General features: G+C 49.4%; 2 protein-coding genes across 2 annotated transcripts; both read right to left on the bottom strand.

Moving 5' to 3' along the window:
- Window positions 1-2524: 2524 nt before the first annotated feature.
- Window positions 2525-8032, bottom strand: LOC122915545 (osteoclast stimulatory transmembrane protein). Its single transcript, XM_044262297.1, is given in 5 exon segments — window positions 2525-2980; window positions 4276-5278; window positions 6936-7084; window positions 7086-7113; window positions 7896-8032. Coding segments are annotated over 5 exon segments (1680 nt in total). The 5' UTR covers window positions 7940-8032.
- Window positions 8033-13783: 5751 nt separating this feature from the next.
- SLC13A3 (solute carrier family 13 member 3) lies at window positions 13784-64156 on the bottom strand. The gene is made up of 13 exons (XM_044262911.1): window positions 64063-64156; window positions 56867-57132; window positions 55769-55932; window positions 48902-48968; window positions 45700-45882; window positions 43392-43517; window positions 39304-39399; window positions 38226-38330; window positions 34253-34350; window positions 29274-29386; window positions 21056-21217; window positions 18583-18720; window positions 13784-15530 (listed from the first exon to the last, which is right to left on the bottom strand). The coding sequence occupies exons 2-13, from the start codon at window positions 57100-57102 to the stop codon at window positions 15354-15356; spliced, it is 1665 nt and encodes a 554-aa protein (XP_044118846.1). The 5' UTR covers window positions 57103-57132; window positions 64063-64156; the 3' UTR covers window positions 13784-15353.
- Between the last annotated feature and the right edge of the window lie 6940 nt (window positions 64157-71096).

Here is a 71096-nt window from a genome sequence, read left to right as displayed (position 1 = left end):
TTAAGAAAATGTGTGGGTGAGTCACCATCTAAACAAGCCATAGGGCAGCTTTGTGGGAACAGGAGCTGGAGTGGGACTGGGTGTCAGGTGAGGCCAATGATGGCCCTCAGGGAGGGGCACAAACACCCTTTGTGGGTGTTTGTGGGCGGAGAGGCGTTGGGTGTGTGGGTCAGCTCCCTGCGGCTCGTGACTCACAGGCACGGGCTGCTTAAGTTGAAACACTCGCCTGGGAATATATCTCCTCCTGCTCTGTGGCTTTCCCTTTGGCCACCAATCTGGCCCACAGCAGGCTGCTTCCAGTACCTAACCATTCCCTTCTGCAAGCCCCAGATCTTCAGGAAGGAGCCGAGGACAGAGAGCACTCAGTCCTACCTCCAGGGACCTGGACTTCGATCGAATTTTCACTGAGGGTTTACTCGGTACCAGGCACTGCTTCAGGTACTGGAAATACTGTGGAGAACCAGACACAGAGTATGGAGTTCACACTCTTGTGGGACGATATATGAAACTGACAGCAAGTAACAAAGAGATAGCTAAAATCTAGAAATGCATACGTAAGCTAATAAAGGATATGGTTAAGAGTATTTACAGAGGCGAGATAACAATTTGATATGATAGATTTGGGTCAGCACACATTTTAGTTAAAGAGCCAGATAGTAAATATTTCAGATTTTAGGGGGCCGCACAGTCCCTGTCTCAACGACTCAAATCTGCCATCAGCGGAAGCAGCCAGAGACAATACTTAAACTAATGGGTGTGGGGCAACGTTCCAATAAAATTCTGCTCACAAAACCAGTCAGCAAGCCAGATTTGACTCGCAGATTGTAGCTTGTCCACTCCTGTGATGGAATGAAACTGTCTGGGATGGGACCATATGAGATGGAGTGGTCAGGGAACACTTCTCTGAGGAGGTGACAGTTGAGCTAATCCCCGAAGGATGCAAAGAAGCTTTCCATGCCAAGACTTGAAAGAAGTGTGTTCCAGGATGTGCGGACAGCAAGAGCAGTGTCCTGAGGTGCAAACCAGCCCGAGCTTCTGGGGAGTTTAAGCCCATGCAGCCCGGGCATAGTGAGGGAGGGAGAGGTTGGCTTGAGCTGGGCTTTGTGATCCACAGCGCATCATCCTCCATCAGGGTCCTGGCAGGAAAGAGATGGTAGTCCTAAAGGGGAAATGAAAGAGAGTTTAATGGAGGTGCAGAGGTGGAGGCTTGGTAAAGGGAAGGAGGTGAGGATCTCAGAGACGAGCACCTGTGGAAGCTGTACCGTTCCAGAACCCAGGGGCATCTACAGCCACCGTGGGGGGCGGGGCACCCAGCCAGACAGCAGCTGTGGTTGCCCATGATGGAGGGTGGCCTCTGCCAAGTAGCCCAGAGGGGCTGCAGGAGCAAATGTCCTGACATCTCTCTCCTCTCCCACTTTGAAGATTTTCTTTATTTCTCTCTCTCAGAGAGAGAGAGAGAGAGAGAACACGCACACAAGCAGGGGGAGGGGCAGGCACAGCTGGCAGAGGGAGAAGCAGGCTCCCTGCCAAGCAAAGAGCCCTATACGGGACTCAATCCCAGGACCTTGAGATCATGACCTAAGCCGAAGGCAGTGGCCTAAACAACTGAGCCACCCAGGCGCCCCTCCTCTCGCACTTTGGATCGCCAGCCAGTACCTCCCATTGGCTGAGCCCAACTCGAACTCAGAGGCCAGGGGAGCCAGGGTGATACAGTTCATGGAGGTAAGAATTCCCAGGCTAGAGAAGGGTAGAGAATGATCTGGAGGGGACAACAGGGAATACCAAGCCCACAGGGCAGAGAGCTGTGGTTTTACTAGAATTTTGATGGGGAGGCAGTTGCTGGATAAAATATGGATGGCTTTGTCCCATTTGAACTTCAGATAAGTGACAAATACAGGTTTAGAATAAGTTTGTTTAGTATAAGAATGTCCCAAGGGTATACTTAGACTAAATCCGTATTTATTATTTATCTGAAATTCAAATGGAATCAGGTGTCATGTATTTTTATTTGCTAATCCTTGGCAACCCTGGATGGGAAAGCCCCAGCGGAATTTGAAACAAAAGAGTAACATAATCGAATTTAGGATTTAATAAATACTCCGTTTATAAAATCAAGAAAATTTTAGACGGCTAAATGTAAGAGGATTCGGGGGATGTATGAGTAAGTTCCAGGAGCATTTAGATACATTCACTAAGTAAAGTTTCCATACACTAGGGAAAGCAGTGTATGCAGAAGAGAGCCCAGGCTGACCCCCAGCTTCCTGGAGGGAGGGAGGAACCTCGGGCTGTCTCTGCACTTGCTGGTCTTCACTGTGCAGAGGCCTTTACTGCTTCTTCAAGCCTGCTGTGCCCAGTATTACATTCCTTCCTTTCCACAGCTGCACATGGAAAGTAGGTCACGTGGGTGGTTATTAGGTCAGTCACTATGCAGGTGTAGAAACGGGGGCTCAGAGAGGTGAAGTCATCTACCCGAGGTCACACAGAAGGCAGCAGGAGGACCAAGGTCTGTGCGGCTTCCAGACTCTCAACCCTCTGCCGCGTGCTCTTGGTTCCTTCCAGTGGCCAGCGTGTGGTCTGCCTGTCTATCCAAGCTGGGTTCATGCTGGTAGACCGGGGTCCGAGAGCAGGAGGGAGGCCCCAGGGGCGGTCGCTGGCCTCCCTGCCTCTCATATCTGCGCTGGAGCCGGGTGTGCAGGTGGCGGACCCTCCTTGCCTCCTGGGCGGAGAAGAAGGAGGCGGCGATGGTGTGCCGCAGGCGCCGGGCATAGGTCTCCAGCAGGACGGTGGCTCCAGCCGCCAGCTGCAGGGCCCCGGCAGTCAGACAGGCAGTAGTGTGGGGGCTCTGGGCGGGCAGCAGCGGACAGCCCGGGGAGGTGAAGCGGAGCTCCCACTGGAAGGAGCTGTGAGCGGAGAGGTAGGGGCTCTCCGGAGGTGGCTGGTTGAAGAGGAAGAAGACGAAATCCAGGACTGTGTATGTGGCCTTCAAAGAGGAGAAAAAGGCCAGGTCAACAGACGGACACTGTAGCCATTCCCTGCCCCCCACCCCCTGTGGCCGCCTGCCCCCTCTGCAAAACAGGCACAGAAGTAGCCCAGGCTCTGGCCTCCTGGGCATTCATGAGCAGCAAACGACATGAGGAACCTGAAGCAGACTTTCTGGCAAATAAAAAGCACGGTGCAAATGCTATTTTTATTATCACATTCGGAACAGAACACTTTAGAGAAAACAAATGGGTGCTGTGGGTATTTTCTCTTTGCTAAGCCCTTAGCAAATACTTCAGATGTCTTTCTCATCAAATATGCACGCTCCTCTGAGGTTGAGCCCAGAATGCCTCACTGAAAAGATGGGCAGCCTAAAGTGGCCAGGCCAGGGGTTCTGTCCCAGCCAAGGCAGGTCCCAATATCCTGCTTCTAAGAATTAGGTTCTGCTCTTCCCTTGGGGTATACAGTAGCAGGTATGGGGAGGCCGGGAGGTCAGAGGTTGACCATTCAGACTTTGGAGCCAGACCTTTTTGCTTGGATCCTTGGTTCTGGCCAGGGCCTGCTTCTCCGCCTGGCTCCGCTCAAGGGGGCTCATGGAAGTATTTTATTTTCTTTTAAAATCAGAAAAAAGAAACGAACTTAAAAGTTGAAGAATACGTTTCACTTCAGAGATCATACAGTCCCTGATACAACTATCAGCTTCCGTCAACTTCTCTGGCACAGCCACGGGCCTCTATGTAAACAAAAGACAGGGCTGTGTTCTAAGAAAACTCAGTTTACGAAACCAGGAAGCCGGCGGGGTTTGGCGCAGGGGCCACAGTTGGCAAACTCCTGATCTAGATCTTTCGTAAGCCCTCCTCCCCTCTGATGCATTCAGCCGCGAGTTGTTCAGCGTGGTGAAGTGACTGGACCTCTCGTGGGTGCTTTCACAGGGGACCACATGTTAAGACTCACAATAAGCCGGCAGGCTGAGGAGGTTCATACAAGTGGGAAAAATGAAGCTAGGACCACCTTGCCACTCAGGAAAAGAGCAACCTGGGGGGTCAAATTGTTTCCAAGCCATTGGGTATCTGGGTCCTCATCTGCCATAGGGGTGAGAATGGGACCCACTGCACTGAGCAGTACTGGGAACGAAAGGAGTCTGTCTGCCAATGCCCCAGGGTTCCCCTAGCTTCTCCAAGGACTGGGACTTGGAGGCAATTAATATTAAATTGCAAATCAAGCGGTTAACACACCCCGCCCCTTCCTACAAGGAAATGACTCTACTCCTGGCACGGGTCCTGGCACTGAACTTACATCATACTTGACCGTGAGCGTGATGGGCACGGCAGGCAGCTTCTGAGCCCAGTCCACGGCCGCCTGAGCCAGCAGAAAGGCCACGTGGTCTGTGGCCACCATCACAGCTGTGACCATCAGGAACAGCGAGAGCAGCCCCAGCCTCAGGAGACAACTCAGCAGCTCCCCCTGGGACAGCCTCGGCCGGGCGGCCCAGAGCAGCCAGGCTGGTGGGGAGGCCACCAAGTTCGCAGCCTGGGTCTCCGCCAGCTGCCAAGCCAGCTGCCGGGTCACGTAGATGTTGTCAAACCGTAGATCGGTCAGGTAGCGATGGAGATACCAGCCCGAGTCCACTAGGAGGCCCAGCATAAAGAGCCCAGCGACCACCTGCTGGGTTCCGAGCACGGCTGCCCGGGCCAGGGACTCCAGGCCGGAGAAGTCCTCCAGCACCTGCCGGGTGACCCTGAGCATATGAAGCCGGAACTCGGAGCCGTTGCCCTGGGCCTGCAGGGTCAAGCCGCGTCTGCCTGCGTGCCTGGCAGGGCCCAGAGCCCCGGACGCTGCGTGAAGCTGGCGAGTGGTATTGAGCAGACTCTCCAGGGAGCCCTCGGTGACGCATCTCAGCACCTGGCCCGCTGCACCCATGTTGGCTAAGACGTTGGGCACCACAGCGACACCCAGGGTGGCTGTGCTCCAGGAGAGGAGCAGGCGGCGGCCCTGCTCCGTGCCCAGGGTAGGGATGCTGAGTGCAAACAGGCAGCGGGCCGGGGGCACCAGGCCCAGCACTAGGAAGACCAGGAGGCCCCAGACGATGGCCACTGTGGCGGAGGGTCCTGGAGGGTAAAGCAGCGAGGACACCAGCCAGTGGTGGGTCAGACCCGCGGCAGCGACAGCCAGGGAACTGCACAGCAGGAGCTGGGTCAGCAGGTGGCCACAGGTGGTTGGGACCGGCTGAGCGAAGGCGACCCAGGCGGCCTGCAGGGGGTGGAGGGCCTTGGAGAGCAGCAAGTGCCAGGACTTGCACCTGCACACAAGGAGATGGGGGGGGGCACTTTCAGGAGGGTGAGGGGTTGGATGTTGGCTCAATGCCCCTGATCCTCAAATCCCTTCCTTTGCTAATGGGCTGCTTGAGCCCCAGTGGTTGGCACTTTTCCCCCATGGGTCAGACCCAGCAGCTCACCCCAAACCCACAGGACCCAAGCTGAGCTAGTCAGAGGCTGCCCCAGGATCAGCCTCCCTGGGCTCATTAGGGAAGAGCCCAGTTCCGGGGGATGTGAGGATGGATGTCCGGGCTGCCTGTGACCATATTTCCAGGTTTGGGAGGGCGCCTCGCCCCGGAGAATGAAAGAATTGTGGAGAGAGAGAGAAGTACAGATGAGGGAGAAAAAGAAAGAGACAAAATTTGGGAGAGAGAGAGAGAGACACCGTTTCCCCTGAATTCACAGTCTTGGCTGGCTTCCTGTGTGACCCTGGACATTCCTTCTCTGCGGACCTGGGTCTCCTCTCTGATTCGGAAGCGTGGGGAGTGGATCTGCTGAACACTCAGGAACTTTTCTACTCTGTTGTCCTTGTATTTATTAAACAACTACTATATCGTCACCATTGGAGAAACAGGAACGAATTGGAATGAGAGTCCCTGTCCTCCTAGAGCCTGCGTGAAAGATGGATGGCAGAGCAATCAGTGAGAAGAGGTTGGGTTCTGGATACGTTCTGTGGGAGGAGCCAACACGACGGGCAGTCTGATTGGCTGCGGGAGTGAGAGGACGTGGGTGGTCAAGGATGACCTTGAGGTTTGGTGCGTGCGCCACTGAATCCCAGGTGTCATCCGAGATGGGAAATAAATGACATGTAAAATCATTGATTTATAGATGACGTTAAAGCCACGGGGCAGGAGGAGACTCCTTGGGACGCTGTGTTGGCAGGGAGGAGAGACACTGGAGGGCAGAGCCCTCGCCCCAGGCTGGGAGGCAAGAAGGAGGCTGGGGAAGGCGGGCCAGTACAATGTTGCAGCAAGAGGGGAGCGGCCACGTATGTCAAAGGCTGCTGAAGGTGAACGAGCTGAGGACCAAGAAATGACTATTGGATTTACCCACGGGGAGGTCCCCTGGGGACTGCCCAAGGGCAGCTTGGTGGCACCTCGGGCCAAAACCTAACTAGAGGGGGACTGGGAGAGATTGGAAGGAGTAGAATGTGAAACATGAATGAGCCAAGTCACGTTTGCAGTAAAGGTGTGCAGACAGGGTGCCATGGCCGCTGGTCGGGTAGGACCCTAAGTTTGCAGGTGGGAAAGCCAATCAAGAAGGGGACGTGGATGAAGGGGAGGCCCCCTGGAGTAATGTTTCAGGCAGTGGCAGCGGGTAAGATGGGCAGCGCAAAAGGGGAGGGGTGTGACGGGCAAAATGTGGGTGCCTACGTCTCAGTTCTTCTGACGCACGACAGAACCGTGGTGAAGGCACGGCCTCCAGACCGCCTGGGTTCAAATCTCTGCTTCACCGCTCACCATCTGTGCGACCTTGGTCAAGTTGCTTAATCTCTCTGTGCCTCAGTTTTCTTACTTCTGTAAGACATGTAACTCCTGTCTGTAACAGGAGGGAATAGAAGAAGCCCCTCGGTGGGTCGCTCTGTGTCTGGGACAGAATGAGGAGCAGGTCAGCGGTTATCTGTCACGAAAGCATCAATACCTTGAGGGGAGGGACGTGGTCTCTTTTGCTCACTGATGTAGTTCAAGTGCCTGGAAGAGAGTCCGGCATGTAGCTCCCTAAACACTTGTAGACTGTGGTAGGATGGCTTCTGTTTGCTCAGGGCGGTGGGAAAGCGAGGTCAGCAGATGGGAGAGCGAGCTGGCGGACGCAGTAGAACCTTGAAGAGGGAGGAGAGGTTGGAAAACAGTTGTGCAGGAGGTTGGGAGAGTTAATGAACCAGGGCAATGTCATCCGAGCTGGGCAGCACCAAGGACCCATTTGTGGTCAGAGATGATGAATTATGGCCTTTCTGGCCCCTGAGGGCATTTTTGTTTAGGACGGAAACCTCCACCTATTGTATAATGAGTATTTGGGACACGGTAGTTGTTAAAAGAATAGCAAAGAATATAACGGATAGGGGAAGGGAAGCCATCTGTAAGCCATACCGGAGGCCAAGGCTTGGGGGAGTGTTGGGAATGACAGGGAAAGCCGCTGCCATCTGCTGAGTGCTTACTCTGAACCCAACATGATGGCTAGCCCTGTGTGTGCATTTTCTCATTCAATTCTTTTTTTTTTTTTTAAGATTTTATATATTTGTTAGAGAGAGAGAGAGAGCACAAGCAGGGGGAGCGGCAGGCAGAGGGAGAGGGAGAAGTGGCCTCCCCTGCAGAGCAGGGAGCCTGATGTGGGGCTCGGTCCCCAGACCTTGGGATCGTGACCCGAGCTGAAGGCAGATGCTTAATGACTGAGCCACCCAGGTGTCCCTCAATTCAACTATCTTGTAGGCATTGTGACTACTCTCATTCACAGATGGAGAAACTGAGGCTCAAAGAGGTGGGGTTTACCCAAGGTCACACAGCTGGGGAATGGCAGAGTTTGAGGCTAGGCTCATACCCATGGTGCCTGACCCCTGACTGCTTTCTTGCCTGTGGTCCCAGGGTCCGGGGTCTGCAGACCTACCCGGTCCTGGCGAGGTGCTCAGCTGTCTCCCACAGGTCCCTCATGTTTCCTGAATGGCCGTGGATCTGGATCAGAGCAGGCAGGCTCGAGCAGTGCTGGCAGGTGGAGAGGAAGTGAGGCAAACTGTATTCTCTAGAACTTGGGGAAAACCCTGTTGCTTCTGCTTTTTGGCCCCTAATTAAGCCCTCCTGGTGGCTTTGCCCTGCCCCCTGAGGCAAGTGTCTCATCGCCTCCGGCAGGCAGGGGTGGGTGGAAGTGTGGGAGGAAAGAGCCTTTTCCAAGCAGTTAATCTGTGATCCTGAGAGCAGGAAGGGAAAATGTTCCCATTTTACAGAGAAAGAAACTGAGGCTCAGAAAAGCCCTCCTGCTTATTAGTGGTAGAGTCAGGGCTAGAACTCTGCTTGGCTTCCCCTTACCCTCCGCTTCCACAGTTGTGTGCCCCAAGAGGAGCCTGATCCCCAACTCTGAGCAGTGGGAACGCACAGAAGATCATTGGACCTCCGCTCTTTCAAGCATAATGGCTCTGGTCCCCCCTCTAGCTGGCTTTCTGTCGTTAGCTCTGTCCCTCCTTACCTGTGTGACCTTGAGGAGGTGACCCCATCAGTTTCCTCCTTTGAAAAGAGAGAAATGATAATAACAGTTAACATTTATGGCAAACTTGGCCAGTATCAGACATGCTTCTCAACAGCTCTATTTGAATTCCCTGAATGCTTATTTCCAACAACCGTTTGTGGTAGGTATTGCTATTTCCACTCTTCAGTGCAGAAAACTGAGAACCAGAGAATTAAGTAGAGACATAATTTATAGCCAACAGTCTTGCCCCAAAGTGGACTGGTCAGCCGCTGGGCTCTACTGGTGTGGAGGGAAAGGTCCACAAGGCTCGTGTTACCTTCCCATGCATCTGGCACTGCAAACAGCTGGCGCTTAATAAGTGTGAGGTCCCTGCTTGCACACTCTGCCGCAGTCATCGCCTGGCAGGTACACCTCTGGGCTGTTGGAAAGCCGGTCCCTATCTGGAAGCAGACACTCCACCCCAGCATCTCAGTGCTCTCTCACTGCCAGTAGGCTACCTCCTCCGGGAGCCTTCTGCTGTGCCCCCAGGCCTCCACCCTGCAGGACGGATGGCTCAGCGAGGAAGGGCACACCTAGATGGGGTTCCAGACTCCCCATCCTTTCCCTTTTAAGGACATGTTGCCTGGGTCACTTGCTCAGGCCTGAAGGAGGGTACTCTGCGGCCCAGAGAGGGGAAGTGACATTCTCACAGTCCCACAATCCAGTGAGACACACCTGTGACCCTCAGAGGGCCTGATCCCTTTCCCAGATCCCAGACCCCTCCAGGAAGCCAGGTCAGAAACCGAGTCTGCAGAGAACTGAGCACCCAGAGTAGACGGGGAGCAGGAAACCTGGGCGCCTGCAGAGGCCAGCCAGTTAAGGCAAGGAGCAGAGCAGACCAGACAGAAACAGCATTAAGTGCCACGTGTAGGCCCCCTCGAAAAGGACAGCTTCTACTCTGCTCCGGGTGAGAGTTGAAGCCCCTCGAAAAGAGGTTCAACATTACCAGACCTTCCAGTTTTTCCAAGGATGCCAATCATTCCCTTTTTAATGTAAAATTTGCCAAGTTTTTAAAGCCCCCATTTAAAAAAAAAGACCTCTGAGCAGGCCACTTGGAACAAGTCTGTGGGCCAAAGCCAGCACGAGGACCGCCAACTTCTAGTCTCTGCGGGAATCCTTGGTAGGGCTGGTGCTAGGGAGCTGGCTAGCTGCCCCTCTGAACCTCGGGGGCTCTGGGCCGGGGGTAGTACATCTGTACATGAACGCCAGCTTTGCCACTTACTATGCTGTGTGACCTTGGACGAGACACTGTCCTTCTCTGAATTCGTGTGGGCTCTGCTCTCATGAAAAGACTAATACCTGCCTCTTAGGATTGTTTGAGGATTCAGTGAAATAAGTTAGGTAGAGCACCCAGTAAGTACATAAATACCCCTGCTCCTCTTTCTCCCCCTCACCCCCCGGGCTGACGGCTTTGCCTAAGGGAGCCCCTGGCAGCTCAGGCCTGAGCCTCTGGTGAATGTGTAAGATTTGGGAGCTCAGTGGCACAGGAAGGGAAAGGGCAGAAGATATTTTTGGCTTTTCTCAGCACATTTAGGCAGTTGCCTCTGCCTACACAAAGCTGGCCTGGCTTCAAATCCCACCACATCCGGAAGGGTCTTCTGAATCATCCAAAATAGCATCAGCTTTTTGAGGGGAATTTCTGGGTGGAGGATTCAGAACCATAAGACAGCATAGGAAGAGGAAGTGGTAAGCCTTCAGATCTAGGATCAGCTTGACTCCAATGACTCCAATGTTGGAGTCATTGAATTTTACAGCCTGTGGGCACAGAATATGGCCACCATCCACTCAGCCTGGGAACACGGAGAGGTGGCTAAAATCTTGCCAAAAAGATAATGCTACCCAGTAGAAACAGAATACGAGCTATATATATTAAATACGAGCTATATAATTAAAAATTTTCTAGTAGCTGCATAAAAAAGGAAGTTTATTTTTATAAAATTTTTATTCAACTTTCAGTAAGAGTTTTATTCAGCCTGATATATCCCAAACATTATCCACTCAAAACATAATCAATATAAAATTTATTAAGGGGATATAGTACCTTCAATTTTTGTACTCAGTTTTAAAAATCTGGTGTTTTTAAAATGGAAGAGTCAGTGTAAGGCATTAAAGAGGGGTGGAGACTGTGGCAAACAAGAGAGTTCACCTCAGTTTGCGTTTTCCCACCACCACTACTCAACTACAAACAATTGTTGCCAGGTAACGATAGGGTCCCCTGTTGCCAGACTTTCTGGTCTTTTCTTTTCCAAGAGAAGCACAAATCAAGGTTTTGGTGTTTTTTAATCTTTTTAAAAAAAGATTATTTATTTATTTGACAGAGAGAGATCACAAGTAGGCAGAGAGGCAGGTAGAGAGAGAGGGGGAAGTGGGCGCCCCACTGAGCAGAGAGCCTGATGTGGGACTCCATCCGGACCCTGAGACCATGACCTGAGCTGAAGGCAGAGGCTCAACCCGTTGGGCCCCCCAGGTGCCCCAACAAATCAAGGTTTTAATGTGAAATTTTCTGAATTTAAAAATATTAGAAATCAATTAATAGTTTATTTTTTTATTAAAGATTTTTATTTATTTGACAGAGATCACAAGTAGGCAGAGAGGCAGGCGGAGAGAGAGAGAGGAGGAGGAGGCTCCCTGCTGAGCAGAGAGCCCGATGTGAGGCTCAATCCCAGGACCCTGGGATCATGACCTGAGCCGAAGGCAGAGGCTTTAACCACTGAGCCACCCAGGCGCCCCCAATTAATAGTTTAAAACTCATGAAAGGTGACCCCAAAATCCTGACTGTGTGCTGGATGCTGACCTGGGGAGCACTAGGTTACAAACTCCAGTTGGGTCTAAACCTTCCCTGCCATGTTTCCTCACTTTGCCCCTCTAGACCCAGTCTCGACTCTTCTTCTCCCCTGAGCCCTGGGATTAGACCTGGCTGGGCAGCCTCAAAGGATTCTCCTGCATTCTGGCTTCTGTGGGTGCGATGGTTAGTTTTCTGTGTCAACATGGCTATTTGGTCAAACATTATTCTGGACGTTTCTGTGAGGGTGTTTTTGAATGAGAGTTTCATTTAGATTAATGGAGTTTGAGTGAATCAGATTGTTGCCTCATTATGTGGTGGGCCTCATCCAATCAGTTGAGGGTACAGATAGAACAAAAGATTGACTTCCCCTGAGCAAGAGGGAATTCTGCCAGCAGATTGCCTTTGGACTCTTGCCTGGGTATACATATGTATGTATTCCATCCTGCTCGTTCTGTTTCTCTGGAGAACCCTTACTGATAAGTTTGGGTTTGGTCATGGAGTGTGCCAGCAGGAGAGCTGAGGGAGGGTGTAGAGAAAGACACAGGGCAATTTCCCTCTTTCGAGTCATCAAGGGCTGTCTGTGCCCCAGGAGTAAAGGTGCCAGCCCCATGTGGGCTTCTGTCCCTCAAAGACTCAGCTGGGAGGTTCTCCTCCTTCCCACCACCGAGGACTCGCATGTTTTCCCACATGGTTTCCCTCATGGTTTCCCTTGCCCTCTGCCTGCACCTTGGACCTAGACCCATTACTAAGAGATCCTCACATTGACTAGTCTGTGTGCTTACTATTGCCTTCGGAGACCCTGAGTGTGCACTCTTATCTCTCTAAAGTCCAAAACCTAAAGGACCTGCTAAGGTCTGTTATGTGTAGAGCCAGGAGTCCAAAGTGGCTCACAGAACTCCTTTCAGCGGCTTTTATTCACCTTGTTTTTCATCTATCATCAGTGCTTCCTTCCTGCTGCCCACTTGACTCTGTAATTTCCTGATCTATGCGCCAGAATACGTACCCGTGTATCCAAACCTTCCACGTGCCTGTTGTTCGTCACTTCTGCGCGTTGCTGTTTCCCACAGTGCGCTGCCCCATGTTTCACTTCAACACCATCACCCCACCCCCTGCCATGAAGGTCACCTAGGTGGCCTCCAGCTCCTAGGTACTGCCAACAGCAGTGGCCCGAATATCCTCCTACATTACCTCCATGGGGACCATGGGACAATTTTGCTGGGATATAGACCCAGAAGTAGGAAAAGTGGGCCACAGGGAATGCAGGTAGCAAGTTCCCCGAATTACTGCCGTGTCACTTGCCAGGCTGATGGTAGGAGGTTATAGTTTCCTCCCGTTCCACCATCACTTCTTGTCCCCTTGCTTAGTTTCCGTTGGTCGGATTGGCGTGTTGTGGCATCTTGCTGGAACTTGCATCTGTCTGATTACAGGTGGGTTCAAGCATCTTTTTACTGAGCTCTGGCTATCTCAACACCCTGCTTCAAAATGGCACAGCCATATCTCACCCTCCCCCTGCTTGCAGGTGTCACGGTAGGAGTCTTCCAAAGACAGTGGCCTAGCCTCCTCCCCTCTCTTGTATTCCAGACCAGAGTCTCTGTATATTTCCAATGAAATACCACCCCTGACACCCACCTTCCTCCCAAACCACCATGAGCACGTGACTGACTCCTTCTGGTCTCAGTCTAATGCCACCTCCTCGGAGAAGTCCTCCCTGACCACCCTGGTTGAAGTGGCTTCTGAGTCAGTTTGTCACATTGTCCAGTTTCATCTTCTTCTTAGCCCATATCATGACCCAGAGTCATTTTATTTACCTGCCAGTTTCCTCAGCTAGCACGTAAGTTCCATGTGGACAGGGACAGTGAATGAGCACATAGTCAGGTTTTAAATAAATATTGTTGAATGAATGAATAAGGAGTGAGCAAAGAAATGAATAGGGCAGACTCCGGATCAGAGGGCAAGATTGCTTTCTTATAAATTCTGGTATAGACTCATTTATCGAATATTTCCGGACCACCTGGTATGGGTCAGAAACCATTCTAGGTACCAGAGTTATGGCACTCAACAGAATAAAGTTTGTATTCTGACAAGCTGGTATTCTAGAGGGAGAGAAAGTTAATAAAGAATAGAATACATAATCTAGGGGCCTGGCTAAAAACTTAGAAGAAAAATAGAGCAGAGTAAGGAGATGGAGAGTAGTGAGGGCAAGATTTTACACCAGATGGTCAGGGAAGAGCCTCTGGGGAGGTGACATTTGAGCACAGACCTGAATAAAGTGAGGAAATGAGCACATAATTGCAAGCGAAGTGCTCTTGGTAGAGGAAACAGCATGTGCAAAGGCCCTGAGGCAAGGTGGTTTAAGCACATGGCTGGAGTGGAGAGGGGAGAGCAGGGAAGAAGTGAAGTCAGGGAGGTCAATCCCATGGAACCCCCAACTCAGGAATTTGGGGCCCTAAATCTCTCTTATGCCCAGAAAGCAAATAATCTATAGGCCCAGTGTTGATTAACACTCTTTATTTTATTACATTTTCAATCAGAAGTATTTGAAATCATGATTCATCTGGTTACAAGTCCCATGGGTTTCTCTGTGAATGGACTTCTCCCGTCCCCTGTTCTCCAGGAGTGCATCTCTCAAGCCCTCTGGGCTGCGACTGTGACTTGATTACTGAAGTACTCACATGGGAAGAGGTAGAGCCCATCCTCCAACGTGGGGGCCTCTCCTCTCTCCTCCCCGCTGCTCCCAGGGAAACATCCATGACTCACTCGTGCCGTACTGAGTCTCTGGCTGCTGCTTGGGGATCATGGTCCCTCAGATGTGTAGGAAGGGAGACACGAGGCTTCCAGAAGCCCCATGGGCACCTGTTTGGTGCCAGGCTAGCGCTGGGCCAATCCCTTCACTTCTTGAGCACCCGCTGGGCCTGATACTGTGCCGTTCACTGGGGATACCCACGCGCTTCTGCTGGAAACGAGGAGGGATCAAATCATCTAGGAAAGCCCCCGCCAGCCACTGGCTCAGGAGAATCTCGGTTGACCTTCTCTGCAGAAGAGGGTAGGATATATTGCCTGCCTGAGAAATTTTACCCTGGCCTTTGATGAGGCCCCAGTGTATCTTATTTATTTATTTTTTTTGTCATTCCTGAAAAACGTGGCCTTTGCTAATTAAACACCTTTACCCCTCTGGGGATGTATAAGAAAGGAAAGACCAGCTGCTGGAATCAGGAGTAGCGGGCAGCGACAAAGGGCAGCGACAAAGGCCCCCGTGGGCCACACGTAGGAGAGTCCTCTCTGGAAGGACGGTAGGGCCGGGGCTTGGCCTGACCCCAGAATTACAGTGAAACTTATTCAGACAGAAAAATCCTAAAAAGCTTGGGTAGAGATGTCAGCTGGGGGTTTCTAGAATGCCCAGGGTGTGCCGGGACCCCCAGAAGCGCAGCAAGGGGGGTTGGCGCAGCCTCCCTGTCCTCAAGAGGTCATCTGTCCCTCCCCTGTCTCCAAGGATTGAAAGTGGTGTACTGGCAGGGGTCACGTTCAAACAACGGGCACAGAATGGGCACCGACTGAGCAGGACACACCACGGCTGTGAACACCTGGAACACTGTGGCCCCAAAAGCCTTCCTCTCCGAGAAAGGTGACCTTTAAAGGCAAGATGACTTCTCCGGAGGGTAACTTAAGGTAGGCTGTGGGAGATGTTAACAGTGCCCATAAGAATCAATGCCCCCACCCATTCCAACAGTGTAAGACAAATGCCATATTCCAGATTTGCTTCCTGTTGCTGGGATAGGGCGCTCTTGCATTCTAGCCATATAACAGCTCAGAGATAAAGGAGCTTATTTCTCTGGCAGCGGATCTGGGAGATGTCTGGGCCCTGACCTCCATGAAAGAGAAGGAGACCGTGTCCTAGATAATGAGCCTGTGGGCCCAAGTGGACCACTGGAGGTCACCCTTGCTTGCTGCATACTGGATCACAGAAAAGAACTGCTCAAGATCGTCCTTGTAGAGTCCCAGCAGCAGGTGATGGCAGAAGCCTTCTGAGAGGGCCCAGCTCGAAGAGCGTCCTGGAGGGGGACTCAAAGGGTCCGAAATGTGTCGTTGGCCAAGGCGGATGGCAGTGCCGTGATGTTGGCTGAGTGGATGTCGGCCCAGTCTGGGAAGACGCCCAGCTGGAAGATGGTTTGTGCCCAAGTATTCATGGCCAAGCTGAGCAGCAGGACACCCATGAGGTTCATCAGGAGGCCTGTCCGTACCTGAAACAGAGCCCCAATGAAGAGAGGGATCAGCTCAGAGCCCATTGTACAGGTGGGAAAACCCACGCTCAGAGTCAAGAACGTATTCACTCAAGATCTCCCAGCCGGGAAGTGATGGTGCCAGGACAGGGATCCAGGCTGCTGGGTGCCCAAGACCCTCCCACCTTGACGCTACCCTAGCCAGCCCCTCAGAGGCCATCCCTATGACACCCTCGAAGGGGGATTATTACTACTTCTGCTTTACAGAAAAGGAACATGGGGCTCAGAGAAGTTGGCTAATCCACATCACGCAGCTTGAAAATAATCTGGTTTGATCAATAACACACATACACACTCATACCACACACACACACACACACACACTCATACATGCTCACACCTATCCACCTTCCATGTCTACTGAAGGCTATATTTCTTTGTTGGGAAGAACGTGTCTCACGGACATTTTGACCTTTTTAAGTAGCTAGAACAAGTCTGCCCGCTTGCTTTCCCCCCCGAGCTAACCTCTTTTGCCATTCATTCCAACCCGGGACTGAAAATCTCTGTTTCTCATCCAGGTTTTCCGGTCGTTCGACCATAGCATTGCTCAACTGTGAACTGTGCGGTGAGGGAGTCATTCACTTTCTTTTCAGTCTCCCTCTTTAAAATCTATTCCTCCCAGAGAAAGGCTCCCTTAGGTGCTATCCTGCCCTTAACGCTTCTCTCTTCCTTGCCAATTGCCCTCTTGAGCAAGCAGGGCTTCAGAACTTTCTCCAGGCAATCGTTTTCAGGGTGAATGTAATTATTTTGCTTTTTTGTCTTTGCCTTTATTTTTAGACTTACCTTCTATGGTGTACAGTTCCAGTTTTCCATATCCAGGTGTGTCAGAAACTCTTCTCTTAAAATAGTCTTACTTTTTTTAAGTGTTTTTAAGGGGCACCTGGGTGGCTCAGTCGGTTAAGTGTCTGCCTTTGGCTCAGGTCATGATTCCAGGGTCCTGAGACCGAGCCCCACATCGGGCTCCCTGCTCAGCAAGGAGCCTGCTTCTCCCTCTCCCTCTGCCTGCTGCTCCCCCTAATTGTGCTCTCTGTCAAATAAATAAATAAAAATCTTTTTTAAAAAAACAAGTTGATTTAGGAGAACGGTTATCTCCATATTGCAGAGATGGCTCACGGAAAGGATATCAGTGGTGAAGGGAGTACACCCAGTGACAAGGTCCAATGGCGTTATGTTGTCCTGCCTCTGCTCTCGGAGGGTCTTCAAGCCCTGGCAACATTGGAGAATTGGAAGGGGACTGGCCAAATCTTTGGGGTGACTGGGAGGAGGGCTGGGATCCTGGGAGCCCGGCTCCAAGTGCCTGCTCTGTTCTGCATTCATTACGTGGACCACCTAGGCCATCCCTCTCGGGAGCAGAGCCTGCAGGTGGGCACGTGGCTCCAGACAGGTGGGCGGCTCTGACAGGTGCGCCCCTTTGTGCCCCCTTGTGCCCCTCGGATGTCTCTCCATTTCTCTCATGGTCTCCTCGTTCTCAGGATGGCTGTTAGGTCTGATCTCTGCCCTCTGGCCGCTTTCCCTAAGCCTCTCTGTTTCACACTCAACCCCCCTCCACCCCGCTGCCAGACTGACCTCAGAAGGGCAGGAGTCAAACCTCGTCCCCGCAAAGTCGGGAAGGAGAAGTGACTACATTCTAGAAAGGCTCCCTCATGGCTGTTTTCCTGCCGGGCCCGTTTACTCATGTTCCATACTTGGCCTCTGAATTAGTTGAAGAAGCTCTGTTCCCACTTCAAGGGGGAAGCAAGAAAGTGAATCATTCTCTGAGTTCTGTCCTAGCCCCCAGACACCTGATAACATCCAAGAAGAGCCAGATCCCAGACACATGCCAGCTCCAGCAAAGCCCCCGCTGATGCTGGCCTCCGGGCCACACCTCCAGTGATTTGCGGAAGAGCATCTAGGGCCCCCGACTCTCCCTCTGATGGGACCCAACCGAGGATTCCTAAAGGCACAAGGATGTTCCAACATAAACCCCAACCCCAAGCAACAATGAGACTCTTTCTCTCATCTCCGAGTCTCTCTGTCACTCCGTCTGTGGTTCTGTCTGCCACTCAGGCTATTCAATAAACTCTGTTTTCACTTTCTCTGGCTCACGTTTGATTTCTGTCCTGCATGAAGCCGGGAGTCCCTTGGCTGGTCCTTTGGGATGTTCCCCTGGGTTCCCGGACCCAAACTGCCTGCATCAATGGCTCCGCTCAAATCCCTCTAGAGTCCACCACTGTGGGCTGTGTAAGGTTCGGTCTGTGCCCTGCCCCTCGGCGCCCCTCCCCTCCCCCAGCCCTCTGGCCTCATCCTCCCAACTGGGCTCCAGCCACCCCAGCCTCCTCCTTCTCTCTTGTTTGCTCTGTGACCTCTTTCTGTCTCTCACTCTTGCCTAGCCCCTCTCCTCCCTTCCCCTCCCAGTTTGTCCTGCCGGAGTCTCTGAGCCTGGAGAGACTGGACCTGGAACTGGTTTAAGCATATCACCCTCCTTCCTTGTACCAGTTTAGGATTTGCATTCCCTGAGTGTCCCCAGGCCTCCAGTGGAGGGGAAGTGGCAGCAGGAGGCAGGAGGGAGGGAGGGAGGAGCGGGGTCAGCAGGGGAGCGAGGGGAGAGGAACACAGTGGTGGATCGCCCCACCACCCCCGCCAAGCCACCATCCTGGCTTCAGCCTCACCCCCCACCTCCCGGGGGTGCAGCCTGCTTCCCCTCTCTCCTACAGATTCCAGGCACGGAGCAGTTGGCTGAACAAGTAAGAAAAGAGAGCACTGCCCCGAGAGAGAAGGAAGTCCCTTGTCCCCGAAGCAAACTCTGGAAAGTCATCATTCAGGCAGTGTTTCCTGAAATTGTCTAAGCATAAGAATTGACCCAGAGTGTTTGCTGAAATGAACCTAAATATTCCTGGTCCCACTCCAGATGACTTATGCAGACACTGGGGGGACAGGAGGAGGAGCGGGAGCCGGGGTCCCCGCCAAGGCGTCTTGTCTAGTCCCTGCCGGCCACCCCCCTCTCAGGCCTCTGCTAGGACGAGCCCCGACTCACCATGTCTTTGACCAGCAGGTGTCCAGAGGCGAAGGCAATGGAGTTGGGGGGCGTCGAGACCGGGAGCATGAAGGCGTAGGAGCAGCCGACCGTGCCGGGGATCATCAAATACAGGGGGTGCACTCTCAGACGGATGGCCTGGTCCGGGTGTGGTGGGGGGAGGGGACGACCACGACAGGGCAGCGGCGAGGAGCCACCACAACAGATGGAGATGGTCGAAAGCCACAACCACAGAGATGGAAAGAGACGTGACGACAAAGGCGTAGTGGCCGAGACCAATCACAGCAGACAAGGTGATGGGTTTAGACACACACAGACAGACATGTGGCCAGAAACGCAGATCCACGGACAAGAGATAAGAAGAGAACCCAAACCAAGGGACACACGGAAGAGATATTCCCCCAGGTTAGTGACATTCTGGGGGCTGCAAGCTTGGGTGGGGGAGATTTTTCTAGAACCTTCTCCACCCTGAGAGCGCATCGTCAGACCGGGAGGACTTGCTAAGACCCAGCTTGCTGGCCCCACTTCCCCTAGAGTTTCTGATTCAGCAGGGCTGGGGCGGCTCAAGGAGCCTGCATTCCTCACAAGTTTCTAGCTGAGCCTGGTGCCAAGAACCAACTGCTCTAACACACCCAGTCCCCTGCCTGCTCCTTCCCTCAGCCGAACAGTCCCCACAGCCGGTCCCTGGCCACCTTTAGCGGGGGCCTCACCGGTTTTCGGAGGCACAGAGAGGTCGAGATAGCATCGACTGATAAGCATTTCCCAACTTCTAAGACTCAAATGCGTCTGTGTGTTGGCCTCATTCCGCGGCTGGCTCGTCACCTTGCCCAAAGGACATCTTCATCTCTACGATCGTATTTAAGATAGGGCATTTTTTGGCCCCTCGAGGGAATTTTGATAACCCAAAGCATACACATTTTTCTCAAAAAGGGCTAAATTCACCCCCTGATGTGCAAAACGTTTTTGGTTTGGATGATAAGCACCGTTTAGAGCGCTGTGTCATTCACTAGTGTCTTCTCCAGCAAAAGTTGCCCCAACAGACCTGGCTGGGTCCACCCTTCTCCTCCCTGTCACCCCACAGCACCTCCATCTCTCTCAATCATCCGCTTCCTCAGACCCCGGGGGGTCTACGGATGCGGGTGTGAAATGGCGAGCTCACTCTGGAGGACAATTTGCCCACATCTAACAGAATTAGAGAAGCACATGCTTTTCAATCCAGGGGTTGTGTCTATGCATGGATCTAGATGGAATACAAGGAAAGGTCAAGGGTGCCATTGTGGGATCACAGAAAAGGCTGGAGGTGACCTATGTGTCCCTCCATAGAGAGCCTCGATAGACCCATCGCTATCCACTCGTACCAGAATATCCTCTAGTCACTGAAAAAAGGTGAAGTGCATCTCTGTGTGTAACACAGTGTGAGCGCCATTACAGATTCATGCAAAAATAAGCCAACTAAAACCCCAAACAAGGTGGCTCAGAGATGCGTGCCTGGTCTATCACTGTCGACACACGAAGCGTATAGTTGCCACACTGATTTAATGAGATCAGTTCTGGAGTCTATTAAGAGAACCATATGGCTTGGTCTTCTTTAATCTATTTAAATAGAAAACTCAGCTGATTGCTTGTAGCGTTCACCGGTTTTGAAATTCCGAACACAAACTCGATTTGATCATGACACGTCGTTCTTGTCCCGTGGTCCTGGATTTATTTTGCTATTTGCATCTTTGTTTAGGTGTGAGATGGGGTTGTGACTTTCCCCACCCTGTCCTTCTTTGGTTTTGGTGTCTGGGTTTTGTTCACATTATTCCTGGATTGAACGGCTTTCTCCATTATTCTGTGCTCTGAAGTACTGTGAGTAAGGTCGGAGCTAGCTGTCCTTGCAGGCTTGCTAGTTCTCTCCTAGCCGACCCTCCGAGGACTGGCTGGTGATTTTTAGGGCAGCGGTTCTCAACGGGGGACGGTTTTGTTTCCCCTACCAGGGGACATTTGCCAATGTCTGGAGACATTTTTGATTGTCACGATTTAGGTCAGTACTACTGCTACCTCATGGATAGAGGCAAGCATGCTGCTGAGCCATTCACCACCTACAGGACAGCCCCCCCCCCACAGACCATTCTTGGGCCCCCAATGCCAATAGTGCTGAGAAACCCTTCTTTAGAGGGAGCTTAGAACTTCGCCTACCGTTAGAATTTCTTCTGTGGTGATTTGTCTGCTCAGATTTCCTACTTCGTCTTAACCCATATTTGAAAATTTTATTTTCCTAGAAAAGTCTCTAAGGAAGAAAAGTTGGTATGCTTCAAAAGTATTTACCTGAGCCTTTCTTAAAGAAGAAAAAAGACAAGGTCTGACACCTGCATGCATTTTGGAAGAGAACAAAGGCCTCTGTAGCTGGGATGGAGCTCCTCGTGGCAGGGGACAGATTTCTGAAGTTACCCCCCCACCCCACCCCCGACTCCTGCCCCAGGACTCTCACCAGCTCTGCCAGCACCGGCAGGAAGATGATGATCGTGGCCGTGTTGCTGGCAAACTCGGTGAAGAAGGCGATGACGACGGTGATGAGCAGCACAGCCAGGGCGGGGGGCACGTTCTCCAGGGGGTGCAGCTGCCCACCGATCCACGCCGACAGCCCTGACTCCTGTGGGGCATGCGGAGCATCTGTTCACACCCCCGCGCAGCCACAGCCACCATCCCCAAGGGCTGGGTCTGGGAGGGAGGTTAGGATGGACCCCCCTCAATGACAACAGTGACTACCAGGGACACTGAGACCCAGAGAGGGTCAGCAACAGGTCCAAGGCTACACCTTCCTGCCGACGGGCACCAGCCTCTCTGCTTCTTGAGATGCTCTCTACTCCAGCTCTAGGACCTAACTCCTGGATCCCCCAAATAATCCATTTGTTTCTAGCCCCCCCTGAGCTCCAACTGAAGTGAGAAGGGAAAACGGGACCCTCCGTGGATAGTGATGAATGACAAAAATATTAACACGATCATGTATGCAAGACATTCATGAGTTGTCTGATCATTATGTAATGATATATACAAGATATCCCATCTACCATCAATAAAACCTGTATCAGATATATGTTAAATGCAGCACTAACAAAATGATTACCAACAATAGAGATATTTGTGAGTCATGATAAGGCCGATCATTACGATGATAACATAATACTGTATTATTACTCATTTTAGCACAAGAATCATCATCCCTGAGGCTTTACGGTTTGCTTGGTACCTGCACGCCATTTCCTCATCAACCCCTCCCAGCCTTCCTGGAAGGCAGACATTTGTCCCTGTGTCACAGACGAGGAAACTGAGCCTGGTGAGTTTTTGTGACTTGCCTACGGTCCCCAAAAGTCATAATCTGAGATGTCTTTCACATTCAAGGGCATGTACTTCTCTCTCTCTCTCTTTCTCTCTTTTTTTTTTTTTTTTTTTTTTTAAGATTGTATATATTTATTTGAGAAAGAGAAAGAGCGAGCAAGAGAGAGAGAGAACGCAAGCATGGGTTGGGGGCAGAGGGAGGTGGAGAGGCACAGGGAGAAGCAGACTCTCTGCTGAGTGTGGAGCCCAGCATGGGGCTTGATCCCAGCCCTGGGATCATGACGTGAGCTGAAGGCAGATGCTTAACTGACTGGGCCACCCCGGCTCCCCACTGCTATGTACTTCTGTAAGCAAACATGGTCCTGCAAAGTTCCCTATCACTTGGGCACCATCCTCTGGACACAGCAGTCTGTCATGAAGAATGGTGATGGCCAGAGCCGACAACACCCTCCAGGACAGAGAGAGGACAGGTTAGATCGTCCCCTCCCTGGCTCCGGACTCCACCCCTGCCCTCGGTGTTGCAGAATTACCATTGTGCCCTCTCCGCTGACTTCTGCAGGAGTTACTCTGTGTAGGAGTATTTAAATCAAGTGTGTGCTTATCATAGCCCTTTTAGCAACCCAATATCCTCTGATATCATACACTTGGGTTTTTCAAAGAAATTGTATACATTTCTTTTATATTTGATGGAAAATTTACTGCTTATCTAGAACTTAAAATTTCATAATGGATTCTAGAACACAGCATACTGTTTTTATGTTTTTACATAAACAAAATACTACACTTGGGGGCACCTGGGTGGCTCAGTGGGTTAAAGCCTCTGCCTTCACCTCAGGTCATGATCCCAGGGTCCTGGGATAGAGCCCCGCATCAGCCTCCCTGCTCAGCGGGAAGGCTGCCTCCCTCTCCCACTACCCCTGCTTATGTTCACTCTCTCGCTGTGTCTCTCTCTGTCAAATAAATAAATAAAATCTTAAAAAAAATACTACACTTGTCCCCAGAATTGACTTAAAAGTTATCTCCAAGGAATGAATAATAAATGCTTAAAGATATTTTTCCCTAGAAGATGATTTGTAAAATTTAGATGCTGCTTTTTGTCTGATAGCCTAGAAATGATGGCACATGGCAGTCAATGCCCCAGGCCTTCCCCAACCAGGGAACCCTTCAAGGGAAAATGGGGCCACTGGTTTTTCCCAGAGGCCACAGGTCTGGCTAAGAGACTGATGGCAGTTGTGTGTGATTTAAGGGAGAGAGGCTGGAAAGAAGGAATATTAATGACTTGGATGAATGAGAAGCCAACTCTGGGTGGCAGGCTTCCAACCAACGTCCCAGCACACTCAGGTCCTTGGCTCAGCTTCTGCAACCACAGGGAGGTCTGGCAGCTTCAGGGGAGAGAACCCCCGGATGCCTGGGGTTCTCTTGGGGACTCCCAAGGGCTTCCCCTGCCCTTTCCCATTCCCTTAGGTATTAGAAGCTCCATTTCCTTGGAAACACATGGTCCCACATTGTCCCAGGGACTCTAGAACCAGCAACAGGCAAGGTGAGAGGCCATGCGGCCAGAGGATAAAGAGAAAGGGCCCCAAAGTCAGTTTAGGATTATTCCTCATGTTAATCCTTCCTAGCTGTGTCATCCTGGACAAGTAACTTAACCTCTCTGTGCCTCAGTTTCCTCAACTGTAAATGCAAATATTACAGTGCCTGTCCCAGAAGGTTATTATTGGGAGAAAAGGAGCAAATCTACAAAAGCAGTTGGAAAACGCCCCAGTACGTGGTGAACCCCCAACATGTACCAGCCATCATTACAAGTCACAAGATGCCAGAGTTGGAAAAACACTCAGAAATTGCCCAGTGTGTTGGTTGTCAAACTGTGTTTCTTAAGGCCCTCAAAGATGTCAAGAAATGCCTGAGGCCCCACTGCAGGATGGGAGGGGAGAGGCTTGACAACTTTAAGAGCCTCATCAAACACAGTAGGCTCGGCTGTGTGCATACAACTCAGTATAATAATTCCTAGGGAGAGAGCCAGTGAATTTGGTTCAAGGAAAGAAAAACGAGAGGACTTCATGTGCATGTGTGAACATTCAGACCACCCTACTGCTTATAAGCTGTGTGACTTCGGACAAATTGAGGAACATCTCTGTTCCTTGGTTTCTTTAGGGAATTGTGGTCAGGATGAAACAAGTGCATGCAAAACATAGTAAGCACGGAATAGGATTCACTATTCTTATCTGACAAGCACTTAATATGGAATTTACTCTGCACTGGGCAATGGCCACAGTCGCCAAACTATGGAAAGAACCAAGATGCCCTTCAACGGATGAATGGATAAGGAAGATGTGGTCCATATACACTATGGAGTATTATGCCTCCATCAGAAAGGATGAATACCCAACTTTTGTAGCAACATGGACGGGACTGGAAGAGATTATGCTGAGTGAAATAAGTCAAGCAGAGAGAGTCAAGTATCATATGGTCTCACTTATTTGTGGAGCATAACAAATAGCATGGAGGACAAGGGGCGTTAGAGAGGAGTAGGGAATTTGGGTAAATTGGAAGGGGAGGTGAACCATGAGAGACTATGGACTCTGAAAAACAATCTGAGGGGTTTGAAGTGGCGGGGGGGTGGGAGGTTGGGGTACCAGGTGGTGGGTATTATAGAGGGCACGGCTTGCATGGAGCACTGGGTGTGGTGAAAAAATAATGAATAATGTTTTTCTGAAAATAAATAAATTGAAAAAAAAAGGTTAAAAAAAAAAAGAATTTACTCTGCACTGGGCACTATTCTAAAGACTTGGCTAATATAACTTACTTAATCCCTGTAAAAACTCCATGAGGTGAGTTGTAAAATTATCTCCCATTTTATGGCTGAAGAAACTGAGGCACAAAGAGGTGGTGGCTGGCCTGAATAAATGAAATGACTTGTCCTAGGGTTGGAATTTTGAGCTTATAACCTAGCTCTTACTTCATTAGGCTACCTTTCCAATAAATGGCAATCATCATCATCATGGCCATCACCATCAGCCTCATCGTCATCACCACCACCATTATCATCATCACCACCATCATCATCATCACCTTCATCCTCATCACCACTATGATCACCACCATCACCATCATCATCATCACCATCACCACCACATCATCACCATCATTACAACCACTACCACCATCACCACCACCATCATCACCATCATCACAACCACCACCACCACCACCACCATCATCATCACCATAACCATCATCTCCACCACCATCATCGCCATCATCACCACCACCATCATCGCCACCATCACCATCATCACAACCACTACCACCATCACCACCACCATCATCATCATCACCATCACCATCATCACCACCATCATCATCACCACCACCACCATCCTCTCCGAGGTGACTCTCCAGCAAGAAATGAGGGATGGGGAAAATAGACATGTTTCTACTTGCTTACAGGCCTTGCTCCCTTCTGACTTACTCTCAAGCTCCTATAACCTGAATACATATTCATAGATAAATTTATTTGGGTGGTGATTAAATGAGATATATGTGAAGGTGCAGAAGAAGACCAATTTTTCAACCCCTGCGATAGGAAAACTATAATAACAATAATAGTAGTGAGGTTGAAGGTGGCTCTGGTTTTAGCACTGGTGTGTATCTGCCCTGTGCTGGGCACGTTCCATGCCTCACATCATCAACACTCCAAACAGCCCATCTCACAGGTCATGTCCAACAAATGTTCACTGAGCATGTTGCGTACCAGGACTCTTCTTGATGTCGGAACAGGAATGACTAAGACAGATGTAATGTAAGCCCTCACAGAGCTTACATTCTGGTAAGAGAGACACCAACAAGCAAACAAATGATCAGGAAATCTGGGGAAGGAAACGGGAAGGAAATAAGGGGAGAGTGGCTACAGGGGAAGCTACTTAGACATGGTGCCAGGGAGGACCCCTGAGTTGGTGACCTTGGTGCTGACCTGAAGGACCAGGACTCAAGATCTTGGGGAAGAGCATTAGGCAGAAAGAAAGAAGATGCAAATGTCCAGGGGTGCAAATGAGTTTAGTGTGGCTGACATTAAGGGGCCAGTAGGATTGGAGGGGAGCCAATGAGGGAAGAGAGGTAGGCACAGATACCAAGGAGGTAGGCAGGGTCCAGGCCATGCTGGGCCCTGTGTATAGGCCAAGGAAGCCTTCAGACTCAAGTCTAAATATGTGGGGAGTCATGGGCAGTTTTATAGGGAGAGAAAATGCACTGAGAACACTAAGTGGGTTTAAGTGAGTTGCCACGCTCAGAGAAAGCCCTGGGGACAGCTTCCAGCCCTTCTGAACCAGCACTGGGGAGTCCACACATTCAGGCTCACGCTGGAGCCCATCCAAGGACCTGGAAGCCCCAGGAGGCCCGGCAGTGGCCTGGGGAGGGCACTGGGCAGAGGCCAGGAAGCAGGGTGTGCCATGAGCACTCTGGTCCCTCCTGGGGCAGGCTGTGCTGGCCTGGGGAGGGACTGGTACCAGCAGGGGTTGGGTGAGGAGGGCAGCTGCCCGACAAAGCCCTTGTTGAACAGAAACCCCAGCGGCGGTGCAGGGCTGGGCCAGGAGCCAGACCGGCCTCCCAGCATACCCAGCTGTCCTGCTGCCCAGCCTCCACTGAGAGCTGAGACTTTTTCCACCACATCCTGAACTCAAAGAAGCCTCTGGGGGTATAGGGTATAGAACCATCTCCTCTATCCCCTGCCTCAGGTACAGGCAAGGTTCACACCACCTGGATAAGTGGCACCCTCTCCACCGAGCTGCTCAGGCAAGACTCTCCATGTCATCCCTGGTTCTGATTTCCCATCCCCCCACCCATTGCCTCCAGATTCAATTATAATAACCAACCACATCGGCTGTGTTCCAAGTGCTCCAGAAGCATTGGCTCATTTCATAACTGTAACAAGTCTATGACTTGACACCATGAGCATTCCTGTTTTGCAGATGAGAAAACCAAACCACACAGCAAAGAGGTCCAAGACCCACAACTCCAACCCAGACAGTCTGGTTCGACAGCCCGTGCTTTTTACCATTACATTGCGTGCGTGGCCTCTTCAGGACCTGGATAATAGGTCATTTCCCTTGAGAAGGCTTCCCTGATACATCCCCAGTAGAAGGCAGGAGTGAGAAAAGTCAGATGGGCAGGAGTTCAAATCCCAGCTCTGCTATTTATGAGCTGCGTTACTTAGGATCAGTCAATTAACCTCTCTGGTCCTTGGGATTCTTAAAATGGAGACAAAGACAGTATTGTTGCTCACCCATCCTTTTGCTCCCTTTGAAGTCTATACTATTGGACTTGTATGTGTTATTTATTGAGGGAAAAATGAGTAAAATAAAAATATATGTCCTAAAAAGGAGTCATTGGGTCAAGAACCTGAATGTGCCACCCAGATCACTTTCAGTGAAGGCTTTGTGGGTGACCTGATGTAACAGCTTAGCACTCCGAACTCTGAGGGCCCGCTTGTCCCAGCGCAGGGAGCCAGGGCCCGTGAACAGCAGCGGGCTTCCACTGTCAGCCCGAGGGGCTTCCACTGTCAGCCCGAGGGGCTGTCTCAGACCTTGTCTTGCCCAAGGTCGCACTCACTCATGGGGCGGCTCACAAGCAGGGATGCCGGGGTATGGCCTGGCCATCTCAGCCTAGGCTGGATGTCTCCAAAGGACCAGCTCAGCTCCACGCTCCCTGTGGGGTTGGTGGAGGTGCCGTGGGCTCTGCTCACGGTTGTGCTTCCCCCCTGCCCTCCCCCTGTCCACAGCCAAGACACCTCGGGGGCACCACCTAACACCCTCTTCACTCGCCTGCATTGCAGAGTCTGCTCCCTGGAGGGGGAACCCACAAAAGCCACAGGACGAGGGTTTAGAGAGAGTGCCCGGGGAGTTCTGCGTGCTCCCCATGTGCGAGGGGTCACGCCAGCTCTTACGTTCTCTAATTTCTTTCAACAGGCCCGAAGAGTAGAAACATTGATCCAGTTCATAGATGAGAGAGCTGGTGCCCAGAGAGGTTTAGAAACTTGCCCCAAGTGCCCCAGCGAGGAGTGGTAGAGCTGGGATTTGAATCTGGACCCTCGGACTCTCGAGCCTGGGCCTCTTACTAGCATACGCTTTGTGGATGTCTTACATCCTATCCACGTTGGAACCTGAAAATTAGAACTGAATTAAAGAAAGAAAGCAATCTGAGAGGGAATCTCAGGTTTCCTACACCTTAGTTTCAGATTAGCCCTTAATCGGCTGTGGTTTTAAATGCCTTGGCTTACAAGGAAAGGTGGAGCCCAGCATCGTGAACTGCGGGGGTTCAAATCCCGGCTCTGACAATCTCCTGGTTTCACAAACATAGGCAAGCTACTCAGGCTCGAGTTACCCCCGTTCCCTCATCTTTGAAGTGTGGACGCAACCGCACAACTGGACAAGAAGAATCGAACCCACATTTGCAAAGCGCTTCACGTGATGCCTGCACTTGGGAAGTTCTTGAAAATGAGCCATTAGGAGGCTGGACTCTGAGAGCTGACGACTGGCGTTGGAACCCCAGCTCCTGAGCAGAGTGCAATCGTACGACCTTCGGGGAATTGCTTAACTAACTTCTCCTTGCCTCAGTTTTCCTATCTGTAAAATGGGGACACAAATACTACCCAGTCCCTACGGTCAGCGTGAGCATTTGAAGGGGTAACAGCGAGGCTGCCCCTGCTCTGAGCAGGGCCCTCTGACCCTGCACCTGCACTGCGCTGACAGCCACAGCCTCCTCAAATTCTGTGCTCTGTTCCCCTCGCTCTAGTACCAGCCCTGCCTCTGAGCTCACAGAGCCATCTAGAACAATATTCATAATCACACTAACTAATATGAACAACTTCTAACATTTATATCATGGTGGTTATGAGCATAGGCCATGGCATTAAACTACCTGGATTCGAATCCCAAGTGCATAGCTGTGTGACCTTAGGCAAATCGCTTTACTTCTCTGTACCTCAGTTTCTTAGTCTGTAGAATGGGGATAACAATGGCATTCTTGCCAAGCCTTCCCAATAGGCTTATTGGGAAGTTTAAATGAGGTAATGCATGTAAAGCATGAGGAACAGTGCCTGGCCCCAGGGGGAGGCAAGGTGAGGTTATTCCTCTGTGCCCAGAGGACAATGCCAGCCATGAGAGTAGGAGTAGTTGGTACTAGTGTGCTCATCGTAGGCTCCTGGAGCGTCTGGATCAGACCTTGCTCCTTTCCTCCACAGCACCAGGTGCTGAGGTTGGAGCCATGATGATCCCAGTGTGGCAGCTGGGGAATCTGGTGGCCACCGTGTGCTCTGACCTGGGCAGCCAGGACAGGGGGACCTGTGTCTCCCTCCCTGGGCTTGCAGCTCTTACCTCACAGCCTTTGGCCATGGCGAAGCCCCCTCCCAGGAGAAGAATGATGTTCCAAGGCACCGTGTCCTGAACCTTTTTCCATGTCAGCAAGGGCTCTGTCTCTTCGTTGGAAGCTGGGTGGAGAGAAGGCACTTAGCCTGAAGAGGGGACATGGGTACCCCCCGGGGGGCAGAGGAGGACCCAAAACACACCCAGGACACTCATTCTGGGGAAGGGTCACCAGCCCCTGCAGCCCCATCTTTGTGGGAACACCTGAGGGGTGGGTCTCCCGGAAGGCACAGTCTGGCTCAAGCATCTGATGTCAGAGCTTCAGGGTAAAACCCCTCGAGCATCACGAGGGGCCTCTGCTCCATTCAGAATGAAAATAATTGTCATGGCTCCCAGAGCGTGAGACCCTCCTGGAACCAGGCACCCCACCTCCGCGCAGGACATCCTTTCAATGTCCCAAAACCCCTTCTGGGGCAGTGTGGCTTTCATCCTCATTTACAATAGAAAAGGCTCTCTTTGTCATTGAATGTGTACAGGAGGGAAAAAGTGTAAGGAAATTCAGGAAAAGAGAAACACAGCGTATCTTTGGTTCATGGGATTGTGGGAGGATTTTATTTCCTCAAAAGCAGCAGTATCTGCGAGCAGGGGTTAGAACGGGATGCGGCAAATGTCCATGAAGAGGAAGGGGGTGGACACTCCAGGCTCTGCCAGCCTCTGTGGAACCTGGAGGCCACGTAGGGTGGGAGCAGCCACAGAAAGGACACACGTGAGCAGGCGTGGCTCCCAGGAAACCCTACTGACCAAGGTGGGGGTGCATTTAGCCCGAGGGCTGGTTTGCTACCCCGTGTTTGGGAGCATAGGCCTGGAGACAGACCCTGCTTGGATGTTGGCTCACTGCATGCCCTTGATGGTGACCTGCCCTTGAATGTGACCTTGCCCCCATATCCTCGGCTGATATGTGGCGCAGAAACAGCCCCTGGAAGGTCCCCTGACCCCTGATGAGGTGACGAGAGCTGGTGGTGGAGAAGGACACGGTCCTGTTCGGCTCACAGCCAGATCCCCGCGTCACTGCCTGGCACCCGGCCTGTACTCCAAAACGCTTGTCTGCTAATGTGATGTAAGATGTGTCACCCGATGCCTGCAGCAGGGTGAACTCTCTTGAAATGGAACCGTCCCCGCAGGCGGCCATCAGGGAGGCCGAGAGCACAGGTCCGGCTCATGCCCAGGGGTGCCCTCCTCCCCAGGACAATTCCTGGTCACAAGACCACTGACACTTTGTTTCTCCTTCTCAGCCTTTTCCAAATTTCGTTATCTAAGATGAAAAAGCTGGAAGACGTCGGATGGCTCAGCTCTCCGCCTTTAGGCAAGAAAGTATTATTTCATTCACGAGGCAGGCAAGGTCTGAAAAAGTAAAGGGACTTGCCGCATAGAGGAGAAGGCCCCGACCGCGGGTTTAACATCAGCAGATTAAATGAGCGACGTGGTGAGCGCTGATGAGGCCACCTGCCCCATGATAGGCACGATTGTGCCTTCGCTTGATTGTCTTCGCGATGTTCCCATCCGACCACGCCCTGGCGGCTGTTTCCTAAAAGCAGAACGTCTGACTATGGGAATCTCATACTTCTAGCCCTGTTTTGTGTCAGCGAGCTGTCTGAAACAGTGGCTGGAAAGCACAGGCTCTGAGGTTGAACTAGATTCGAATCCAAGCTCTGCCGTTCAGCTATGGGGTGTGAGCTAGTGACTACTGCCCTGAGCCTCAGTGTCCTTATCTGTAAAAGGGAGCAATTGTAGCTCCTCAGAGACCGACTGGGGAGAGGAAACAGGCCCCTGGGGGCAAAGGGATCAGCTCTGGGTGTGGGCCAGAGCAAGCCCTTGGTTATTCATTTCACAAATAAATATTGAGGGCCTACCACGTGTCAAGCACTCCTCTAGGCGCTGTGGATTCAGAAGTGACCAAAACAGACACAATCCCTCCTCCTGGAGAACTTACGTTTCCAATAACGGAGGCAGGGGAGAAACCAATAAATATATAATGTCAGGAAATATAATGTGTTGGGAAGAAAAGAAAATAGGGTAGAAGGGTGGAGAGTGACAGGCAGGGATGCTTTTCTGGGTCGTGTAGTCAGGGAAGGCTTCTCTGGGGAGGTGACATTGGATGGAGTCTGTGTATAGTGATGGGAGTGAGCCACAGGACATCGTGACTCCTGTGACATCGAGGAAGAGCTTGGTGGACAGAGAGGAAATGGAAGTCATCACTGTCCTCGTCCTCACCATCAGCCACAGACACACTGCCCACCAAAGAGGAAGCATTGCCTGGATACTTGCTGAGTGACAAAGGGACAGAAATGCAAGTGTGACTTCCACCCAGAGAAGAACGGAAGACAGAGAGTACAGTAAGAAAATCAAGGTTGGCCTGGATGCCTGAGTTCTACCCCTGTCTCTGTTTAGGAAGCTGTGTGACCTTGATCAAGTCACTTTCTTTCCATGGAAACTGGCCATTCTCTCAGGCTCCGTGTAAGTCCTGCTGGCTGAGTGCGAGAACGCATCATTTCAGCCCCGTCCGCGCGGGCCCATGGAAGGCCGAAGGACAGGCAGTGCTCCTGGAGGCCGCCCTCTCCCCATCCACCAGGCAACACCAGAAACTCCAGCCCAAAGAGCTCTTAGCTGAAGTGGCGAGCTGCACCCCATGGGCAGACCAGACCCAGCTCCCAGACGTGTTCTGCTGCTGGCCCACACAGGGTTTCTTAATTCAGATTCGTGGCCAACACTTAAATCAGGGAGATTGCATACAATTGTTTGTTTGTTTGTTTCTCTTGAAAAACCAGCAAATCTGGCAAAACTAGCCCTGCTCTCCTGCATGGTGACACTCGGTGGAAACTGAGTCACAGATATCCTTTTATATACAGGCTTTTGGCTTGCCAGTTTTCCACAGACCCCACGACGCGAGGGGGTTGCCCTGATGCGAAGGCACTGGCCAGTCACGAGCCCTCTCGGCTGCTGTTTTCCTTGAACAGACATTGTTCTGTTCCCACAAGGCAAAAGGAAAGCCGGGTGGGGAGGGTCGTGTGTCACAAAACACATTTTCCTGTGCCCAGTCTGCCGCACCCAACACTCTTCCCTCCCTGTGGGCATTTGAGTTTGCAACTTCTGTTCTATGAAACTACTCAAACCAGGGATGAAGAATGTCTAAGGGACATGTTCATTCTCGAAGTGGGAAAGCAACCTAGGAACAGACAGCCTAGGAACTCACCAGGGTCACCCAGCAAGTCAGTAACACGGCTGGGATACCGGACACGGACAGCACAGGCCCTCCCCACAGCCCCGGCAGAGAGGAAGCCCCCCGGCTTTCCAGGTGACGGAACCACGGACAGGACCCGATCAAGGGCAGCCGATCCCCAGGCTGGCTGGGCATCTACGAAGTGGTCTGGTGGGAGGGCTGCCCAAATACCACGCCAGACCAAGTAGATTCTTCCTCTCAGCAGTACCCATGGAAGCAGAGAGACAACAGGTGCATAGACATATAGCGAAAGATCAAGGGACAGAGGGCAAGCAAGGCTGTTGGGCTACAGGGGGGCCGTGAGCTGGCCGGAAGTGATGGGGTAGCGGGCAGCCACTGTGGGAGGTGAGCCGGGAGAAGGTGGGCATTACGACAGAGAGGACACGCTAAGGGAGCCCAAGTTCTAAAAAAAAGCAGGAACTATAAAGAGGCCAAAGCTTAGAAGCAGTAGAAAGTATGGAGAGGCCGGGACATGGTCCCTGGAGCGCCTGATGAAGGCCAGCGGGAAGCCAGACAGAGGAGCAGAAACAGATCTTGCCCGGGCTACAGAGTCTTTGCCCACAGCTCCTTGGACCCAGGGTTTGCTCAATGGGGATAACCGTTCCTGGAGCCCTGTGATACCGTCTCCCTGCTGACCCTCGTGTTCTGCCTTGTGCTCAGACCCCCTCCTCCACGGCGGAGCTAACCTGCCTGTGACTCGAGATGAGGATCCCATTTCTGACTCCTGGTGTGGAGCTCATCCCACCGTCCCAGCTGGAGCACAGGCTCTGTCCCCAGAGATAGGGGGCCATGCCTTGTCCTGACAGACACCTGCTGGGAGCCCAGTGGGGGCACAAGCTGGCCATTGAAGGCCAGACTGCAGAGGTGTGGTTGGGAGGGCTCAGTGAGCCTTTTAAACCGACCTGGGACGCCGCCCCTAGGCTGTTTGTGCCTCAGTCCCCACTACTTCCTATCAGGTTCAACCTGGCTGGAGATTTGCACATCTGACCCTTTAGGCACTGGAGTCAGAATTGCAACTCCAGTCTTGGGCCCAGGGGCCACATGGTTTTTCTATAAAAGCATCAGCTGGTAAATATTTTGGGTTTTGTGAGCCAAGGGGCAAAACTGAAGCTAGCGTGTAGGTACTGATGTAACTAAATAAATAAATGTCCACAAATTTCTTATTGAAGAAATACACTTTATTTATGGACACGGAAATCTGAGATTCATGGACTGTTCCTGTGTCATGAGATATTTTTCTTTTGATTCTTTTCAACCGTTAAAAAATGTAAAAGCGGGGCACCTGGGTGGCTCAGTGGGTTAAAGCCTCTGCCTTTCGGCTCAGGTCATGATCCCAGGAGGGATCGAGCCCCACATCGGGCTCTCTGCTCAGCAGGGAGCCTGCTTCCCCTCCCTCTCTCTGGGCCTGCCTCTCTGCCTACTTATGATCTCTGTCAAATAAATAAACAAAATCTTTTTAAAAAAATGTAAAAGCTATCCTTTGCTCACGGGCTGTACCAAGAGACAGCCAGCTGGATTTGGCCGACTCTGGTTACTAACTCCAGCCCTGGACTGTCACCTCTGGCAGCCCCAAGGGCCCAGAGCAGGTAAGGCCTCAGAGGGAAAAGGGAAGAAGCGGGACCACGTGGTTAGTGCGGTGGGGTTCGGGTCCCAGGCGTGGGTCCTGAGTCCCAGCCTCACTGAGCCCACTGAGACCCCAGCGTTGACACCTTACCTTTAAAGTCAAACCACCACTTGAAAGAGGGCCTTTGGGATGGGAAGACGAACAAAATGATGACAATGGCCACTCCGGTAACAGCATCAGAAAGAAACCTATAATGACAAGGCCCCAAAGCACATGACCCACGGCATCGCAGCGGGGCCGCCGCACGCAGGTTTGGCAGATTTGCAAACGAGGATTTGTGGGTGGGAATTAGGCGCTTGCTGGGAGGGGGGCATTGTTGGAGGCCGAAGAATACCAGAATATTATCCTGCCAGCGCTCAGCCTGGATCCAACAGGCCCCATGCTGAAGCCCTCTCTGCCCACGGCTCCCTGAGGTTCTTTGAGGTCACTGGAGACAAAGGCTTATCCTCCTTGGAAGACGCACGGAACCACAGAGGGAGGAATTCTGAGTGCCACCAAATATGGGATCTGTGGAACTCCCACAGATCATCAGAACCAGGACTGCTCGAAGAGTCTGTCTGCATTTGTTCAACTTCTGCTTGCCTTCCTCCTGGGACAGGCAGCTTACTACTCAGAGATGCCCATTTGCACCAGCACAGCGCAGATGGAGGCCTCCTCGCAGCCCCTCAAAACCTTCTCTCGAAGATCCACTGTGTGCCTTGTGGACACATTAAGCTCACAGAAGTCTCAGTAACAGCCTTCTGGGGCAGGCAGCTTCTGACTCAGATGAGGATTCTGAGTCTCAATGAGCAGAAGCAACTTGCTCAAAGCCAGGCCACGGTCCATGCAGGAGACGGGCACTGAACCCAGATTTGTCTGGCTCCCAGTTCAATGAAGCATAGAGCCAGATGTCCACAAAAGCCCTTTCAGCCCACACATTGGGGAAGAAGAGCATTCAAAAGGCCAAGACACTGGAAAAGATGGTCAGTATCACCGTATCAGAGAAACAGAAACCCCGGGCTAACGGAGTATCGTTTGTCTGCTAACAGGCAAGACTTGAAAGTGCAATGATAGTACTTAATGGGGACATTGGAAAACATACTGGCGGTGTGAAAAGAAACTGGTTTAACCCTCTGGAGGGCAGCTGGCCACATGTTGCCATCCTTTACACGTGAATGCCTCTCGATTCAGTTATTGTACTTCTAGGAAGGTATCCTCGGGAAAACCGGGCTCTTGTACACAGATTATATGTAGGGATATTCCATAAGGATCAGAAGGAAAAAAGGGGAGCTTTTTAGTACAGACATGTGTAAATAATTTGTGTACAATAATATCTATATAACAGTATATAAAGAATGAAGTACCCTGCATCTGTTTTTTTAAAGATAAAAGATAATATCAATCTTTATGCATTGACATAGAAGTACAACCAAGATATTTTGTAAATCAAAAGAAAAGTTTTTATTTGGAGGATCAGACACAATCCAAAAGGAATTGATTAAATAGATTAAGATGCTATCATTCTGTAGAATACTAAGGAACATTTAAAAAGAATGAAGTAGGTCAGGAATAGTAAGTTGTCCGTGATTATTATTTTACTGTCTAATTTTTGTAACGTGTATATATGTGTGTGTGTGTATGTATCTATCAGATCTGTTAGACAACAAACTTTTAATTGTGACTTCTACTATTTCAATTCAGCATTATTTGAATTTTTTGTGAGTATGCACAACTTTTCTAATTAAACTAAAAAGAAAAAGGCAGATTATAAATAGTGTTTACTGTCATCACATTTCTGTTAAAAAAATCTTCTGTTTAGAGAGGTTTCTTTTTAGGTAGTTTACATGTATTTTTACAGTTAGCTTTATCGAAATATAATTAACGTGCAATCAAATGCATCCATTTCAAGGATATGGGTTACATTTTGGCTAATGTAGACAGGCCTGGTAACCACCCGTGGGACTGAGATGTAGGACAGTTCCTGGACAGGCATTTTTAATTCAGGAAAGATGTGTCATCAGAATTGGAGACTGAGTTTCTAGGTGATTTTCACTTTCTTTGTCTTGTTGGAATGTTTACAACACCCACTTTTTACTAGAAAAAAAAAAGGTATCTTCATTTTGGAAAAAAAAGACAATGGTAGGAAGAGCCTCTCCTCTTGGCTCTATGAAATGACGTGGCTTTTCTCATAATAACCTGCATGAGATCAGAACCTTACATCGTCCCTTTTACTGGGGGGAGCCTGAGGCTCCAAGAGTCACTACACTCTGAGAGTACAGAGCTGTACGAGTCTCCCATTATATTTCTACCGGATGGAGCTGATGGAAACCACAAGATCTTACTGAAGCCAGAGGACGTTTTTCCTATCTAATCATGTTCTGGCATACCAGAATCTGACACGGTCACCCACTCGCTCTTTCTTAAAAGGCTCCCCGATCTTGGTCTTTGCTCGTCTGTTGCTCCCCGTTTTCCGCCTACCTCACAGCCTGCTTCTTCCATTTCTCCCCTCTACCCAGCTCCCAGATGTATGGGGAGACCTCTACACTCTCCCTTGCAATATTTGAAAGATCTATTTGACTTGACAAGTCTAATGCAAGCCCAGAATCGAATTGTTGATAACCACCCACAGCCCAGCCTCCTGAAGAATGTTCTTCTCCATCCAATCACCATCCATGCAGGTGCTCCGTCCCTCGTGCCCCCAAATCTACCCGGTAGCAGGTGCTATCATTTCTAACTTCCAAACAGGCCTTAATGGCTGCCTGTCCAATGCTACCATTCTGACGCATGCCAGCAAGGCCTTTCCCCTAGACCAGGGCTCAGAGAACGCTCTTGACTTTGCAGGCCCTATGGTCTCTGTCCTGACTCAACTTTGATGTTGCAATAGGAAAGCAGTTGTGGATGATTCATAAATGAACAGGTGTGGCTGAGTTCCCACGAAACTTTATTTGCAGACATGGACTTTTGAATTTCATATAATTTTCATGTGTCACAAATATTATTTGTCTTTTGATTTTTAGCCATTTAAAAAGGTCAAAGCCGTTCAAAAACAAGTGTTGGGCCAGATTTGGCACAGGAGTCTTAGGTTACCAGCCCTGTCCTAGATGACAGGGGGCCATCTAGATGGTGTTAGAGCTCCTACCTATTTCCCCCAATCCATCCCTTAATAAGGAGAGCTAATATTTTATTGAGTTCTTCCCAGGTGCTCTTCTTATCACTTGACATGAACTAACGCAATGATCCTTGGGCCAATCCAAAGACAATACCATTTAACAGATGAGAAAACAGAGGCGCAGAACCTCCCACACAGAAAAGGGCAAATGTTTTACGTGTCCAACAAGACTCTCCAGGATCTGGGTCTCTCCTGCCCTTTCAGCCAGGTCTTGCTGACTCTCCTCCCTTCCTGCAGAGCCTCAGTCACACTGGGCTTCTTTCGGTTCTCCAAAAGTGCGAAATTGAGTGCCTGCCTCCTGCTCTCGGGAGACCTTGGAGCAGATCTCCAGTACTTCTCTCTACTTTTCTCAGCTTTACTTCCTCCCAGAATCATCTGAAGTTTATGCCCCTGCCCGTTCTTCCATATTATATCCCTCTTGCTCTTTCTTTCTTTGCACTCATTACCAATCTGCAGGGTTTTGTTGAACTAATGGCTTTTGTCTGTGTCCCCAGCATTAAATACAACGTGGAGCACATAAGAGGTGCTCAGTAAATGTTGACTGATTGAATGATAAAACTAATGGTGAATGAATGAATGAATGAATGGATAGATGGATGAATGGATGGATGGATGAATGGATGAATGATGTGCTCAGGGGTGCACCATTTACAAGTGCAAGAGCTGGCATGAGCCTAGTTTTGCCTGATCCCAAACACAAAGCTCCTAACACATGAGAACCCAAAATGTTTTATCATCTGAACCTAAACTTTTTTGAGAGTAAAGGAAGGAGCTCTTTATAGGGACCAAAGGTGTATACCCAACCCAGCCCCTCCAGCTGCACGGCCTCTCCAGCTCCAGATGGCCCATCCCAAAATCTTCCCTATTGGGCTCCACACACACACCACCCCCCTCCACCGGTCCCTCAAGTCTCACCCAGGGGTGAAGAAGCTGGCCCAGCCAGGGATGAACTTCGGATCCCGGGAGAAGAGGAGGATGGCGAACATGCAGAAAAGGGTGAACACGGCCTGTTCAGCAAACCTGTGGCACAGACAGGCAGGCGCTGTGCTGATGGTAGGTTCCGGGTGGGCCACAGCATGAGAAGGCCTGGGGCAGTTGCCTGCTGGCTGTGACCCTGCCCGGGGCCTGCCGCTGAGAAGCTTCCAGAAGTAATCCACTCCCCAGAGTGAAGGGAAGGGGATCCTGGGGTGTAAGGGATTCCTGTCCAGGGGTTGCCACACTCCCCCAGGCTCCTTCTGGAGCATCAGTTACCACCTTCCCCCCAGGTTATTTATATCATGCCCACCTGGAATTTCCCAAGGTCTTAAGGAGAATCACCAGAGAGAAAGAAAAAGCAAAGTAGAGGTGCAGTCAGAAGAGCAGGAAAAAAAGGAAGCGGCCAGGCAGAAACAGAGGTAGGCAAAGGGGCGGGAAGAGTTGTACATGCAGAGGAAGATGGTGCACAGAGGGGGAAGTCAGACAGGGAGAGGGGGCAGACATATAGAATCCCCAAATGTTGGAGTAGATATCTACCCAACGTGCCCATTCCACAGACTGGGGAGCAGAGCCCAGAGAGGGTTAGTGCTTTGCCCAGGTCTACATAGATAGGAGTTAGTGGCAGGGCCAGCTCTTGGGTGCAGACCTCCTGACTCCTAGTATTTTCACCAAATGGGAACTGTACACTGAAAAAGTCCCGAGAGCTGCCCGAGGTAGTGCTGGGTATCCCATGTGCCAAGGGGGAAAGAGTGCATTAGCTGGAAGGACAGGAGGTTCCTCCCCCACCAACTCTACCCTGAGGGGCTTCCTGGTCCTCAGGGTGTTTCCCCCAGCACCAGGCCAAGAGGCTGACTGTGTAAGTTACCCCCCTACCCTCCATCTCCAGGTTTCTAGGCCATCGTCCTGAAATTCCCCCTGACATCAGCCTCCAGGGCTCCAGGGGTCAGACCAGGAGATAGGTCTCCTGAAAATCTATGCTGGGCTCTCTCCCCACCCCAGGAACCCCCGTACCACGCACTTGATGGGCCCCAGGTTCTGGAATTCCTCCCGAATCACGGCACGAGCCCTGTCTTCTGCATCACTTTTGATCTCAGATTTCTTCTTCCTCCAGCCCCTGAAACAGAGAGTAGGGAGGTGAGGAGGGGTGGCTGCAAATATGACTAACTCCTGAACTCCTTCCCCAGACCCCCACCCACTGGCCAAGACTCATTATCTCTGTTCTGGAGACTTCTATAGTCTGCTGCTGAGTGGCTCCCTGACTGTGTCTTCCCTTTCGAAAATCTGTTCTTCCCACCAATAGCCTTGGTGGTCTTTCAAAAATGTAGTCTGATCCTAAGACTCCCCGGCTTATAATTCTTTAGAGGGTCAAACAAGTACCTGAATAAACTAATAGAACAAAATAGGAGGTCCAGAAATAGACTGGAGACTTAGTCTATGATCAAGTCGGTGTCTCAGACTAGTGTGGAAAAGATGAGCTATTCAGTCGTCATGTCGAACATATAGATCAATGGGATGGAGTTGGGAATCCAGAAATAAATCCAGACTTCCCTGTCCAGTTGGGGTTTGGCAAGGGTACCGAGATCATTCAAAGCAGGAAAGAACAGTCTTTTAACCTAGGATGCTAGGACAACTGGATAGCTACATGCAAAAGAATGAATGGGAACCCCTTCCTCAAACCATATAATTTTTTTTTAACTCAAAATGGATCAGACCTAAATATAAGGGCTTGATGCATAAAATTCTTAGAAGAAAACACAGGGGTGAATTTTTCTGACCTTGGATTAGACAACTATTTCTTAGAATCAAAATCTCAAGCAACCAAAGATAGATAAATCAAACTTTGTCACATTTTTAAACTTTTGTGTGTCCATAAATAGCAATGGATAGCTATGTAGCCATCAGGAACCAAAAAAATGAAGCTGGATCCAAACCTCACATCGTATCCTAAGGACAAACTCCAAACAGGTAAAAGATCTCAGTGGAAAAACAAAACAAAACAAAAAACCCTAGATAAAAATAAGAGATTTTTTTTTTTTACAACTCCTGTAATGGGAAAATCTTTTTAACTTAACTTGAAAATTCAGAAGCCCCGTGAGAAGGATTGAGAATAAGCACTAATCTTATATATATAAAGAGTACTAGAAATCAATAAGACCAAGATCAATACTCCATTTGAAAAATGTACAAAGGATATAAACACAGTTTAACAAGCCACAAGAAAGAAAACACCAGTGGCTTTTATGAAGATAGGGAAGATTTCATGTTGCCCCTCAGTATGAAAAGTTGCTCCAAGTGACTTTTAGTAAAATGGACGCAAATTATTTTTCTCTTCTCAGATTGGCAAAAATCCACTGCTGCAGGGAAGCAGACACTCAGATCCATTATAAATGGGAGAATAAATTCATACAAGTCCTAGGCAGGATTATCAAATATCTATTAAAAGGAAAAGGGGTTTATTCTCTGCCCCCAGTGGAAATTTACCTTACAAAAATATGTGTGAATATATGAAATCATATCTGTCTGGGAGGCCAGTCACCAGAAAATATACTCTACCTGCCTGTTTTTATTTAAGGGAACTCCAGAAGATTACCTAGGAAACCTGTTTTGGGGGAAGTAGTGGGTGAATGGGTAAATGAAAGCACGGTTGGGAAGAAGAATTCTCACTGTGTACCTCTTTGCATCATTTTGATTTTTAAACCAAGTGTATGTGTTGCTTATACAAATTAAAATAATGACAACAACAAAAGAATATATTTTTTTAAAAATCCTCACAATGACTCTTGTGTATAAAGATGAAATTCCACTAAGACCCTCAATGATCTAGCCCAGGGTATTTCAACCTTGGAACTATTAACCTATTGGGGCAGATCTCTCTCTGCTGTGGGCTGGGATCATTCCTTGCTGCAGGAGGCTGACTGTGTATCGCAGAATGTTCAGAAGCATCCCTGACATTCACTCTTTAGATGCCAGTAGTAGTTCCTCAGTTGTGACAACCACAATGTCTACAGATACTGCTGAACGTCCTCTGGGACAAAATCATTCCCAGGTGAAAATTCCTGCCTCATTCCCTGGCCTCATCTCCCACAAATCTCCCTTATCCCCTGAACTTAGTCACTTGAAACTTTCAGTTGCAGAACAACCCTTGCTACCTTCAGCCTCAGGACCTTTGCACTTACTGTTCTATCTGCTTAGAATGCTCTTCATCATACCCATTTCTTCTGCTCTCTTTACTGACTTAAGTCTATTCACTCTTCAGATCCCAGTTCAAAAGTCCCTTCCCCAAGGAAGCTCTCCTGACCTCCCATTTAGGTGGGAGCCCTCCAGGGCACAGTATCAAATCTCACTGTCTTTTCCTTCACAGCACTTGTGACTGTGCTGTGAAGGCATTCCTGCTGCACTTGGCTGCTTCCTATCTGTCGTCCCCACCTTGAGTGTGAGCTCCCCAAGGGCAAGGACGGTCTCTGCCTTGTCCACTGGTATGTGCTCAACCCCTGTAACCGTGGCAGGCACACGGTGGGTGCTCATCGGATATTTGCTGAGTGAAGACGGTGCCGTAGCATTGGCCTGAAACGTCTCTGTTACCCAGAAACCCATCTGGGGCGTTTCCCTCCACCTGCATTTCCTCCATCCTCTCGTGGCTGAGTTCTGTGGAAGCTTATTAGATTGAAACAGGTAGACTGGAAAGACAGTGGAAAGACAGGCTCTATTTCTGGCTCAGTCCTGGGCAGTTGACACACCGTGTCTTGTTCAGCATTTACTTTAGCTGTAGCTACTTTTTAGCCCCAGCCTGCAAGGGAGGACATGAAGCCTCAGGGAGGTTACTAAATTGCTCAAGATCACGTGGAAGCGTGATTTGAATTCTGGTCCGTCTGAGTCCAAGGTCAGGACTTGCTTCTCTGGACGAATGTGGGCTTTGAACCCTGAGTTTCTGCTCTGAGGAGTTCTGGAAGGCATGTGAGTCAAGGAACACGATGATCAGGGCCTTTCTAGTCTTAAACATTTTCACCTCTCTTTGGTCCAGAGTAACTCTGACTGGTTTCATTTTACAGATGAGCAAATTAAGGCCCAGAGAGAGGTGAGGGGATGACAGCCCTGGGCTGTCACTCCTATGTTAGGATGTCCCCAAGTCCAGGTATTTGTAACCTACTTTCACAAACACCCCCATATCCACATACCTGGCTCATGTTTGCTTCATACTTTCCTCCAAATAGATGCATCATTTCAATTTAAGAAATGTAGGTAAACAGAAAACTTTATATTGCCCCATAAATGGAAAACAAGAATCACTTCCCATAAAAAAATGAATCGTAAAAATAAAAACACAGAAGCAAAGTAATTATCACACTCTGATTAGACACCATTGTGGGCTCACATCTCTGGAACTGACGCTTGGTCTGTGTTTAAAAAGCTGATTTGGGGGGCGCCTGGGTGGCTCAGTGGGTTGAAGCCTCTGCCTTCGGCTCAGGTCATGATCCCGGGGTCCTGGGGTCGAGCCCCGCATCGGGCTCTCTGCTCAGCGGGGAGCCTGCTTCCTCCTCTCCCTCTGCCTGCTTCTCTGCCTACTTGTGATCTCTGTCTGTCAGATAAATAAATAAAATCTTTAAAAAAAAAAAAAAAAGCTGATTTGGGAAAGTTAGAGGGGTAGTATGTCTCTTCTACCACCCAGCTGAGACTTGCTGCATTCTATGAGAGCTGATAAAGGATTCTTTTTCTCACTCTCTGCATCGATGTTATTTAATAGCTTGTCCTCATTGCCACCCCCAGTTATCTCCTGTACCAGCACCCCATCCGATGGGAGACAGTGTTTCCCTCTCTTCTGGTAGGAATGTTTATCTTACTCAAAGGACAGGGCTGTCAGTAGTTACCGGTGATGGGTGATATTAACGGCGGGCCTGGGCGGCGCAGGGAGGTCCCACCACCCATAACCCTCACATCCCTGGGAGGTGACTTGACTCGAGTCACCGCATGAGAAGGTAACATGAAATTATCAGGGCAATCCTTGGGTTCTGTAGGAGGAAACTCCATTTGAGAAGAAAACGTTCTACCCAACAAGAAGGAAGCCAAATTCCAGTCGGGCTCAAAGCTCAAAGTAAGCATGAGGGGTACCTCAGGGTCATTCCCCCGTACAGGAAGGAGATCCACAGCCAGCCCACCAACAGGAACAGCACCATGAGAGGGAAGGCGAAAATGAACCAGGAGCCGAAATTCACCACATCGCACTGTGGGAAGAAACTGGAGAAGGGGTGGGGGGCGGAGATGAGAGCCAGTCAAGGTCAGCCACACCCATGTATACTGTATACATACAGGGAGCTATTTCTTAGCTAGAACACCGAGGTTTATATACAGAAACTAGTGTGTACTTAATATTAGGGATTGAAGGCATTTCAAGTTTTTTGCCTACATTTTTCTGAATGTTCTGCAAGGTCCCTACATAATCAGAGTAAAGTAATAAAATGTATTTGGGGAGTGAAGGCCAAGGGGGGCACTCAGGACAGCCATTCCCCCACCTTCCCACACTCCTGGCTAGAGAATCAGAACCCCATATTACTTGGCATTCATTTTAAATCCCCCTCTTTCTAGACCAGAAGGTCCAAGCTTGGGGAATTAAATATTGTGTGTGATTTGCATATGATTTGCATGTAATGGACTCAAAATCCTTTGCATTTGATATTTTTACTTATACCTCCAGCATTTTTTCCTTAATTTCTTTTCGAGTTGGAACAAAGTCCTGCTCGCATCAGGGTGGGCAGGCACCCTGAAAACCCTCTAACAGCACCCGCCCTTCTCTCTGCCTCATTCCTCCCTATCCCCCAACTTGGCATCTGCCCGGAAAGCTCCAGAGCCCACATCTTTCCTGTTCAGCCCTGCTCCAGCTTCACCCTCCTGGCCAACTGGCCCTTTGCTGGCACTTCCTTCTTCTAACTGAGGACACTAAGGGGCCAAACCCAGGTTGTCCCCACGTCTCAAGCAGGACCATCTTGGGTTCTGGTTTTTCAGTCCTTCAGCAAAAAACACAACAAAGATGAAAGGACAACAAAGGTGTGCAGTGGGCTTAAGTCAGTTGGGGAAATACTGATGCCTGGCCCCCATCCGCGTCTCCTGAATCAGGATCTCTGCCCCAGAAACCCAGGCAGATTTTTCTCATCCTCCCGGCTGACTCTAACATGCTCCCATGACTGAGGATCACTGGCTTTTTGCATTAACTTGGAAAATCAAAAGATGTTAGAACCTGAGAATACAGTGGGGGGTTAAGGTTTCAAAATCGGCTCAGCAGATAAGACTCAGGTGTACTTAGAATTTCTCATGAAAATCACTTTGATTAAAAGTGATAGCGAACCAGCCCTCGGGATGACCAGATTTCCTCCATCAACCTAGGAAGTCCTGCATTCTTCGGTTGACTAACAGGTAAAGAAGTTGGCCAGCACCTGGGGCCATGTTACATAGTAAATATTTCTGTTGCATTTGTTTGCCCAGTGCTTACATCCGCGTTCGTGTGGACTAAGTGCACATATGGTGCATTTTCACTGCAAAGGAATCTTAGAATCCCCACCTCTCAGAATCCTGGCAACTGAACATCTTAGGAACAGAATCTTGAAATACTGGAACTGTTTATATCTCCAAACTAAGAGGTTTGGGATAATGGAATGGACAAGTCATGCTGTCCGAGAATCTTTCCCTTTTATTCTCCCGCCCCGATGGACGGACTCTCAGACACTGTTTGAACAGCGTCAACACTGGGGAGACTTGAGCTCCTGGCAGAGCCCACCCCACAGCTGGCCTAGGCACCTCGTTGCAAAGCTTCTCCCGGGACCTCACAGCCACAGACCAAAGCCGCTATCTGGTGTTCGTTTTTAGAGCAGATGTCACATCATGGCATCCTTTGCTCCCAGCTCTCTACTGCCTCCCCATCTCTCCGCACTGGCAGGGAAAGCTGGGGTCCTGACACCTTACCTTATCTCCTCCCACACTTCCCTTTGCCTTCGGCGCCCCAGCCTCTCTGGTCTCTGTGCTGCTCGCCGTTGAACAGGCTATCCCCTGTCCGGAATGCTCTTCCCTCCTGTGCTCGCACAGCTTCTAGGTCTCAGATGCCACCCTATTAGAGAGGTCCCACATCCTTGACCAGCCTATATAAAATAGCACCCCCTCCTATCCTTTCCACATTACGCTGTTTTGTTTCATTTGGTAACTTATCACACCAACATATTATATATATCCCTTTTCCTTTATGGCTTGTCTCCCCCACCAAAATGGAACTTCCCCGGGGCAGGGACTTTGCTGGGTTTGTACCCTGCTGGGGCCCCAGAGCCTGGCCAAGAGAAGGTATCCAGTACAGGTTTCCCCAGCGTGCAAGGGAGAGGGGGAGGGGTGGAAGAAGGAGGAACCCCAGGGCTGGGTGGAGCACACCTGCTTTTACCTTTTGAGCTGGCCTAGCAGGATGAGGTTGGGGGCCGTGCCCGTGAGGGTGGCAGTGCCCCCTATGCTGGCCGAGTAGGGGATGGAGATGAGGAAGCCCTTCCAGATGTTTCTGCGATATTCCTCCTCCTTCTCGCAGTCTGCTAGAAGGTCCAATGGAGCCTCGGCCTCAGGGCAGTCTTTGCTTTAAATAAACCCAGAGAGAAGCCGTTCAGAACACATTCAGAATTCCTGGCCTCGTGGGGAAACACACCAGGTGGGTTGGGAGAACTAAGGGGTCTTCCTGGAAGGCAGCTCAGCGCCAGCATCGAAAGCCTCTAAAGATGTGCAAACTTTCAGTTCAGGGACTCTGGGCAGGTGCCTCGGGCGTGGGTGTGAGTTTGCATCCGACTGACTATGGTTTATATCGAAAACAACCTGAATCCCATCAAAAAGGGTTTGGCTGGATAAAAATGATCCTCTTTTTAGAGGGAACACCAACATGGCTATTAAAAAACAATGATCTAGGGGCACCTGGGTGGCTCAGTGGGTTAAAGCCTCTGCCTTGGCTCAGGTCATGATCCCAGGGTTGTGGGATCGAGTCCCACATCGGGCTCTCTGCTCAGCAGGGAGCCTGCTTCCTCCTCTCTCTCTGCCTGCCTCTCTGCCTGCTTGTGATCTCTATCAAATAAATAAATAAAATCTTTAAAAAAAACAAAACAAAACGATGATCTAGACAGATGTTCATTAAGATGAGAGAGGCCCATTAGGTAAAGGGAAAAAGGGTCAGTAACTGCGCTACTTAATTTTTTTGTTTAAAAAATATTCACATATTTTATGAACAGATGAGTATGAAGAAAAACTTAGAATGGTACACACAAAGTTGTCTTGGTGCCTTTCTTGGGGGTGGAAATATGGATTTTTTTTCCTTCTTTTTTTTCTTTTGTATTTTCTGGGTCTTTCTGGGGCAGTTTAAAGAGTATGGGGGAAGAATGAAATTAAGAATTAAGTCTATAATTAAAAGCTAATGACATTGCTGTAAATTTATTGAGGTGAAAAAAATGTTCCCTACATTCCATTAAGAGAGACAGCAGGTTACAGAAGAGCATATACAGCATTATCAAAGTTTTTATTTTACAAATGCATTTATGTACACAGAGAGGTATCCAAAACTGTCCAGAATAGCATTCACTTAACTGTTTTGGGAGTGAGATGCTGGGTACATTTTTCTTTTTGTTTAAGAGTATTCTTTTAAACTGTGCAATTATAAAATTTTTGTAAGTGAATGAAATTAAGAATTGGCCCTGTATAACAAATTAATTTATTATTATTATTATTATTTTTAGGGAATCAAAGATACTTCAAATATCTTCTGGCCTTAATTGCTCCATGAGCGGCCCCTTATCTGGAAGGCAACTGGGATATGATTTGGGGTCTAAAAGGAAGACAAGGACTGAAAGTCACTGCCTGACTTCTCTGGCAGGAAATGTGGGCTCCCCCAGACCCGAGGCCCCAACCAGACTGAGCATCACAATGGGGATGAGAGAGCAGAAGGGGCCTGAGGGCTCATCTAGTGCAAGCCCCTCTTTGTTCAGTTGGGGAAACTGAGGCCCAGAGAGGAGACTTTCATTCCAATGGACATAGAATCTCCAGCCAATGGCTGGGGTTTGCATTCAGTTGACATGGATTCCTAGAGAACGAGGACTGGGTCTTTTCCGCTAGATTCAGCACAAGCTCTGTGTGGCCAGATGGCCCAAATAGAGCCTTGTGTTGTGCAGTAGTGAGTAGTTAAGCCAATCCCAGACACCGTATCTCAAAACCGGACTAAAAGCACCCAGATAGAGTGCCAGGAAGGAACAGAGACCATGGAATAAGACAATCAGACATAATCATGTCCCTCCTCTGCTAAAAGCCTTCACAGGATCCTATGTCATTCAAAGTCAAGGCTACCTCATTGGCCTCTGAGGTCCCTCGTGCTCTGTCCTTCCACCACCACCTCGTACCACACAGCAATTTCTCTGACCCCGATTCCTCCCATCCATTCACCCAACTCCAGCCATACCAGCTTTCTGGCTGCTCTGGACTCTCAGGACCTTTGCACCTGCTGGATCCTCTGCAGAAAACACTCTTCCCAAAGATCCCCCCGGACCCTTCACCTCCTACAGGTGTTTGCTTAAGGAGGACCTTCTTAGAGAGGCCTTTCCTGACCACTCATTTTAAAACTGCCTTCTCACACCCCACAGGCCCCTTCCTTAGCCTTCTTTCCTGCTCTGTTCTCCTGCATAGCTCTCACCAACCATCAAACATGCGGTGAATTTTACTCTGTGTGTTTCTTGTCATTGAGACGTAAACTCCACAAGGGCTGGATTTTTGTGGGTTGCTGCACCCGTGGCAGTGCCTGGCTCATCGCAAGCTATGTGTAAGTATTTGCTGAATGAAAAAACAGAACTGATGCCCAGCAACGCCTTGAGCAGGTGACTTTACTTGCTGCTGTTTTATCACCCAAGGTAACAGTCCGTGAGTAACAAGCACTCCCACCTGGGCAGGTAGGGCCCGGCATGACCCATGCTGCTCAACATCATCTCATCACACCTCAAAATCACCCTCTGTGGTGGGTTCCGATATAGTGTCCAGTTGGTGGGGGAAACTAACAGAGGCTCAGAGAGATCAAGTGACTTGTCCAAATCACACAGCCGCTAAGCGGCAGAGCCAGGTTCAAAGTCAGGTCTGCAAGGTTCCAAACCCCAAGATCTTTTTTTTTCCCCCAAACCCCAAGATCTTAACTACGCTGCCAAATACAAAGGACACCGGCCACTAAACATGGCATCAGTGTGAAGATGCTTCCTAAGCCACACAAGTGTGAAGGGCTATGATGGTCCCCTTAGGATGTTTTTGTCTTTAGAGGCTCTGGATGCCTGTCTGCGTGCCTTCTCCCCCTGACTGTCATGTAGTTTGAGCACTCCTGTTCCTCTGGACCCTCCTTTCAGGTCCCTTACCAGAGGGACTTCATGCTCTCTCCTGCCCTTGCTATCCACATGTGCGTTTTTTAAGGAGGCTGGGTACGTCCATGCCCAAGCCAAAGGGATGGGTGGTAGACACCTGGGCATTAGGTCATTTGGAGAAAAATCTGGGGGTGGGGGAGGATTTCTTGCAGCACTGGGTTCTTGTTCGCCATCTCCTTGGGACAAGCACTGACTCCTCCATCAGTGATACCAGGAACTCACTCTTCTGGGCTGGCCAGAAATTGCATCTCCGTGGGCACAGGGTGCAGGCCATTCCTGCGCACAGCAGCTAGGAGGAAAGAGCATAATGTCTTTAGTGTAACGTAACGGGATGGAGGGAAGTGTTCCTAACCTCAGGCTTAGATAAATCCCTTCATCTCGCTGCACCTCAGCTCCTTCATTCAGAAAATGGAAGTAACAATTCTCCTAGGGTTGTCAGGAGGATCAAGGGGTTAACCCATTTGCTACTGAAGGAATGCTGGTGTTCCCCCACCCCTCCACCCCCCACGAACCAAAACTTGTATGTGGAAACTTAATCCCCAGTGTGATGGTATTACGAAGTGGGGCAATTTGGGAGGTGATTAGATCAGAAGTGCAGAGCCCTCATGAATGGGATTTGTGCCCTTATATAAAAAGATGCCTCACACATCAGGGAAATACAAATCAAAACCACAATGAGATACCACCTCACGCCAGTCAGAATGGCTAAAATTAACAAGTCAGGAAAGGACAGATGCTGGCGAAGATGCGGAGAAAGGGGAATCCTCCTCCACTGTTGGTGGGAATGCAAGCTGGTGCAGCCACTCTGGAAAACAGCATGGAGGTTCCTCAGAAAGTTGACAGTAGAGCTATCCTACGACCCAGCAATCGCAGTACTGGGTATTCACCCTAAAGATGCAAACACAGTGATCCGAAAGGGCACGTGCACCCAAATGTTAATAGCAGCAACGTCCACAATAGCCAAACTATGGAAAATACCTAGATGTGCATCAATGGATGAATGGATAAAGAAGATGTGGTATATATAGCCAATGGAATACTATGCAGCCATCAGAAGAAATGAAATCTTGCCATTTGCAACGATGTGGATGGAACTAGAGGGTATTATGCTGAGCAAAATAAGTCAATCAGAGAAAGACAATTATCATATGATCTCTCTGATATGAGGAAGTTGAGAGGCAATGTGGGGGGTTTGGGGGGTAGGAAAAGAATAAATGAAACAAGATGGGATCAGGAGGGAGACAAACCATAAGAGACTCTTAATCTCACAAAACTAACTGAGGGTTGCCGGGGGTAGGGGGTTGGGAGAGGGTGGTGGGGTTATGGACATTGGGGAGGGTATGTGCTATGGTGAATGCTATGAAGTGTGTAAACCTGGAGATTCATGGATCTGTACCCCGGGGCTAATAATACACTATATGTTAATTTTTAAAAATGTGTATTACCAAAAAAAAAAAATGCCTCACAAAAAAATGCCTTCCTTACCCTGCCTACCATGGGTGGACACAGCAAGAAGGCCATCTATGAGCCGAGAAACAGTTCCTCACCAGACAGCAAATTTGCTGGCACCTTGATCTTGGACTTCCCACACTCCAGAACTATGAAATACAAATGCCCAATCTATGCTATGTTTGTTACAGCAGACTGAATGCATTAAGACACCATTTAAAGCAGGGATTGGCAAGTTTCTTCTGTAAGAGACCAGATAGTAAATATTTTAGTTTTGGGGGCCTAGGGTCTCCATCCTACTCAACTCTGCCATGAAAACAGCCAGAGCCAATAGAGAAATGAATACGTGTGGCTAAGCCTTTATTCTTGGACACTGAGATCTGAATTCATATAATTTTCACATGTCACAACATATCCTTCTTTTGATTTATTCAACCATTTAAAAATATAAAAACTATGCTTAGCTCACAGGCTGCACAAAAAGCAGGCAGCCGGCTAGATTTGGTGGGCCAATGTTTGCCAGAATCGCCACTGAAAGAATTAAACAGGCCTCTGAACACTGGCAAGGATTTAGTCAATGTGTGTTCCTCTTGAGAAAGAAGAAAGGGGCCCCATGACGTCTGGAACTTGTTGGACCCCGAGAGGCTGTGTTATTCTCTTGCTGGACCTATAGGATTTTACATGTCACCAGCATCAGACAGAGCTGTTCTGCGAGAGACTGAAAAATTGAGACATAGCAAGGACACATCATAATCTTGTCTTAGCCCAAAGCCACTCACCACCCACAAATTGCCAAACGTTCCCCTCTCTTGCCAGTTGAATGGCTGCTACCTCTTTACTCGTAGAATTGCCCCTGATTTCTGACATCATTCGACCTAGAGCAAACTTCCTCAGTCCCCCACAAATGCCTCAGCCCATAGCCCAAAGCCCATGAGAGGTCCTTTCTAACATCTGACTGAGGTCATCATGGCCGCCAGGGGCGCGTGTCCTCTCTCTGGGCAAATAATAATAAACCCCACCTGTGTAACCCCAGGTGTGTGTTTGGGAGGAAGGGTCCGGACACCAGCCACAGCTCTTTCCCTGTCTCAGCAGGTGCCTTGGGGAGGAAGCCCTGTCCCCTCTCCACTCTGGGCTGCTCCTTCCCTGTTAGTACCTAGAGGGAGCGGGAGCCATGGTCACCCTCTGGCCCGCTGACCACCTGCAGAGGCTGGAGGGTTAAATGCAGATCAGCTCCCCCTGGTGATAAAACCCTACACATTGGTGTAGCTTAAGTTTCCTTCAAGCCCGAGTCGAGGAGGATTTGTTTATGACCTGTCTTCCCGATAAACTCCCACCTCCACGGGGGTTGTATCAATCATTCCCTAGCCTTGAACAACCTCCACTGGGGGGGGGAGTCTTGTTCACTCAGAACACCGTCTGGCACATGGTAGGTGTTGAATCAACATGTGGAATTAATGAATCAATGAATGAACGCATCAGTTATGCCACTGTTCTAAAACTCCGCTTCCTTGTACATAAAATGGGGGGAGGGGCGCCTGCACGGCTCAGTTTCCTCCTCTGTAAAATGGGCACGATGACAAGGCCACCCCTGCAGGGCTGCAGTAGGAGGATTTAACGAGAACACACATGGGGTGCTGGAGAAGCCACCACCCATGGCCCCTTGGTCCCTCGGGCAGTGCAGGGAGCCCGGCTGGGTGAAGAGACCGAAGGGAAACATCAGGACTGCTCTCCAAGACGGAGGGCCCTCCCCTACCTCCGTCCGGGTCTTGTCCTCGAGCCCTACCCTGCCCCAGGCTCCGTCCTGCTCTAGCATGGTGCTTGAAAGCCTGGATTCTAGACTCTGACAGAGCTCAGCAACTAACCACGTTGCTTTGGGCAAATCCTTTTGCCTCCCAGAGCCTCAGTGTCCTCATCTGTAAAATGGGGACCACCTACTTCCTAGCACCGTTATGAAGATCAAATGAACTGACAGGTGTGAAAAATAGAGCACTGCATCTGGCATTCGGTGGATCTTCAGGACTGAGAGCTCACACTGTCATCACTGTTGCTGTGGCTGTCCCTTATGGACTCAGAGCCCCCAGGAGCCTCCCCACTAACAGTCCCCACTCTCTCCACACCTGTCTTCATGTCCTCCCATCAGGACGGAGCACAGAGACTGCATGCAAGGGAACATCTCTCTTTTGCACTGGGATTAGCCTTGTTTTTAGGTCTTAGGGCTGATCATTGATCAATCCCTGCTCTCTGATCACGCCGCTTGCAAATGTAGGTGTCTGCCCCAACTTCCCAGGCCCTCCTACCTCCTGACACTCCACAACATTTGGGAGAAGACCCTGGACTTCACCATGCACCCAACACTGAGTATGACCGTAGCCAAGTTCCTTCCCCTTCCTGGGCTCGGATTTTTCATCTTTATAATGAGGGAAATGGCTTCAAACTTTTTTTTTCCTTTTTTTTTTTTTGGCCTCTAGACTCTTTGAAAAAGACTCTTAGGTACAACACAGAATCCCAGAGGTTAAAAGTTGGGCTCCGAATTCAGCCAGGCTAGATTCAACATACCAAAGCCGCTATTTTCAAACTGTGACCTTGGAGTGAACTTGGAGGCTACTTTATCCTCTTTTTTTTTTTTTTTTTTCCTTTTCTAATTTCTTCCTCAGTTTCCAGTCTTCTGAGTGAGGTCAATGCTGGCTCCTCCTGTGGATGTAAGGTCCTGTGACGAGGAGGCCCGCGTGAAGGACGTGCTCAGCAAACATCTGTGATGACCGCACGGAAGCCCAGTGGATAAAAAGGGGCAAGTGGGGAGGCTGGGGTAGACATGGGAGAAGGCGCAGATTCTTCGTGGCTTGTCACCGCTCCATGGGGACAGTGACAGGGTTCTCTGGAAGCCCCAAGACTTTGGGGAAACAGTCTGAAAAGGACCAAAGCCAACTCTGGCCTGTGGGCTCAATCTGGCCTACGGCCACCCAACCGAGAATGGTTTTTATGGTTTTAAATGGCTGGAGAAGGTCAGTAGAGGCAGAATACTTCATGATATAAAAATTACATGCAATTTTAATTCCAGAACCCATGAATTACATCTCATAGGCGCCCAGCTGTGCCCACTTACTTACATCTCCTTGTGCGTGCTTTCTCTCTGCAAGGGCACGTTTGAGCAGAGGTGATGGTGTGGCCAACAAAGTCTAAAATATTTCCCGTCTGGTCACTTACAGAAACCATTTTCTGACCCCGGCTTTAGAACATCTCTTCCCCACCCCCACCCCCCAAAAAAGAACATCTCTTCCCTCCCATGTGGAAGACTTTGGCCTTGCGTAGGTCCTGGCTCTGCTGCTTTACCTATGATGTAAATGAATCTGGTCATATCACTTTCCCCCATTGAACCTCACCTGTAAAGTACTTATCATCATGTCTAGCTTTCAGGACTGATATGAAAATAAAATCAGCAAGATCCCTGACTGCATGGTAGGCAAATACGCGTACCCCAATATGCAAGATTAACTCAGACGGCATGTGGATTGATATTTAGATTTTTAAACATATATGCTAATTTTAACACATATTCAAAAAAGCAGAACTAGCATTCAAAGCCCGTGGTTTCATAAAGCATGTTTGTTGTGTTATTTGGGATAAATGATCCAGAGCTCCTGGGGCAGATCTGCCATCTGTCCCTCAACATGTGGCTTCCCAGGTAGCATCTCTGGCTCCCACATCCTGTTCGCGTTCCAGCCAGCAGGAGTAGAGGGCAGCAGGAAGGGCAGGACCCAGAAGTGGCACACACCACTCCTACTCATATGCCACTGACCACACCTTGTCACAGGACCACATCTAATTGCAAGGGAAGCAGGGAAATTCAGCTTTTCCTCTCCAAAGCCATGTGCCCATGTGGGGTTTCTGTTACTAAAAGGACAAAGAAAGACTCAATATTGGGGATAAACTAGAGATTTCTGCCCACATAGGAACCAACTGAAAGCTTCCTTTTAAAATACATTTATGTAAATACCACTGGGTGGCTCAGTCAGTTAAGTCTCCTACTCTTGGTTTTGGCTCAAGTGGTGATCCTCAGGGTCATGAGATCGAGTCCCACTTGGGCTCCGTGTTGAACGTAGAGCCTGCTTGACACTCTGCCTCCCTGTCTCTCTGTCCCTCCTTCGGTTCACATGTGTGCATGCTCGCTCTTTCTCAAACCTACATACGTAAATGCATTTATATAAATAAAAAGAAAGACGTTTTAAAGCAGACAGAATGTGGCGGCCTCTGCTCTGCCACCATGAGGGAAAGCTGGGGAATCACAGAGATGCCAGTGAAAAGTCCTGATATCTTCTTGCCTCTGAATCAATCCTGGAAATGCCTTTCTCTGCCTTCTTGATGTTTGAGGAAAACAAACCCTTACTTTTCAAGCCATCTGCAGACAGACCCTCCTTCTTTTGCCTACATTCCCATGGACACAGCCAGTTCCATGGGTACGAGAGCATGCTGCAAAGTTGGGCTCAGCCATTCATCTGCTGTGTGACTTGGGGAAGTCACTTCCCCTCTCTGAGCCCTTGCTAAGTCATCCAAGTACGCTAGTTGTATTTTGTTTGGTTTAGAACAGTTTCCGAGGCTCGGGAGAAGCAAATCCTCCAGCTGATCGCACATTGTCGCTGTACTTGTACGAGGCCCCTCTTTTGTTTTCTTTCTTTCTTTAGTCCCTTTGGTTCCGATTCCCACTCCCATCCTTTGCAGAGCAACCACACTGATGCGTTTAATCTGTAGATTTTCGTTGGCTTACGTTCTTGCAAAATGGTCACTTGCGTGAAGTTTGAGTTCACATCATGGTATTGTCTTCTAGATCTCACTTTGGATTTTTTCCCCCAATCATGACTATGTTTTGTGAGACCCATTTCTAGAACTATGTTCCTCTAATTCTTTGCTCCTAAAGCAGCATGGTGCTCAACAGTGCACATTTGACCTTCCCCTTGACTGGTGGTGGCTCTCATGCAGCTACTTACCACACCACAGAGAATGCATGTGAACACTTTCACACCCATCCCCTCATGGACCTCTGTCAGAATGCCTTTGGCATTTGTATCCAGGAGCCAAACTGCCAAGCTACAGTGGGTGTGCACTTTTTTTTTTTTTAGGGCATGTGTACATTTAATTTGATTAAATATTTGCAGATTTCCCTTCAGAAAGGCTGACCTTGTACATCACTCTTCTCTGGCAGAACACAAGGGTTCCCATGGTCCCACGCCTGTCGACATACGGCATTGTCCAGTTATCTTACCTTTGCCAAGCTCACTGAAGTAAATCTCGTTTCAATTTGCCTTTCTCTGGTATTAGTGACATTGAACATCTCTTCAAATGCTCTAAAACCCAGTGAAAGTATAATATCTACTTCATAAGGCTGTTCTGAGAGGTCAAAGAGATAATGCAGGCAAAGTGTTGAACTCATCACTCAGTACATAGTCAACACTCAATAAACGCAAATCTTTTAAAAACCAAGGTATCAAGATTTGACTTAGCTAATTCTCAGTTATTATTATTTAAGCACGAGGCACATGGGAGATGCTGATGTGTATTCCCTTCACCTCCTCTGAATCCTTTGGACGTCCTGCTCCCACTGCTCCACATTGGTGGGGCTGCCCCAGTCCCTTTGCACAGCCTCACCTGAGCTCTCGTCACTCTGCCAGTTGAGGTCCTTCTCAGCCTCATTCTGGCTGAAGAGGCTTTTCAGGATGGCGCTGGCAATGGGCAGCATCATGGCGGTGGAAGCCGTGTTGCTCAGCCACATGGACAAGAAGGAGGTGGTCACCATCATCCCCAGAATGAGCCTGGGAACAGAGGGAGTTAGAGGTGCATCCAGAACGGGGACCCAGAAGGTCCTCTGGTCCCACTTTGCCACCCCTGGGGAATCCAGCCCACTGGTTTCACAGACAAAAAGTTAAGGCCCAGAGAGGATAAGCCAGTGACCTAGCGGAGACCAGATTCACTCACTGGTCTTATTTCAGGTCTAAGGAAACAGATCCCACACATTTAAATGAACTGGCCATAGGTACCCAAGGTAAAATAGTCCAAAGATACCCCAACCCTGAAATTTTCTCTCCCTTGCCCCCCACCCCAAGTCCTTGATGGCAACAAATGGCAAAGAAAAAAAAAAAGATGTAAAGAAGAGTGAAACCCTATTTTAAAGGCCACTTAATCCTCTTAGAATGAAAGTTCAAATCGTCAGGGAGCCCGAGGCAGGAATGGCCCCAGCCTCCCTATCTCTTCAGGGCCATCTTGCCACCCACTCCCCACCCGCCTGGGCTATTAAATAGCAAACTAGAATAATAACGACCAGGATTTCTCGCACTTTACAGGTCCAAGCTATTACAGCTTCATTTTACAGGCAAAGAGAGAGAAGCTAAGTCATTTCTCTGAGCAGGAAAGGTGGGGTTTGGCCCCGGCAGTCTGAGTGACCATGTGAAGTGGCCCTCTCTAGAACTACTGGACACTAGTCCCTGGGGGCTAGGCCTAGGATAAGAATTGTACCTGGCTCCCCAGGTGATACTTATGCACTTTTGAGGACTGCCCAAGAGACTGGCACTGTGCCTGGCACACAGAAGGGGATCACAACATATCCAGGGAAAGAATGAGTAAATGGAAGGCGGGACATGATGAGCTTGTGGGCCTGGGGGACAGGACCAGGAAGAGTGAGTTTGGGCTCCAAGAGATGCATCCCCTCTGTCTCCTCACCTTTGGGCTGGACCCATGACCTGGCCTTACCTGGCTGGCTGGACCCCAACGAGCATGAGGACCTTGAGGGCGATCCTTCGGTGCAGGTTCCACTCCTCAATGGCGCTGGCCATGATCAGCCCACTGAGGAAGAGGAAGTTGGTGTCCAGGAAGTACTGAGGGCAGACCTTGTTGGAGGGCAGGATGCCGAAGAAAGGAAAGAGGATGATGGGCAGCAGGGCCGTCACCGAGAGGGGCAGGGCCTCAGTGCACCAATACATGGCCATGAGCAGGATGACAAATAGGCAGCGGCCTTCCTGTGGGAGAAAGGGCGGGAGATGCAGCTCAGAAGGGTCGGTGGAGCTCTGGGTGACAGTGGGAGAAGAGATCCTGGGGCAGCGCTCTTCAAGGCATGTTCCACAAGGAAGCTGGGGAAAGGGTGAGTGCCCAAAGCTTTGACCTTGAGATGACATTCACCTGTTTGACCCGCATTTTGCTCAACTCTGCAATGGCGAAGCGACACTGACCATTTTATAGGACTGTTTGGGGACTACATGAAATGTGCCCTTGGTTTAAAAGTAGACCCTGCGATGAGCATGAGATGGAAAATAGTTTACTTGATAGAGGACTGCAGAAAGTTCTGGAAGGGCAGCTGAGAAGGAAAACAGAAAGAAGCCAATACAGACAGTGTATTCATGAGATTATCCTTGTGGGCAGTTGGGGCTCAATCCTGATGGGGGACTGTAGAATTGATCTCCTGGGAAACAAGGAAGCTGGCTTTTTACCTGCCAACTCTTGGCCATTACTGGTTGAAAGGCTGCTCCTGGGAGCATTAACCCCACCCCTGAACTTCTGGCCTGCCCCAAGTTCAGTGAGCCAACATCCTGGTGCTGAGCATCTGAGGTTCAGCAGGAGGCTACCGGCAGGTGTAGGATGATGAGTGCCAATGGAGACATGGGGAGACCACCAGCAGTGGCTGCCACATCCGTGTGCAGCACTTAACACAATGTTCAACACAGAGCGCATGCTGTGTAGACAGGAATGATAAAAAGTGGTGTGTAGGGGGCTATTAAATACCGGGAACTGTGTAATCCTCACAAAATCCCAGAGGAGTGAGTGTCCCCATTTTATGGAGTAGTCAGCTGAGATGCAAGGAGGTCACTAGCAAGACAATGACTGTGCAGAACAAGTCCATCTGCCTCCAGAATCATCGCTCTTCATCGAACCCCACCTGGCTGTCACCAGCAGAATACCAGAACCTAGGATACATTGACAATGCAATGTAAAGATCCAGAACAGAACAGCTCAGTGTTTGCCAGGGCTCGAGCAGGAGGTGTGTGTGTTGGGGAAGAGGAGCTGCAAAGGAGTTCAAGGGAACGTTTTGGGGTGATGGAAATGTTCTAGAAACAAGAGTACAGCGATGATGATGCCTTCATTTCTGATACAACAGTGTTTCATTGGATCCATCACCAATAACATCTTATTATTAATCATATGGTCACTGTTAGAATAAAATACTTACTGTCCTGACCTTGTTTTCTTATATTCTCTCAAGGCCATGACCTTGCATGTTCCAGGAGACACAGACTGTTCCTTGAATTTGACTTTAGTAGGTTTGGTTGACTTTACTCAGTGTGCGCAGGACATTGAACTGAATTCCATCCTAACAAGCATGGTCCTAATACAACACACCCTCAGCTACACAGTCAGGCATCAGCTACATGCAGACACTAGGAAGAGTTAATCCATTTAACAGAGGGGGGCAGGATCCGGGGGACGGATGACTTTGGCAACAATCTAAGCAGAGATTACCAGTGACTAGGGTTCGAGGGAGTGGTAGAGGTAGTGAGAGGTGGTCTAATTCGGGGTCTATTTCCAAGGGAGAGCCTGACGGCTTTGCCAAGGATCTGTTGGGACATGTAAGGCAGACAGAGCAACCAGGAGGGATTCCAAGTATTGGTCTCAGGAGGGGGAAGAATGAGGTTGCCAGTTACTGAGCCGGGAGACTGTGGGATATACCCACGCCGATCTGCGGAGCTCAAAAACACATCCTGTTTTCTCAACAACCTGGCTGGGAGTTGAGACCAGGAAAATGAGTGAGACATAGCCACTGCCCTTTAGCCAGGAAATCTGACCATGCCAATAATAGAACAGTCCTCTGTGGCTAGTTCTTCCCAAACTCAAGTGACCCTCACAGACTCTGCCTACCAAGTCTCCCGCAAGCAGAGTATGTTGGTGAATGTTTAACAACTGGAAAGCTCTGTGTGTGTGTGTGTGTTTGTGTGTGTATGTGTAGAAATTCTTTTTTTTTTTTTTAAAGATTTTATTTATTTGTTAGAGGGAGAGCAAAAGCAGGGGGAGGGGTAGAAGGAGAAGCAGGCTCCCTGCTGAGCAGGGAGCTCGATGTGGAACTTGATCCCAGGACCCTGGGATCGTGACCTGCGCCAAAGGCAAAGATAAGCTTAACCTTTTAACTGACTGAGCCACCCAAGTGGCTCTGTGTGTAGAAATTCTTGATTACTATTTTGTTTAGCTAAGAAATCACTCATGTCCATTGACAAAATGAATTTAGTTTTACTATGAATGTCAGTTTATATTTTTATTTACATTAATGACTAAGACAAGAGGGAAGCAAGGAAAGTATGTCAGAAATTCACTTGTTCACCAATGATGTGAGTGACTTCTTTACTGAATCAAATGATAGTTTTCAAATACTGGAAAAATACGCCCTCATTTTGGGGGGCTATTCACAATGTAACTTCTGTAGACACAACACATTTTATGCTTAATCTGCACTGTTAACATTTTTTATCACTTTCTTAAATTTAAACAAGCAAGGGGCTCCTGGGTGGCTCAGTTGGTTAAGTGTCCAACTCTTGATTTTGACTCAGGTCATGATCTCAGGGTTGCAAGACGGAGTCCCACATCAGGACCGCACTGGATGTGGAGCCTGCTTAAGATTGTATTTCTCCCTCTGCCCCTTCCTCAACCCTTTTTCTCAAAAAAAAAAAAAAATCTAGACAAGCAACCAAACAATAAGCTAAGCCCTGATTTGCAGTGTTTGCCAACCTTGCCAACTAGGTGTAAATACCTCCACATGGTTGATTTCAAGCTATCAAGTGGCATCACTGAACACAGAGTTGGCACGAGATGGGCAGTACACACCCTTGCACAGCATTTCCTCCATACATACTGATGTAAATAGAGCGGATACAGATAATCTTAAGATCCTAGATAGTCATAAAATAATAAGCAACTGGTGAACTTTGAGTATCTATTACCTTTGTTTTAATATATTGAACATTTGTATAATTTCATTTTAAACATCTCTGTTTACAACTGGCTAGCAAAATTTATGAAAACTTGATAATCAGATCTCGAGAGCTAGGATACACACTCCAGTACCCTGTTGCAAGCATCCAGACAGAACATCCATGCAAAACATCCCCCCACCCCACCCCCAAAGAATCTGGGTCACATTCTGTTGTAAACTTGACATTCTTCAACTCATGCTTGTGTATCATGTTCCATAATGCAACTTTCTTTTAAAAATATACAATTATTTTCTGCCAAATCTTGCTGCTGGTTCAGGAAGATATGCCACATCTATCTTGTTTTCTATATACTACCTGCCAGACCAAGAGTTATCCTGGTTTAGAAGATAGAGGTCTGTCTTAGCTTAGGCTGCTATCACCAAAAACCATGGGCTTAGTAGTTGAAACAACAGACATTTACTCCCCATAATCCCAGAAGCTGGGAAATTGAAGATCAAGGTGCCAGCAGATTTGGGTTCTGGTGACAGCTGTCTTCCCAGCTTACAAATCCCATCTTCTCACTATGTCCTTCTCACCTGGTCCTTCCTCAGTGGATACATGGGGAAAGCTTGCTTTCTCCAAAGGCTATACTACCATCATGGGGTCCCACCCTCGTAAACTGATCTAATCTTACAGTATCAAAAGGACAGTAAAGGGGTTGTACAAACAACTTGATGCCAATAAATTTGATGACTTAGAGGAAACAGAAAAACTCCTCGGAAAACATAACTTATTCAACTATCAGAAAAAGAAAGAAAAGCTGAATATTTCAGTATCTATTAAAGAAACAGAATCAGGGTGCCTGGATGGCTCTGTTGGTTAAGCAACTGCCTTCAGCTCAGGTCATGTTCCTGGAATCCTGGGATCAAGTCCCACATCAGGATCCCAGCTCCATGGGCAGTCTGCTTCTCCCTCTGACCTTCTTCCCTTTCATGCTCTCTCTCACTCTCTCTCTCTTAAATAAACAAATAAAATCTTAAAAAAAAAAAAGAAATAGAATCAATCATCAAAAACCATCCTGCAAAAAAAGAACCTCTAAGGCCTTCTAACTTCAATGGTAATTCTACCAAACATTTAAGGAATAAATAATACATATTCTACATAAGCTCTTTCAGAGAATGGAGAAAGAGGGAATACTTCCCAATTCATTCATGAGGTCAGGGTAAACCTGTGACTGGCTTATCCTGATGAGGGCATCAAAAGGAATAATAACAGTTGAGCATTGCTGGGACATGCAAAGTCATCTGGAAAACCAGTTTCCTTGTCTCTCCTGCCTCGCATCTCTATGCAAAAGAAATACAGGCACAATGACTGCCCAAACTACCAGTTTCTCGTGTATTAACTCATCCAGTGACAGGTACTATCACTACTTCATCTAAGTTATAGGGGAAGGATGTCCCCCATTAAGTACATGTTAGAGCAACAGCAGGAGAGAAAAATAAACAAGACCTTTCAAAAAACTAGCTTTATGATCTATAATTTACATATAATCAGTTGCATCCATTGATAAGTACACAGTTTGAGGTTTGACAAATATACCACCGATGTCACATCCCAATCAAGAAAGAGAACATCACCCCAGAAAGTTCCCTTTTGCCCCTTCCAGGTCAAATCTCAGGCCCCTTCTAAAACATCCTGTATGATTACATTTAAGTCCAAGGACAGGCAAAACAGATCTCTAATGATGGAAATCATAGCAATTGCTATGATTCTGTTTCTTTAATAGATACTGAAATATTCAGCTTTTCTTCCTTTTTCTGATAGTTGAATAAGTTATGTTTTCCGAGGAGTTTTTCTGTTTCCTCTAAGTCATCAAATTTATTGGTATCATAGCAATTGCTATGATTTCCATCATTAGAGATCTGTTTTGCCTGTCCTTGGACGTAAATGTAATCATACAGGACGTACTTTTGTACTTTTTTGTTTGGGACAATGCCTGTGAGATTCATGCATGTGGTTGTGTATATCTACAGTTCATTCTTTGTTTGTGCTGAGTAGTATTCCCTCCTGTGACTGTACCACCATTTGTCTGTGCCTCCTCCTGCTGATGGACATTTGGATTGTTTCCAGTTTGGAGCAATTATGACAAAGGTTCTGTGAACATTCAAATGCCTCTGCTTTGGGGGTGACGCCCTGTAAGTCCCTTTGTGCCTTGTATGACACATTATATAATAGGGGTGGGAGAAAGATGTTACTGATAAATTCTGGCTGTAAGGGGTTGACTTTCAAAGGCTCTGAGTCCTTGGTCTGTTTTCTCACTCTCTCTCTTCCTCTCCTTCCCTCCCCTGTTCTCTCTCTGTTTCACTCTCTCTTCCCTCTACTCACTCCCACTCTCTCTCTCTCCCCTCCCTTGGTGTTCTTGCCAAGATGTCAACATCAGTCCTTTGAGGAGGGAAAACTCCACGTATGGCCCATGTCAGCTGGGAAGGTGACCCGAGGGAAATGGCAGGAATTGGGAAGTTGATCCTTGGCTGGCAGGGGGGCTTTGCCAGTAAGTGGGTCAAGAGTGTGTTTCATTACCTTGCTGGGTTAGTTAGGGATGGGAGCTGGGCCAAGGTGACCCCAAATAGCTTCCCTGCCCCGGCTGGGCTTCCTGTGGGCAAATGGATCCAGAACTGCCAGCTGGATGCCAGACATCTGGTGGGGAATTAATAAGTATTACTGCCCCTCACCCCCGAACCCTGCCAGGCCTTGAGAACAGAACTGACCCCCAGAGAGCTAAAGTCTCTTGGGAGGCTTGAAGGCAAGGAACTGGGGCCCATGCACACTAAGTGGTGGGCTCTCAGAGATCGAGCAGGCTGAGCCAGTTCCCACCTCCAGGCCTTTGCACCTGCTGTCCCCTCTGCCTGCCCCTCGACCCTGATCTTGGTCCAGCTGGCTCCTGCTTGCTGTTTGGCTCTCATCTCAAAGGTCGCCTCTTTGGGGAGTGACCTGACCATGTGATCTGACCATGCGATCAATTGTGGTCTGATTTCCATTGTCTGGCCTTGTTTTTGTCAAGCAGTTCTCAATAGCTCAAGTATTTCTTGTTTGTTGCTTTATTATTTCCTTCCCCCTACCAGACCATAAGCTCCATACAAACATGACCCTTGTCTTTATTTGTTCACCTCTGTCTCCAGGGCCTCAGTGGATATTTGTTGAATGAATAAATACATGATGTAAATCAGGCAACACAACCTCAAGTACCGGGGACCATTTAATGAATGAAGTGGGTTGGCTGAAGAAAAAGATCACATCGCTTTCTCCCATCTGATTGGCACTTTGGGCAGTGCCATTATTTTAGTAGCAGGGAAATGCCCAGGCTTGATAATAAATCACAGTTGGGACTGGGCCTCCGAGTCAGGAATGCAATAGGGAGGAGTGGGGACTGCGGCGAACAAGGGGAGGTATTGGCCCCTCTAAGAACAGCAACTCCTGCTCAGCTTCCAGTTGTTGCCATGAGAACATGAGCCCCACGATGCCTGATTTCTGATTTTTCAAAAGCATCTTGACACTGTGCTTTTATTGGAACATCTCACAGCTTTCAAAGATTTGCTCATTAAGAAGAAAGTAGTCAGCAAAAAACCCACATCGTCAAACACTACCAAACCCATGGTCATTGGGTTATGATCTTTAGTCTAAATGGTTTTAATCAGTGTAAAAGTCCAGAAAAGTGCTCACACATACACAATTCTGAATCTAATTCAGGTTGTTCACAGATTACTAGGGATTGTGGGATGCTCTATTTAAATCTCTGCTCCATTTTTAAATTCTTATTTTACAGGTATAGAAACAGAGGTCTGCAGAGGGGCAGTGATGTCTTGAGAACAACACAGAGCATGAGAGCTGAGATCTCCCTGCACTCAGGCCTGGTTACCATTTAAATGGTGGGCCAGGGGGCAGGGTTGGGGGGGACCCACGATTTGACCCCAACCCCCAGCACATCCGCCTCACCTCTGCCTCCTGGGTGAACTCAGACCAGCCACCTGGCCCTGTGGAGGAGGGTCGGTCTGCCTGTCAGCAAATGGAGACTTCCCTTGATCCCTCAAGGGCAGGTTAGGGTAGAAGCACAGAGTCACATGATCCCAGGGCCCTGTTCCTTTGAATTTTAACTTCTGGAGTTTAAAGGTCAGGGCAGGTGTCTCGTCCTGCCAAGACTCATTTTCTAGATCATCTCAGAATCAGCAGTTTGCCTCTTTGCTACTTGGTTCTGTCTCGAGGCTCGGCTTCAGGAGATGGGATCTTGCTGAGGGGACCCAGGGTCGACAGAATCACGGCTTCCGGTGAAATTTCTCGCAGCTGCTCAGGCCCTCACCTCTGCCACTGGAAGCTGATACCATTCGGCTGAAACCTCCAGGAGTGGATGAGCCTAAAGGAGGCTACTGCCCAAGGAGACAGGTGTCAGAAGCTCTTGCTGGTCCTATCAAGGTTGACACAGAGGCCAGATTTGGGATGAACTTGATATGGAGGGGGTTGAGCGATGCTGAAATGGAAAGGAAAAAAGTGCCAAGGGTATCTCCAGGACTGGGCTGTCCGCATACAGAGCTCCCAGTCTCACACGGCCATATATGTGCAAATTCATTAAAATGGAATGAAATTTGGAATTCCAGGTCTTCGGTCAAGAGAGCCACATTTCAAGTGCTCAGTAGCTCCTTGAGACTAGTGTCTACCCTCTCTGGATAGAGCAGATACAACACTTATCATCACAGAATGTTCTGGTGGATGGAGCTGCTCATTTGGCTTAAGGGCCCAGAAGTCGGGGTGTGGTGGCTCTGTTTCGGAATCCGAAGGCAGGCCACTGAGTGAACCCTCTGAGCGTGAGATCTGTTCACTTGCAAACTGAGAAGAAGAGAATGAGGGGCACCCAGGTGGCTCAGTTGTTAAGCCTCTGCCTTCCGCTAAGGTCATGATCCCAGGGTCCTGGGATCGAGCCCGGCATTGGGCTCCCTGCTTGGCGGGAAGCCTGCTTCTTCTTCTCCCACTCCCCATGCTTGTGCTCCCTCTCCCACTGTCTCCCTCTCTCTCTCTCTCTCTGTCAAATAAATAACTAAAATCTCTGTTAAAAAAAAAAAAAGAAAAGAACACAGTGACCCTGGGATGATACCTCACCAAGGACCCCATTAGAACAAGAGTGCTCAAGAGCGCTTGGAACACGCACTTGACAGGCAGGCTGTTGCGGGAGCGAGATTATGAATACACATCGATTTCTTCATTATTATGCCCTACTTTCCAAATTTCAACCACAAATACAATATTTTTTCCTTAACGAAGACATTCTCTGAATATACAAGCGATCTATCTGTATAACTCCGGGGTTGCACTTTCCTTCTCTAAGGATTACTAGATAGTTCATGGTTATAGAGCAGACATTTGAGGTCAGCCTGCTTTCTTCCTCCTCATGGCTCACCTGAAGTTTTTGCCTCCATATCTGCTTTCGGATATGTAATCCGCTTACGGATTGTTTAACCCTCCAGTCTATTAACGCCTCCATTCCATATACATATATATATGTATACATCAGTGTTCATGGGTCTCTGTTAAGTTTTTTTCTGGGAGACACAAAAACTGCATATGTTCTGCTTTAGTTTCAAAGAAGTCTTCTGCTATTAAAGATTTGAATGGAGACAGTCCCCAACTTTCAATGGTTTGACTTAATGATTTTTCTCCATGAGAATGGTGCAAAAGCAACACAGCAGAAACCGTGCTTCAAATTTTGAATTTTGATCTTTTCCCAGGCTAGAGATATTCGGTGTGATGCCCTCTCATGCCCTCTCTCCATACTGGGCAGCAGCCTCGGGCACAACTCGCTGTCAGCCCCACAACCATCGTGTCCCCGTGCAACCATTCTGCTTTCCACTGCAACACTGCGCTAGAGGACTCCACCCCCCTGCTGGCTAATGTGAGCATCCCAAGCACTGTTTAAGGCCAGTGAGGCTGAGCTGTGACGTTTGGTAGGTTAGGTGCCGTAAATGCACTGGTGACTCACGAAATTTCCAACTCATGCTGGGTTTGTCGGGATGTAACCGTGTCAGAAGTGGAAGAAGAGCTGTACTGTTTTCTGTTCTATTTGTTCTGTTCCTTCATGTCATCTTGAGCAACACCAATTATACAGAAATTGGATCTCCTTTGCCATCCATGCTGATCATTTCCCCCTCATCCTTTCTTACTTTCTTTCCCATCTCATTTTGTTCTATCTCCGTCAGCCTGTATGGCATGTCCTAGACAACATCCCTGATTATGTTTTTATTTTATATTTTATGTTTTTTTTCTGATTATATTTTTTATCTTTCTCCATCTTGCTGCTTCCAATGTGGCTTCTCTAATAGAGCAGCTTTGTTTCTTCTACCTGCTTCCAGAACACTTTTTTGTTTGTTTGTTTGTTTGTTTTTGTTTTTTCATGTCCTTCTGCTTTCTACGGTCTCTTCTTTGGCCCTTTTATTTCACACCTTGAGATTTATTTTAGGAAGGCCATCATTTCTTGAATTTTTTTCATATTTCACAGAGAAATGTCTGTCCAATAGTTTCTCCTAGTTGATAACACAGATCTTCCAGTATTTATTCTTTTTCTACTTTGTAGTTGATGTTCTCTGACTTCTTATTTCTCATATTGTGTTTTCACAGGTCCCATGCAGGCTCCTCACCACAGAACAGTGGCCTTCCTTCTCAGGCGAGTTCTTTGTGAAAGGCCAGTGCAGGGAGAGGGACAGGAGGGGAAGTTGAGGCAGCAGAGAGGTCTAAGCATCAGCACGGCTGATTTTCCTAGAACCCTGTCTCACCAGCACTGCCCGGAACTATGTCTCCACTCTAACCAGTGGGCTCAGTAGGGAGACTAAGTGTGAAGACACAAGAACATCACGGTGCTTTGGTGTCTCTTTGAGCTTTGCGTCTCTTTGGCTGAGACCGAGAACCAGTCCAACCATACAGTGGGTCACTATCCCTCCTTGCCCTTCTGCCTGTCACCTGAACAGCTGCTTTGGGCCAAGGGGCTTTGAGCCTCCTCATCCAGCTCATCCGAACTCAGTATTGTCACTGTGTCTCGGGGACTCGCATGCCTCGGGCTTGGCCAGCATTCCAAAGGGCTCAGAGAGTAGAAAAATCCTTTGGGAGAGTCTGTGCCCAGCCCAGGAACGGCAGAGGCTTGTGTCACTCCTGGTCTCATGTCATGTGGTCCAAACCCCACCACCAGCGTCTGTGCCATCTGCACACCCCTGGGGAGGTGTTGTGGTCTGGCATCTTTCCTCAGGATGGCACCTGCCTCTCCTGTTGCTGCTCTCTGTTGCTGTTTTCAGACTGCTTCAGAAAGGTGAATGGAATAGAGAAGTCTGGATCTCATCAACTTAAACCACGAGTGCCTTCCACCTAGGGATTTTGTATCAGAAAGGGCTATCTTGCCTTTTGCTTGCCTGTCTTTGCACGCACAGGAGCAATAGCCTGGGTACTGGAACAAGGCAGCCCTAAATTAGAAATGCAATCCTTCCACACCCAGGCTGTGTGATCCCGGTATTCAGCTGGCCTTGGCCTTGGTTTCCTCATCTGCAGGAGGCACGTCATCACAGCACTTGCCTCGCAGAGTGATGTTTCTCGTGTGCGGTAACCAGTGTCCCAGGGAGAGTTATGTGAGAATACGCCATTAATTGTGAGCTGTCATTATGTTTTATGCAAGTTCAATTTCTGGAAGTTAGGCTTCAGAAAGATTGTTCTTAATTCTTTAAAAAAAAAAAATACGAAAGCTACAATGAACCTGAGATCATTTAATCCAGTGGTTCTCCACAGGGGGTGATTTTGTCCCCGGAGGACATTTGTCTGGGGACGCCTGGGGTTGTCATGATGGGACGGCTACTACTGTTGTCTAGTGGGTAGAGGCCAGGACGCTGCTAAGCCACTCACAGTGCACAGGACGGCCCCACAACAAAGGATTGTTTGTTCCCAGTAGCATTAACGTCGACAGAAACCCTAGTCTATGCTAACCTCTCACACAACGGTTGTCCAGAGAAGGAAAGTGGCTTGCCTGGGGTCACACAGCGAGTAAGAGGTAAGGACTTGTCTTACCTTGTTTCATTGAAAGACTGTTGTGCCTGGAGCTTTACCAGGCAGAGGAGATGGGAGCAGGGCTAGACAGGGGTGAGGCAAGTATCTCTCGCTGACAGTGAGCCCAGCTTCAACTCTGCTCCCTGGCTGCCTCTCCAGGCTTCCGCTAGTCCTGGCCCTGGGTGGGAGCAAGAATGTGGACCGGGGGTCTCAGGGTTGGTCACCACGGTCCTTGACCCTGACCTACTCCTGCCAATGAGTAGGCATTTCTAACAGGCATTTCTAACCTAGGCATTTCTTACAGGAAGGCTTATAATCCCTCCCACCAAGGAAATTCCAGCTTCTCAGGTTAGCTTGTCTGTTACTACAGGGAGTAAAGTCTGCAGACAAAATGCACAGAGATGAGGGGGGAGAAAGAAGAAAATGCCATGTCAGGCAGTTAATTTTTGAGCTGGGGAATGATTTCCAGACAGACACAAGGCCACCTTTTTCCACTGCCCCCTTGCTTGCCCCCTTCACTCAGCAAATGTCCTCTGAAGCCAGGGGCAGGAGCTGTGCAGAAACTGTATCCTCCCCTCCCCTGCCCCCTTCCCCCCATACCCCATTCTCCCCACTGAGTCACAGCAGACATTTTCGTCGGGACACTGCGGCATGGCCAGGCTCTCAGCGGGCACTGGTGGTGGCTCCATGCCAGGCAGAGAGCGGGTTGGCTGGCCCTTCAGGGAGCAGGCCTGGGGCCAGCTGCCCACGGCGGTGCCCTCCAGCTGCCCACGAAAGCCCCCCCCCAGGGGTGTGCAGGGCTGACTGTGGGAAGCCCTGAACACTAGCCAGGCAGAAGCTGTGCCTTAAACCTCTCTGTATTCTCTCATGACCTCCAGTCCAGCACCTATGCCTCGAACAGAAACCCCGGAGCCACCGAGGGCCGGAAGCTTCGTGGCTCAGGCGCTCGCTCCTTGTGGGAAAGACTTCAAGCAGACTGCCTCCCCTCTCAGAGCCCCACTTTTCTCATCCATAACAGGAGAGGAATGATGTCACTGTCACCAGCGTGGGACAACATGTGGAAGATGGCCAGTCCCCAGGAGGCAGAAGCGGTTGGGATCAGCAGAACGAACAGTGACCAGGAAGCTAGGACACAGGGGCTGAAATCTGGGCCTGACCCCCAAAACCAGAAGACCCTCTGAGTTATGCTGCTGGCATCCTGAGCCGGAGGGCCTGGGTTCAAATCCTGCCTCCACTGCTTCCTGGAGGGGGTGACTTAACTCCACACCTCGGTCTCATCTGGAAAATGGGGCTGATGCTGATGACAGGAATTTCAACCCTGAGTTACTGCCACAAGGATTAAGTACATTCACGCAGCCAGAGTGCCGGGAGTGATGCCCAGCGGAGTCAGCGATTTACGAAGCGTTACCCATTACCTACAAGCTCTGTGCTTCGAGACGCTTTCATGCCCTCTTTGCTTTTCTTTTTACTTTCTTGGCCTTTGAAATGAGACATATCATCCTGAGGACCTGTGAGGTACTTCAGGTCTGCCATGTAAGGATAAAGGCAGTGATTCTAGGGGGCACACGGATATGGACCCCAAAGGGAAGGGAGTGTGGCACACACACACGACAGGGCCCAGGAAAGGGCCTGGCCTAGCAAGAGGGGAGAGAACCTGAGACGCCCCCAGGCACCTGGGCATGAGGCCTCCACTTAAAAAGGGGGGGTCCAGGGGCACCTGGGTAGCTCAGTGAAAGCCTCTGCCTTCAGCTCAGGTCATGATCCCAGGGTCTTGGGATCAAGCCCTACATCGGGCTCTCTGCTCAGCAGGGAGCCTGCTTCTCCCTCTCTCTCTGCTTGCTTCTCTGCCTTCTTGTGATCTCTGTCTATCAAATAAACCAAATCTTTAAAAAAAAATAAAAAAGGGGGGGGTGTCCAATAGAGCCAGCTGACGCTCAGGGGCACAGGGCTACCGGGAAGGCCACGGTCCTAGCAGAAAATCCTGGGCTACCCTCCAGCAAGCTGGGAGCTCCAGACAGACAGGCATCCCTCCGAGCTGCTGGGTCCCTAGCACACCAGGAGGCATGTTACGCCAGCCTGCGAGAACTGGGAGGGAGATCAAAGGGAACGTGGCCATGGCCCTTCTGTGAAAGCCTGTAGGCTTAGGGCATGTCCCCTCTCTCCCCTCCCGCCTCCACGCTCTCCATCAATTCTCCCTTATTGCCTCAGAGCGACACCACAGCTACTCAGTGTGGCTACATGCACAGAGCCCTGTGATAGGCCAGGTGGCTGCCCATGGATTCCCTGGTTCAACCGCACCCACAGCTCCAGGAGGCCGCACTGCAGCTGTCCCCCATCTGCTGGGGCTCAGAGAGCTCGACGGACTTGTCCCAGGTCACGCTGCCTTGGTGTGAGCAGTGGATGGGAAGGATAAAGTGACCTTTTCCTGAGGGCCTCACCCGGCCAGCCACCAGGAACGCCTCGGACATGCGGTAATGCACCTGCTTAGCACATGACCCCATCGAGAAAGGAGAAAACAGACACAGAGAGGGACTGCGGCTCTTTCGTCCATGTGTACGCTTCCAGCCAGGGATAAAGTGTGATTCCCACTGTGTGGTCTGGGCCCAGGGCCCTGGGCCGGGCTCAACGATGAGGATAGCCATGGCCGTAACATCCAGCCCGTACTGAGTGCTCACCTGGGCGGGTGCTGGGCGGAGCTCCCTACACAGATTGTGACTTTTGCTCCACACACATGCTCTGGAAGGTTCGATTAAAGAAAATGAAAGGACCCTCCACAGAACGGTACTTTACAAGGCCTCTCACATCCCCTATGGGTCTGCTCAGTCTTGAGGGGCAGCAGAGCTGAGGTGGGGGTGCCCATTTTCTGGAGGAGGAGACTGAGACATAGAAAGTTAAACTGGAAACTAGCCCAGGGTGACCCAGAGGGAAACAGTGGAGGCAGCCCAGAAGTCCGGTCTCTG

The sequence above is a fragment of the Neovison vison genome, chromosome 8 (assembly GCF_020171115.1).
Source record: "Neovison vison isolate M4711 chromosome 8, ASM_NN_V1, whole genome shotgun sequence".
Taxonomy (NCBI): Eukaryota; Metazoa; Chordata; class Mammalia; order Carnivora; family Mustelidae; genus Neogale; species Neogale vison.
The sequence above is the reverse complement of the archived record's forward strand: the minus strand, read 5'-3'. Positions and strand labels throughout refer to the sequence as shown.

What these genes read in the sequence shown, in the direction of transcription:
- SLC13A3 (XM_044262911.1), bottom strand. Translation starts at nt 57,102, where the DNA reads ATGGCCATGTATTGGTGCACTGAGGCCCTGCCCCTCTCGGTGACGGCC. An exon ending in CCATGGCCAAAGGCTGTGAG is followed by an intron (nt 21,218 to 29,273) that starts GTAAGAGCTGCA and finishes CATGCCCCACAG; the next exon opens with GAGTCAGGGCTGTCGGCGTG. An exon ending in ACCTGCTGGTCAAAGACATG is followed by an intron (nt 15,531 to 18,582) that starts GTGAGTCGGGGC and finishes GCTCTGTTTCAG; the next exon opens with GTACGGACAGGCCTCCTGAT.